At 36.1% G+C, this 72,089-nt stretch overlaps 1 long non-coding RNA gene across 1 annotated transcript; it reads left to right on the forward strand.

Annotated features, from left to right (window-relative positions):
- Positions 1–28,664: 28,664 nt before the first annotated feature.
- On the forward strand, positions 28,665–55,281 carry LOC137440724 (uncharacterized). Its single transcript, XR_010987230.1, has 3 exons — positions 28,665–28,714; positions 39,342–39,439; positions 54,867–55,281. It is a non-coding gene; the product is annotated as an uncharacterized lncRNA (long non-coding RNA).
- Positions 55,282–72,089: the final 16,808 nt, after the last annotated feature.

Consider the following 72,089-nt stretch of genomic DNA (forward strand, 5'->3'; position numbering starts at 1 on the left):
AACATCTAATCAAAACAATATCCTCTGAGGTTCAGCTTGGTCATCCACCCTAAACTCCAAAAAGATGAGTGACAGGGCTTATACGTACAGTGGACTGCTGCAAGAACATTTGTTATAGCAGAAATAGCAAGAACTAGTAAGTGCTACTTGGATGTGCCATAAATTACTCCTTGTCTAGTTTCAACCAGCATAACTGTCCATCCTGTTGCACAGAAGTGTAGGCAGTTTTCTTTTGGGTTTAATCCTTCAAGCAGGAGTAGGGATGGTTTGTGATTCAAGCCCTGTGGGTGTGTTATGAAGGACAGTCAGTACTGGTGCACTTCGGTTTTTGCATTCTGCCTGTACTGACAGGAAAACTGTTAATGAAATCTGGCAATCTACAACTAGCATAAGTAGCAATTAAATATGAGTCACATGTGTCTTACTTAATTTATTAGCCCATAGAGGACAACACAGAAAGCAGAATACATTTTAAGACTTGCATATATTTACCATGGTCACAGAAAACTACAAGGCAAAAATATATTTTAGGAAAATGGGGGGTTATTTCAGCCTGTCTTTTGTTTTTCAAGATATAAAATGCTAGTGACATATGAAACAATATAATGCTTAGATTCAATTTTATAAACAGCCATAGAGAATGAAATGCTAAAATAATTTGAATAAATCACAGAGCTTTACATTCTGAATTAAAATGAACAATTAAACACTCCAACAGTGCCTGCTAGTAAAATTCCAGGAGGAACCCAAGACAACAAAAGGTGACAATACTTTGGAATGCATCCATGTGCCCTCACAATCCCCCAAATTAAAAAAACAAACAAACAACACCCCCAAAAAAACCAACCAAACAACAAAAAAACCTCACCCAAAAACAAAACCAAGAAATTCCTAAGTAAGCAAAGCCCAGCTCAGGTTATATATATATACATACACACACACACACTCATATACATAACCTAGACTGAAAGACAGCATGTAGTCCTACTGCCCTAAGAGGCACCGTGAAGAAGGATTTATAGTCCTTAGTATCTGAGAGTTTATTTTAACATGAGTACATGGACTGCAACCCAGTCTGCAGCCACTAATATCTCCTCACAATATCTGGCCAGAAGCTGAAGGTCTATTCTAATCACCCAGAACTAATAACCCATTATGTCCAAATTGCCTTGGTCTTACAGTTATGCTGACCACAGCAATCTGATCTGTTGCATAAAGATTGGAGAAACTGCACCAAAGTCAGTTAAACCATCCACACATTCAATATCATTCTCATAGTCAAGCGCCTTGCTGCAGTGAGCCAGCAGACAGCATCTTTCAGCTTTAAGCAGTAGTTGACCTTTGACTTCCAAAAGTGTGGCAAATGTGGCCCTGCAAGTACTTTTTGCTACCCTACAACTGTATTTTCTGATTTTTCACATGGATTAAATGGAACTATAAAAAAAAGTTTTATTTGACACAGGAGAGAACAGCAGAAACAGAGTCTTGATAAATATATTCAAAGATCAAGTCAGCCAAACTAATTCGTGGAGCTCAGTGAACAGAATAATACAATAATTATCTGCTGGACTTAAAGTTAATTCACTTTGGCCCTGAACATGCCCCACATGTTTAATTTCTGAAAACAAAATACTTGTCAAGTTTTTCTTGGAAACAATTTCTAAATGCTGAAGAACACATTAGGGATAGTGTTGCCTCCTGTGCTGAACATTACCTCCTTTAGAATAGGAACCACGTCATAGATTAATCCTTACATTTGAAAGCAAATTATTTATCCCAGATGTAGCTATGTAAATTACTAAGGTGGGTTTAGCAGGAAGATACTTGCACACATCAGAGGAAAAAGACCCCATCATCATATATGATTGAACAAGCCAGAAAATAATCTGACCTCAGATTTTACAATAAGATAGTTGTACATGTAAAAATACTTGTTTTGAGTAATATGATTTTAAAATGCATGTGCCCACAAATTGAACTATAAAATAGTCTAATCTTAATATCTGTGTAGTCAGAAAATGAGGAAGAGTACAAAACTCCATGATCCTGGAGGTTTTTTGGGGGTGAGAAGTGTTTGGGGTTTGCTTGTTTGTTTTTAAAGTTCTAAAGTTATGCTGCCTACTTAAAGCTACTTCAAGTCAATAGGTAACTAGAGAGCAGGGGTACCACATGATCTAGCCAAGAAGTCTGAAATAAGTAGTATAATGAAGACAGCAAATACTAGGTTTTTCATTATCAAAGCAAGCTATTTGCACTCACATTTATGTAAGGAAAGAAAATAATTTCCCAAACTGTGTTCAGTAGACTTTAACAAGTGCACCTAAGAAAGTATGAATTCAAGATTGAAAGGAAAACTATTTCTCAATATCAAATCTATAAAACTTTCTATTTGTCAAATGACCTACCCATTTTTTTATTATTTTTAATTTTTTTTTCTTTACATAAACCAACATAAAGTAAAATTAGGACAACAGATTCCATAGGCCAGGGACCTTATTTTCTTTGTCTAAAGTGTTTCCAAACCACACCATAAAAAAAAACCAAAAACCAGGCTTTAATGCCATAGGAAAGATGCCTGCACTTTTGTGACACGAGTGATGTGGGAAGATAGTATCTCACACCAATGCTACCTTAAAAAAAATACATTTCCAAATCCTTATATCAAGACCTGGATTCTAGTTCACTTCACACGTTTGCACTTTTTTTTCTTTTCCCTATGTTTTGAAACTGTATTTACACAAGAAGTTTATAGCTTTAAGCTTGATAAATAGCTACCAACCAGAGAGAATCAAACACAAAGTGCTGCAATAATGTGTGTGTTGTTAGCTTTTATGAAGACACAATAAAATGTTATCTAATGAGCCTAGCAAGGAGTTGTGAGTTCTGATGCTCCTGGTCAAAAGAATCATCATTGTTTCCAGATAGCATAGATTTATTTATAGTGTATTTGGAAGAAAGATAAGAAAATCACAGGCAAACATAAAATGCATCAATTCAAGGAAAGGCAGCATCATGGTACAAAATCTAACTTTATGTTTCTCATTTTCAGCTTTTAAGATGCATTTCAAAATCCCTAGAACACAGATTAGAAACCCAGAAATATCTAAAAGGAGATAAAGCCAAGACAAAACTCATTTACAATAAAAGGAAGAAAATTTTATATATGTAAGGGCTTTAAAACAAGACTGTGGTATAAGAAAACCCTCCATTTTCAATAAAATACCTTTTTTTCCCTTAAGAGAAGAAATATCTACAAATAAGTGTCCTATCTGTTCCAGAAACAAACAAACAACAACAACAATCTGTGATCCACAGCTGATTGTCAAAGTCACATTTATTAGAGCAACATGAATCAAAGCAGGTTGTTTTGTCTTGCTTTTCACTGACTTTATTTTTCCCATAGTTGTCATGGAAACATACAGAATAAATTGAAGCAGATAAAGCACTGCTCACAAAAAGATCTTCCTATTCAGGCTGTGCTGATTAATGTTCTCTGAGATACTCAGGAAATTGTGGCACTTATATGTCATTTAGTACTCTCTTAAAAGTACATTTTATGACACTAAAGCTTTATACAATCGTCACTACAGTTTACTGAAATGTTTATTAGTATTCCCAGAATTCAACCAGCCATTTAATATTTTAGCACGTTGCAACATTTACAGTGACTAGAAATGCATCCTTTAGAGAGGAACCAAATAATAGTAATAAAGATATTCAAAGACAGTGAAGGGAAGAAGTACTGAGAGAAAGAGGGACAAACCCCAAAACAAACAAGCAACCAAAAACCCACAAAACAAACCCAGAGAGTGTCTGAGAGACAGAAATAAGCACAAGTTCACTGATTGTATTTCCAAATTTTAGCATCTTTGTACATAAAACTTCCCCTCAAACATTTTCAGAACAGGTCAAATAACCTACTCACTTTCCTATTATGAAAAGACCCCAGACTCCTTTTTCTTACAGCAAGTTCTCTTTGACCTGTGAAAAACTGAAGAGATATGCATAGGTATTTTTACAGCTATCAAGAAAAGTCAGTGTTGAAATACCTGAAGTACTCCTATTTTAATAGTTGTGGCATTAAAACTGTGCTCATCCTACTATATTAGATCTCTCCTGACAGCTGCCAGAAATTGATGTATCCTGCATTAATCTACAGTATTAAATTGCCTCTTTCCTGAAAGCCAAATCATGACTCGAGAGTTACTCTGTCAGCGTATAGCATATGCTTGGCAAAACTCTTGAGCATTTACCATGTATCTACACACTCTCTCTTCTCCTTTACAGATTTCCATGAAGGACATTACTTACTGCTTTCCTTCTGTACCCTTAGGGGTCACTCAGCACATGAGCAGCCTGTGAAAGAACCCTACTTACAGAGCTAACTAGGACAAAAGCTGTAGACTGAGCACTGGGTGGGCATCAGAAGAGATAACAACCAACATGCTTGTAAGGACAGCCACCCAGTCCGTGCCTAGTGCCTCATCTCCTCCATTCCTAATGGCCACCTCTCCTGTGCCAGTCCCCAAGGAAAGAATCACAGCAAGCTTTACCTCACTAGCGGTATCATCTAACGCATTTCATGTGGTACAATAAGAAGGATGTTGTTAATCATGGATATGAAATTATGCTTTCTCTAAGAAATTGTTAATTTTCTGGGGTTTAAAAAAAAAAAATTAAAAAAGCAAAATCCTGTTGGTTAGTGAAGACTGTGGATACAAATTTCTCTACAAGTGATTATAATCATGTAGAGAAAGGAGTGGATAATCATGGAATTGTTGAGAGTCATAATTACAGGATGCAAATAGTTGGCATTTTAATTGTTTGTATTTAATTAAGGAGACAGTTTGAATTATGAGTTGCAGAGTACAGCAGGGACATAGATACTTTTAATTATGCACTCACACATCTCTCCAAAATAAATTTTTCTCACAACTAACACCATCCAAAGCATTTCAGAGTGCCAGGATGAGGCAGCTGGCAACATTTGCAACATACCACTAAGATACTGACATCACTAATCTAGCTTGCCTTATGCTCTTAATGCTGGTTTTAAGACTCTCATTGGATTCCAGAAGCACTTTGTTTTCTCAGAATAAACTAACCAAGGGACATAGAGGGTTTATCTCAGAATTGGAGAGGGAAGTGTGGCCTTACTCTCCTCCAGACCTCAGTTTGAAGTTTGGCAATATCAGACACTAGACATACAGTTCTTATGAGAACTGAAAGCCTACAAGTGTGACTGTCTTATGCCCTGGCTGTCCTCTAAGCAAGCACATAGTGTGCTAGCAGAACAGACATTGGCTTTTCTGTTTTTCAGGAAAACTATTATGCCAGTAAATGGACAATATTATGTTCTAGCTCTCAGACTTCTTGGAGAACTAAAATTATGTTTAAATGTTATTATTTTTGGTAACACTTATCATATGCTCACATCATCCAGCAATTACTTTTAGCATCATTTTTGCAGTCAATGCCAGGTGTAATTGGGATCCTATAAGCACAAATACACACTTCAATGTTTCTGCAAATAACTGAGGAAAACTCATCAGGCACATACTTCTGAAAAATGCTGTCGCAAGTATTACACACATTAAGCTACCGACTTGGTTATCATGAAAGGCTTTCTTTTTTAAATTCCTCAAAAAGTACCCTTCACATTCAAACTCTTCTCATGATTCCAAAACCTTGGTACTTTAAAGAGCCAGTGTTTCTTTTAGCACACCATTAAGATCTGTAAGAATGTTTTTAATGATTATGAATGCACTATGCTTTTTCTGTTCTCTAGAGGGGAAAAAAACCCACACTACCTAAGTCAGAGAAGCATCTAAACTTTAATTAGGAATTCAAAATTCCTGATTCAAAATGCCAACACAAATTACAGGACAAATTTCTCACATTATAAACTGCATGTGTTGCGAATCACTCCGTATTTAGCCACATTTCCTGAAAACCTTTTACAATTCCTGACAATAAATTAATTTTCACTCCTGTAAGCTTAAATGGACTGGAGGACATCTATGCAACATCTATGCAAAATGGTAAATATAAAAATAAAACACAACATGCATGCGTGCTACAAAACATTGATCAACATCAACTGACCATAAGAAATCATTCATTGTAAGTCCAACAGAGGAAAAGATGTTTCTGTAAGAATACAAATACATTAAAATATGAGCCCATACATGCTAGTTTCAATTTAACTAGAAAATCTAAAAAGTATGGTCATGTGTAATTTGATATCCTGATGCTTCTCAGCAAAGAAAAATATTTTTCTTACATATTTGAAGCTCAATATGAAATATTATTTGTGCATATTGATGAAAAATTAAGAAAAGTCTGCTCTGGCAGAGTTCCCATTATTTTATTTTAAAAATTATTTAAAGAATATAGCTAATGAATCACTTCAACTGACTATTTTCTTCTAATACAGACATTAGGTATAAATGAAGAATAAACAAAAACCTACATAGTGCTGTAGGAATAGAACTCTTAATATGATTTATAAAAATGCGATGAATTTAAAACAATGCAAATCATATAATCATAGAACGGCTTGAGTTAGAAGGGACCATAAGGATTGTCTAGTTCCAACCTCCTTGCCATGGGCAGGGACACTTCCCACTAGACCAGGTTGCTCAAAAGCTTCATCCAGCCTGGTCTTAAACACTTTCAGGAATGGGATGTTCACAACTTATCTGGGCAACCTGTTCCAGTGTTTCACCACCCATGTATCAAACAACTTCTTCCTGATGTCTAATCTAAACCTACTCTGGTTCAATTTAAAAGCATTGCTCCTTGTCCTATCACAGGATCCTTATAAAAAGTCCCTCTCCATCTTTCCTGTAGCACTCTTCAGGTACTGGAAGACCATTATAAGGTTTCCCAAAATCACCCTCTCCTCCAGACTGAATAGACACGACTGTCAGCCTGCCCTCATAGGAGAGGTCATTTACTCTGGATTCATTAGGTTAAAACAACATGAGAATTCTCCGAAATACAAAATATGGGTTTATAAGTATTGCATTCTGAAATTAATAAAAAAAATTAAATGCTATTGAAATTATGGAGAGGACTTCTTTCAAGAATGTTTAACACTGTCTAGAATATGTCCAGTTTTGAACCCTTTGGACAGCTGCAGTGATTTAGCACCTGAATCAAGTTCCAGTAGGTCAACTCAGTATAAATCTTAACTGATAATTTACTTATTTTTTAAATGGACATTTGCTTAAGAATGATGGAGAAAAGGCAAATATAAATCATGAAAGCTATTTAAAGACAAGTTCTGAAGATGTGTAATCTACTTAATATAAAATGCTACAGTGAATTTTGGAAAAGGGATTTTTCCTATATTCTACATAAGCCAAAGTCCAAATTTACTCTTGGCTTTTAAGATCTTTCAAATCACTTTTCAACCCACTCTGACAGATTTCTGAGCCAGATGGATATGGATCAACAATGCATAAACATATGCCAGAAATATCCTCCTAGAAGTGCATAATGATTCATTTTAAAAATATATCTCCTAGTGTTATTAATAGCTGCTTTTGTAAGCTTCATACTTTTAAAAGGTTAAGATTTAGCGTAATTTACTTCAGTTTTCTCCAGCGAAGTGCCAGCACTGCAGAGTGTAACTGATACATTTGAATAATTTGAGTGCTTAGCTACACTCTTTTGGACAGTATAGCATAAAGAAATCATCCTGCATCAGCACACATTATGTCATCTTTAGTACAATAGAGGCTTTATTTCACCCATCCTGTTTTATTGTTATCCGGTAATGCCAATTAACAAGTAGCAATAAAGGGCTTTAGGTTGCTTTAATGTGCATGTGTGCAAATGATGACATATTTAGTCTAAGTCCACATACACACTGGCCAGACTGAGTGTAAATGGAGCAACAATACAGTGCCCTCATACTGCTTCAAATACAGTATTAGGCAGTTTAAAAAAAAATAATCTTTTACCAGATCTGTCACTCAGCACTCATAAGACCCAGTTGTATTTCTGAACACTTCTCCTCACCCCCAAAAAAAACCCACAACCAACCACCTAACAACAAAAATACCACCACCAAAACACCAAGAAGGAAAAAAAAAACAAAATCACCATCATCCCAAGGAATAAACAGGTTGTTACATTGATATCAGTGCATTTCATGAGCCAACTTCACAACCTCCACCTCCGCTAAAACATTGTTCATGGCTTCTTAGTGATGACTCAAAGCTGTTAACTGCCAGATTTTAAAAAGGCATTTAGTACTTACAAACACTACTCTAAGTAAGAAAGAGCCACAGAACCTTGGAGTCTCAAATTTTAGGTTACTTATGTATGATGATCCAAATTAACTTTGTGATGCTACCATGCTGGCCCTCAATCCTTAATCTTTGTCTTTCAACATTTCTGATGTTGCAGTGACTTATAAACAATAAACAATAGTTTCAAAGGAAAGGACTACATTTATTTATCAGAAATCCTGATTTTAGCAAATTGAATCAATATGACAAAATATCTTGATCTTTTGCCATCTAAGCCTTGCTCCACTATTCATAGCTCACCAACTTAAATAGACTCTAATTTCATTACTGAATGGGAGAAGTCTACTTATTCTCCTTTGAAACATTATTAATGCAGTTCTCAATGTCTTCCTTCACTTGTCCAACCAGGCATCAGGGATTCTATTTTATTTTTTTGCTGTATTTATTTTTTTCATTTGGTTTCCTCTCAATTTGTTCCTTATTGGACTCCAACTTGTAGATGTCTACCTGGCAATGGTTAATAACAAGCATATAAAATGAAGGCATATGACAAAAATCAAAATAGAGCTAAGCTGGGTACTACTGGAGTTTCAGAAGTACTTAGGCATCCAATTGCCCATGTTTTCCACTTTAGTGACTTCACTGCTATGGCTAGTCTTGCCCTGCATGTTGGAAAGCTACAAATGCTGATGAGCCTACTCTCTGCTGCTGGATAGAGATTTGCAGAAGGATGTGTGATTAGCATATCCAAGTCATCTTTAATCTAAAGAGTTCAATACCGGCAGCTGTGAAACAGACGGTAAGCACTTTAGACAGTTGCCTGCATCGGCATCCATGCAGATGAATGAGCTTTTGAAGAATAGATGAAAATCCATACTTCGGTAGTTTCACTAAAATTGATGAAGCATTCACACCTTCTAAATATGGCACCGAAATGCACTGCATCAATACCTACAATTGGACCTAGAAAGCCTCAAACAATCCTTCAGAACAACGGACTGGGAGGGGGAAGAAAGTACGGATACACCATTTCCTATCCATAGAAAATTATAATTCTCTCCAAAGTGCTAATGTAACAAACCATTAACAAATGTAACAAACCCTTAATGGGAAGGTCGTGAGTTCAAGCCTGCAGTGGGCAGTAGTGTCCTCCCTACTCTAGTCATGAGGTCTGTGGTGACAGGTTGGACTCGGTGATCTTTGAGGTCTCTTCCAACCTTGGTGATACTGAATACTGAACGTGTGAACAGAACTCTCAGAATTAAAATGAGCTGTGAAAGTCTTGAAAGCTAAATTCTAAATCACAATAGAAAATAGAAAACTGTGCCAGTAAGCAGACCTGAAGACAAATCTGCCTTTCTGTTTTTAATAATAATTTTAAATTTTCTCCTGGCTGCAAGATCGGGGCAGTCTTAAAACTAGTAAGGATTTCTCAGAATATTAACCAGTGACCCTTTTCAATATGCCATTTATGCAACTGGTCAGCAGTAGAGACTTTTAGCCCTATGTATCTATTTCTGCAATACAGAAAATCTATAGAAAAATATTTTCTAACTATTTCTAAATTTTCAATATATGTGTATAATTTCTTGAGTGTATTAAATATCTAGAACCGCATAATTTTACGCTCCATGTCCAATTGTGTTAGTGTCATTTTAAAACAAACCAAACTTTTCTTTTTCTGTTCTGAAGCTACATTAAAATAGCATTAAACTATATTTAATGTTTACAGGACACACCAGATTTGCTGTCAACTATAAAATTTTGACTAGAGGAAAAGTTATAAATGACTATGTCAAATTAACCATATTGAGAAATAGTCTCACATAGGACAAGAGGAACCTAGACCCTTTCATAACACAAACCACAAACGCAATATTTGTGGACTTTGCGTATCTACAGGTGTAATATCAATAGCACTCTACACAGCCTTAAAAGCATAAATGCATTTTCTTGCTCATCAGCTTGCTTACTAATGTAACAGTAATGTAGAGAAATCCTAATAACATGCCAAAACTCTGTCCATGCTGGAGACTCCAAAGGAGAAGAGCTCAGAAGAGGCCTAATATAAACAGGCTCCATTTTAATATGGAGAGAGCATCTAATAATAGCCAGCTTTTCATTGCATAAGAATTGCAGTACCTTTGCCAGTTTTTTAATGTATTTGCCTATTTATCTTGCTGTAGAAACAAAATGCATTACTTGTAGATAACCAGTGGAGACAACATTATTATGTATGGGTATTTTCTGCTTAAGGGCACTTAAATCAACTATCAACTATCAGGATACAGTGATTATTTGCCTGTCTGTAATTTCATACCTAAAATACTGTTGTTATGAACAAAAACATAGTGCAACTATAAAAATGCAAAATGGCATACATTTTTTTAATAGAATAATATAACCTATATGAGCTTATTGCTCTTTTTTTTTTTTGTGACAGCAATACTACTAGTGGTCTTCAGCATGCAGCACAAATGTTACTCTTATACTGTTCATGATTATTTTTCAAGTAGGTTCTCAAAGCAGATGTTCAAATATTTTTGCAGTGTTCCTGCAAAGACTGCAGGTTGAATTGCTGCCTTCCATTCAATCCCATTAAAGGAAAACCCTGCTTCACAGACAACAGTTGACAGATAAAGATATTCAACCCCTTGCCTATTCCCTTCCATCAATACTTAAAAAAACACATTTCAGACATTAGGAAAATGCAGAAAACAGCAACTCAGCAGTTAGGCTGATGTTAGAAAGAGTTTCTCAAATGTAGCAAATCTGTAATGTAGGGAAGAGCCCTATTTCTTTAATGAATCATGGAAGAACATTATTTCTTTAATGAAATTACTTGCTGAGGGAAAAAAAACACTGTTATGATGAGCAGTAGTCAGAAAGCAACACAATTGGTAGGAATAACTGTGAGAGAAACAGAAGAAAAAAAAATGCATCAAACTAAAAAAACCAAAACAATGCTTCTTGTATCCCCGGAATACTCTTCTCTCCTATTCCCAAAAAGGATACAAAATAACTGCAAAATGTCAAGCAAAGTGACTTTTTACATGACCAACTAGGCAGACTAGGATTTTTCAGCCTGAGAAAGAAGACTTAGAAGCCTACAAAATCACGTTTTCCCTGCCTCTGCTTACACAAGTACCAGCAATCATCAGTTTAAACTAACAGGTAAAGGTTTGAAAAGCAAAGGTGGTGATTCAACATACAGTTCTATACTGAACTGTGTAAATCCTAGTCAGAAGACACTGCAGATGCAGAAAGTTTTGTTGATTCAGAGAAAGAGCATGAAAGATGCATTACTAAAAATTACTAAGTAGAACTATATCAACACTAAATACATAAATACCTGAAAGATACACAGCTCAGGAAATTCTGTCATCCAAATATAGTCTGAGAGCAAGAGGAAGTATCACATCACTCACACTGTTATTATTTCTCTTCAGACATTACTATATGCTCACTTCAGATTCAAGTTATCTTGCTACATGGACTTTTGGTCCAAACACAGCTATACATTTGACAAAACTTATATTGGAAAAAGGTCTCCTTACAAAGTGGAATAAAAAGCTGAACTAAATAGATAGAAGGCGCTAACCACAGAAAACTGTACATCCCTAGTACCTACTGCTGTCAAGCCACATCTCTGCTAGTCTGTCATTTGCAGGGCAAGAAGCAAGCTGAAAAACAGCTGTTCTGTATATTTATATTCATCATGGAAAGCGATTAAAGAGCTCAGAAGTTTCCTGTGACCGATTTAAGTAGCTAGACACTCAAGCCTGCCTTTTGTTGCCCAGAATGGATAAAACTGAACAAATAAAACTAGGGATACAGCAAAGCACCTGTCAGCAGTTTAATGGTTGGAGCATTCATACAGCAATGAGGAAAACAATACAAGCCCTATGAGGAGAGGCTGAGGGAGCTGGGATTGTTTAGCCTAGAGAAGAGGAGGCTCAGGGGTGACCTCATTGCCCTCTACAACTACCTGGTGGTTGTAACCAGGTGGTTGTAACCAGGTGGGGGTTGGTCTCTTCTCCCAGGCACCCAGCCCCAGAACAAGGGGGGACAGTCTCAAGCTGTGCCAGGGGAGGTTTAGACTCGAGGTGAGGAGGAAATTCTTCACCCAGCGAGTCATTTGTCATTGGAATGTGCTGCCCAGTGAGGTGGTTGAGTCATCGTCCCTGGAGGCGTTCAAGAGGAGATTGGACGTGGCACTTGGTGCCATGATCTAGTCATGGGGTCTGTGTTGATAGGTTGGACTCGATGATCCTCGAGGTCCTTTCCAACCTAAGTTATACTACGTGATACTCTGTGTGTGATACTTAGACACTGACTTAATCTGCATATGGTGAGGCATAGGAACAGGCTGCACAGAGAAATTGTAGAGGTTCCAACCTTGGAATTACTCAGAACAAGGTTTTGAGCAATATGGTATAGTAGGAGGTGTTTCTTTCCATAGCATGGTGGTTGGAATCAAATGATCTTTAAGGTCCCTAAACATAGATTGCTTGCAAACCTACTTATCTCCTAGTGTGAAAAATTCTGACAGATGCTGCATTATTTCAGCACAGATGTAGGCTTTCTTTTGATGCTTTGGGGGCTGGTTCCCAATTAAAAGTTTTGCCATATTGATAGGCCTAGGTGTACCACACTATCAGCTGTTTTATGGCCTGTAATACTGAAAAAGAGGAGGTTGGCTCTCTGAGATGTGAAAGTATAGAATATGTAGAATAGAATAAGAATTTGCCAGCACACACACAAAAAAGAAATAAATCTGAAAGCACGTGCACATGGCTATCCTCTATGTAATATTCTTCCTATCTAGATTGCAGAAATATGCTTATCTAAAACACACAAACAGATTTGCTACCATGGAAAGTTATGAAAGGCATTCTTTCAAAAAAGCCAGCCTGATGTCCATGTGTTTATCTTTTTATTTATTTAAATGAATAATTGTCACAAAAATCATTTGTTACAGAATTCTAACAGATAACTCTATGTGCTGCTTCACAAATAAGTTCTCACGCTTGCTTGCACTGTGGGGTTGAATTACGTATTACAGCTCATTTTTAAAGATCTTTGTTCTATGTTCTTTTGAGGTCTGTGTTACTTACTAAGAGCTTTGAAAGCTGTTACCAGCTCTAGTGTTTTGTTTAAAACAATGAGGGAGTTGCCTAGCAACATCACATGACACATTTGGTACTCTTCAGTATCTCACATTCCTAACTACTCTGCACATCCTTGCAACTTAAAGGGACACTGTCAACTTAATAATCTCACATGAACAGTGGACTTACTTCCATCTCATAATTAGATATGAGATAAGAAAAATTGACATTTTTGCTAAAATTACCTGAACTTTCTTTGCAGAGATGTTTTATTTTTATTGCAAATCAGCAGTATCTCTTATCACCTATAGCCAAACTGAAGTTTGGATTTTAAATAGTTTAGTAAAAAGCAGACTTTTTAAAAGAATTTGCAATTACTAACATAGATCTTAGAATATTTTTCTCTGTGATTATACAATTTCTATCAAAACCATTATATCAATCTTCAAACTCTTTATAAAATATGTATTTAATGCAAAAAAATACATTGGTTATTATTGCTAGTAGGAGACATATGTAATCAACACTGTAAGAAAGACCTGTAGAGCCTTCAGATGTCATCAGAAATCATAAATGGTTTAAGGTCCTTGGCTTATATGTTCAGCAAAATTAGTTAGGGGGGAAAGTGGTTAAGGAAAACTTGATTTAATATAACCTAGATATAAAACTCTTCTGCAACAGCCATAGAGGAATTAAGACTTTTGATGCTTCAACATTATTTTACCTCTAAAAATGGTATGCCAAGTAACACCTCAGCAATATTTCCTCTTTAGAAAGTTCTGAAGAACCTGGACTTATACCAGGGGAAACAAAACAACACAACACAACAAAAAGATTAGTTAGTTGTTAAAATTAGGTTTGTAAACATTTTGGCATTGATCCAAACACTACTCTAAAACATGCTAATTTTAAATTTATTGTGAAGCCTGACCTTCTCTATGCTAGTCATTACATAGAGTGGCACTCCTTTGATTCCAGTTATTCACCATATTTTCCTCTTCACCTTGTATCTTGTACTTATTAGATAGTGGGGAGCACATATGCATAAAACGTTTACTAACAGCCCAACATTTACCTATTGCTATTGAAAAGCCTTACTACTGAAAGCCTACTGGTTATAATTGCAGAAAGGTTGTGACTAGGACTGCTTTGGAAAGGTCTCTCAAAATAAGCAGGGCACCCTTTCCTGAAGATTGTTCACAACTATCCAGTATCATGTTAAGTCATAACACATCACTGTAACCCAAATTCTTTTAATTTTGAACCCAACATATATAAGGGTTTACTTCAAGCAGGAATTTCACAGAAAATAATGGCTTCCCACAATCAGTATTTACTTCAATTTATTGGAAATATTTCTTTAATAAAAAAATCTACTCTTCTTGCAAGGAAATTCCTGAACAGTTCTAAAACAAGATCCTTGAAGATAATTTAAAAAACAAAAAAAAAAAAGGAACACCAAAAGGGAAAGGTATTAAGAAAAACAGAGTAGACAGTAGGAGATGCTATAAATAGTAATGTTTAAATATAGCCTCATTAATGAGCTGTAATGAATAGGAAAAAAAAAAATCCAAGATCTACTTACTTGGTGTAAAAGTGAGTGAGTTACAAGAGGTAATACAGACACTTAATTTGAACTAAATAGCAAATGAAAGAAGCCAAAAACCTAATAGCTCTTAAAAATAGTAAATTTTCCAGCTTAATTATAAATACAAGGAGACACAGTCAATCCTGCTAATTTTCTAAGGGCAGGGTCTGAGGGCAAAAATATCATCTGGCAAATAATGGCAAAAGTCTGTTTTATGTGCATATGATATGGAAGCTTTTGACACTGACGTATTATATCACACTACATCAAATTAGGTCAGTAAAATTAATCCAGATGGCAAAAGATGAGAAAATGATTGAAGCTTTTGAAGTACAACATCATATTAAAGTGTCATGGAAACTCAGTAAGTACATAAAGATCATTAAGGATGGCAACACTTGTTACTTCTGATGACATAAGAAAAATTAACCTCAGCATATTCAGCTATGTATCAAAGGTAATTGCATGTTATCTGGAGAACAGAAAGATGTGAGAAAAATAATAAAGGGTCAAAACCAATGCAAAATTCAAGACATTCTGAAAGTAGATAGAGAAATAATGACAGAAGCAGCAGCAATGACAAACAGGTGGGTGCTACATGGAGAAAAATTCAAGGATAAATCATAAGATTAGACAGCTGTAGAGTAAGAAAACACCTTTTTTATTTCTGGTTGATGCATTCAGTTGAGCTTAACTGTATCCCTATTACTGATGCTTTATTCAGCCTTTTCTTAAACTTTAGCAACAATAAATTCCACCACTAGTTTGTTGTCCTGCCTCCTCTCATTTCCTGAGGCATATTCAGGCACAGACCCCCTCAGTATCTAGGAAGGAGTCACTTGACAACACCGTAGATAGCTCAGCGAATGCTTGGGATCCATTTATTATGAGAACACACACACACCTTATATACCTTTCAGCAGTAGTAGAAGGCAAGCCTGTTTCTATTTTCTTTTATTTTACAAATTATGTGAGTTTTTGAATAGAGGACAGATAAGTAACTTTTCAAAAGCATACTTCAGTGGACCTTGGTCAGCCCCCCGCTCTCCCCCAACCCTCCCTGTGATTCTGTAAGCTCCCTATCAGCTGCTAATTAGCCATGCAATGGACTTTTTAGATCACCATATGCTTTTCTCTTCAAAGCCTTCTAGGAGCTATAATTATGCTTCTGAGTGCATCCCAAACTGTCACAGCCGTGGTAGAACTGAGTGGCTCCAAGGCTAGCTTTTAATACAAATTCATTCAATTTGTATTTACTTAAAACATCATTGTTCATTTATCAAGCTGAAATTGGTCCATTATATTGGAAGGAAATTGACATAGCTGAGCTCAAGAGATTTTCTGCACCTTGGTGGATATTTATGTGGCAACTCTTACTCTGAAGGTTGAGTTTCCCATTTGTTAGGTTGATTGATTTTAGTAAAATACATGACAGAAAAGTCACAGAAATCACAATCAGAAAAATATGATTAAGCCAAATCTGCCTTTAATAATTAGATTTTTGTTTGTTGATTATTTTTTTTTTTTTTGCTGGTGTTGTTTTTCTATCAGGATCATTGTGGAATTTTTTCTTTTTCCTTCAGAAATAAACTAATAAATAGCACTCATCTTACTGAAAGAAAGTTTGTGGTATCAATCCTAACCAGAGGGAGAGGGTTTTTCCCCCACCTCTGAATAAGGATTTAACATGGTGGTTTTCTTTTTGGTTAGCTCTAGTTGTGGGAATTAAATCTTTGAATTGCTCAGTGTGTTGGCAACCTTAGATCCCATTATGTCTTTCAAAGCATGTATGGGAATCTTTTTCTTTCAATATTCCTAATACCCACGCATAATTCCCAATCTTAATCTTCTGATCTTAACTTCTCAGTGTCAGAACAGTGTCTTATCACATTTGATCAAGATGAATGATTGGCACTATAGATGCATCGACATTAAAATAGAGAATCACGGGAAGTCCTTATCATCGGTGACCAATTGGGCCACATAGAATAATTCGCTTTCTTTTTTGTACATGGGCTAGGGCATCTATTATCTTTTGTTAGTTTGCTTATAAACCAAACTTGTGACTGTGGAGGAGTAAAATTTAAGTACAGAGAAAAGGCTTACACTGATTCCATAGGCATGGAAAAGTGTAAGAGAATTGCATTTATTGCAATGAGAACTAATGTTTCCTTCTGGAGCAGACTCCAAAATCTAATTATTACCAGTAGACTTGGCTTAATTTTCTTTTTCTGGTTAAAATTGTGATCTCTGCTCTTTTTCTGTCTTATATAATTTACTAATACCAAATGGGGAACTCAACCTTTAGAATAACTTAATGCATAGATGAATGTCCACCGGGGTGCAGAAAAGCTTTTGGTGTGAATGAAACCCATTAGGCAATTGGCAAGAAGTACACTATAGATTAATAGATTAATATTCCATGCTTCCAACACTGGCACATAATCAGGCTCTAAGTTTCAAAAATTTATGCTTGGCAAATGTACATTTCTTGCCTTGAAAATCCCTTTGAAATATTTCAGGTGAAGGCCTGACTGAAAAATCATGATGAAGAGAGTGAAACAGTCAAGCACAAAGATTAACAGAGCAGTGAGCAACAAAATAGGTTGCAAAGGTTCATTGATTCTGGTTACTCTGGCAGTGAAATAAGTACAATTTGAAATCAGCCAGATTGAAACCCAGACTGCCATGATTGGGCTAGATCTGCAGTGGGTATTGAGAATCTTTAGTTGTCTTGAAGGAGACATTAATGCTTTTTAATATCATAATATTTGTTTTATCAAAACCATTGCATTATATTTAGTTTATTCTCACAGTGTCCTATGGCATTGATTTTTCTTCATGGTGCAATTTCATTGACTCCTTTTGAGGACAAGGGAACATAAAATTGTTATGTTAGATCACACAATATAGTCCTTCCCACTGCCAGGAAGAATTACACAACGCAATATATATGTGCCCTGAGACATATAATTGCAAAGACAGCACTTCCTACCTGAGGGGAAAAAAACAACCTGCAGACCAAGACAAACCATCCTTTCTGGAGAACCAGAGAAGCATAAACTGCACATAGTTTTAGACACTCTCACACCATATGCATTCTTCAAAAATTATTTTTATCAACAATAAAAGGAATAGAAATACCTGAATTTTTATTTCCTAGTTAACCAAAGACACAACAGAAAACAAGCAGCATAGTGTAGATGAAACATTCTTCTGACATTTCCTGATTTCTAACTGCAAAGAATAGGGCCTCGGGTTTCTTAAGATAATATGAAGCGCTGCCTAAGAACAGATGCTGAAGTACTGTTGTAATTATCATTACTGTTATTTACTTCCCTGTTGAAAGACATTGGCAGGATGTATGCATTTCAAACAACAAAAATGTTTAAATTTGTGCTTGCAGTACATGGGTTTTATATGCTCATAGCCAGATGGTACCATCTCACATGCCACAGAGAGATGAAATATTTCACCTCACAGGCTGCAAAACACAACCATCCAAACAAAGCTTTTCAAATTTAAGAACAAATCCTAGATATATTCTTTTTGATCATATATATGTATATTCATATACACACACATTAAATTTCTTCCTCACGAACAGAAATTGATGACATAAATTTCTATTTTCTATTTCTAAAAAGAAAATAAAATTTTCTAAATTCTGAATTTCTAATTTCTACAAAATTTTCATAAAATTGAAAGACAGACTCCTTTCTGACAGGTTGTTGTTTTTGTTGTTGTTTTTGTGTTTTTTTTTTTTGTGGGTTTTTTTTTTTTTTTTGTTGTGGTGGGTTTTTTTTTTTTCACATTTGCACTGCAGTCAACATGTGCTACTCTGGCTGCCTTTTTATGATTAAAAAAAATTGCTTGCAAATGCCAAGAATGTGCTCTAACTCTGTAAACACATTTATCCTGGAATCTGTACACTGGAAAAGATAACACTGCTGATAGACTTCTATAATTTCTGGAGTTATACTTGAGTTCTGTGTGTGTGCTGGCTAGAAAACAACAGGTTTGCAGTCATTTCAGTCGATGTCAAGTAACAGTGTGTGCCACCCTATATTTGATGATTATTTCTTTTTTTTTTTTATAGCCTTTGAAGACTTTAGATGGATAATAATTCAAAGTACCCTAAACACATGAAGAAATAAGTCTCTTATTTTTTTCAAGCTGATAGAGGAGTAAGGAGATTTTGATTCTAATGCCATTCACCATTTGGGAGATATTTCATCTTCGTGCTTAAATATACCTGGGACAAAGTCTGGTCACCTGCCACAATAAACCCATTCAAAGATCTTATAAAGGACAGAGGGTAAGTAGGAATAGGATAACTCATATCAGTAGGAGTATGTGTTCAATACAACATTCTAACAGAAAATTAAGAATAAATTGCTAAAGCAAGCAACACAACCTTTTAAACAGTATGATCCCATATTGCTTTTTTGAGGGATGTCAGCCCAGTGTTTCACTCACAGTTCTACTGCCAAGTTTTAATTAACTACTGTTCTGAGCAAAGCTGGCAAAGAGAATGCTAAACTTAATTCACTACTTTAAGTGAGTGAATTCACCACATTAGCCAACTCATTAGCAAAGCTGCTGTCCTATAACTGACATACACCGCATGTGCAATTAAATTTAGCATGTAAAGTATCATGGCATGCCAGATTTAAAGAAAGGAAATTAAATGCTTTAACAGTAGATATTAACAAAGTAGAAGTAAACATTCAACAAAAAATTTCAGTTTTAATATACTGCATCCTTTCTAAGGAAAAGTCCATTAGCACTCAGTTTGTAATTGCAGATCTCCATGTTATCTTAATTAGTAGCAGATGATAATTTTTGGTTCAGTTTATTGGTTTCTCAGCATGATTGATTTTAATTTATATTACTTCAAGATAACTCAGTATTACCTCCTTCAGATTGGTTGTAATTCAGTTTTTTAACTACAGTACATTGCTCCAGCCAGTAAGAAACTCAAGAGAACTATTATAATACTATAGCTGTACACATTGAAAGCGCATGCAGTAAATTTTTTGTTGAAGTGCTACAAACAGGGAAAAACAAACAACAACCAAACTTCAGATATTGGAAATGTTTTGACATGGTTTCTAAACTAAGCATGCAGAACAAACACAGTACAACAGAAAAAAAACCCTGCTTGGTTTAACATGTCATGACAAACTGGGAACCCAGCCCACATTCACTGAAAGTTCACATTCTTTTTTGAATGAAGTTGGTCCAAGCTTTATGGTTTCACACCAAAACCAGTCAGAATTTGTGGGTTTTTTATGGATTCAAGTGTGAAATTGGGTGAAAACCAGTATTTTGCTTGAGAGTTTTGGGATCCAGCTGAATCCACAAAGCAAAATTCAATGAATATAAAGGCAAGTAGATTAAAGGAGGTGTTTTGGAAGGGGAGAGGGGGTAGTGGTGGTTTTTTGGTTTTGTGTTTTTTTGGTTGGTTGGGGGTATTGTTTGTTGGTTTGGTTTTTTGGGGTTTTTTATAATGTATAAAACCACCAAGTTGTTCATGTGTATGAATGGCACATCTTTCTCAGATCATTCAACACTAATGAAATATCAGGGAGAGGGTTCAGAAGTCTTACGGCCTTAGGAAAACCTGTATTCATTAAGCTCTTAAAGGGTTTAGTTGAAATCAGTGCAAGCACATTTTGTGGACAATACTACTGAAGTTGTAGTGTTACTTTAATAGACTTTGCTCAAAATGCTTGGAAAATAATTCAAGGTGAATTATAGAAGGATGTTTCATCTAACTGGAAATATTTGCTACCCACTCCACCCTGATCAAAGTAAAAGTTTCTAAAGTTAGCTGAGTTACTATAACTTCTTACAGACAAGACATAAACACAAGGGAATTCTAAGACTAGCATGAGATTAAAAGAAAGTGGCAGACTTTGATTCATTAGTGCTTAGTGTCTTATACCTATTAAGAAAGGATTTTAAAATGGCAGTCTGATTTTAAGAAATCTAAAGGGCAGAACTTTTTGGCCTCTTAATTTTACCTGAAGAGTAATGCCAGATTCAGGTCAAAAAAAACTCATTTCATGCTCACAATATCATGTAATTCAAAGTGTGGTATACTACAAAGAAGCATTCTAAAACCAATTCATGGATACAGGAAGAGGAATATCAGTTGTAACAGATTTGATCCAACTGATTAAAAAAAACCAAACACAAACAACCACCCAAACCAACAAACAAAGCCCATAAACCCAAAACAGCATTACTACTAAGACTACAGAAACACAATAGCTCTCAGACGGACTTTACATGCAGAATCTGAATATGTGCTACAGTTATGAGTATGTAGCTCTACTGTCAAGTTAGGAGACTTCTGCTATAAGGAGAACAGAGGTGGTATGGTTTAGGTTAATTACTAATTTCAGTTTTCAGCTCTAAGGAATACCATCTGGATTAACTGAGGTAAATTTTTGACTATTAATTCCTTTTAAAACTAAACTCTTGAAGAGTTTGGTGTCTCATGTTTGTCAGGCTGCATTAAGAACTCAGCTATAAGATGCTTGATGTCGCTGCTCACACCTGTATCTAAAGGCTGAGTACTGGCTAAGGAGAGAACAGGTTGAAGCATACTGAGACAAATTATATCTTTTCAGAAGCACTGGGTGTGGTAGGCTTCACTTTAAAGTACTGTATCAAGCTGCCAATGAATTCTCAGAGCTATTAGTAGCACTCTTTGAAAAGTCATGGCAAACAGAAAAAGTGCTTTTACAAAAGGAGAAAATAAAGGCATAGAAATTAAATCACTGGAATAAATTAAACAAACGTGATAAACTATAAACCAGTGAAAGGTAACATTTACAACAGACCTGTCAATAATAAATCTTATGCCTTTACTCTAATTTTCTTCTACAGTTCGGCAGCATGGATGAAGAAGAAGCCAAAAATATTAAAAGAAACATTGAATAAAGTTAAAACTTAAGTGTTTCTTTTTGCATTCCCACAGGCAGTCTATAAAAGAAAATAGTTCAAACTTCTGTGCAGATTCTGCATCTCTGTCTGGACCTTTTCCCAAATGAAAGGACACTGACAGGATCTAAAAATGAATGACAAAATTAGAATTTAAAATTATATTGATAAAACTGAAACTCACTAAGGGAAAATGAGAATTGGATTAGGCACAAATAAACTACAAAGAATAAGACTTTCTAGGTAGGTGGTACTTCCACAAGAAATGGGATGGGCTTTTGTCACCAAATCTGGACATAACTATACCGTGACACTGGAATAAGCATAAACAGAATATCCATATTCAAGAATGGTAGCATAACCTACACAAATTGAGGCATGAGATTCTTTTAATTTTACCTAAAACTAGTGAAGATTCAGTTAGAGCACTGTGCTATTCTTGAGATGGAAAATTAGTGCCTAAATGGAAAGACTAACATGTAAAGTTTAAGTAGGTTGGAACTGTTTGAATGGATTCTCTGCAAAGACCGTAGGATCTCTGTCACTGAAATTCTCTGCATACAAAGCAAACTATTTCCCCGTAAGAATTACACAGAGATACTCTGTATTGTAGCAGGGAAACAGATTAAATAAGAACTTCTGGAGTTAAAAATGGAATTTTCATTATTCATTGAAATGAGGATTATACAACTTCCTCCTCTCTCTCTTCACTTTAAACACGCCATGAAGACTATTAGTCCATTCAGCGCTCAGCCACTCCTGAGTGAAGAAAGTAGACACATTAAATTAATGCTTAACACTGGAAACTACTGTAATTAGATATGTACAATTATAGCTGCCTTAGAACTAGAATTGTACAGATTAATTTTCTTGTTCTTGACCAAGATGCATAGCATATTAGTAATTCCTCAAGTTCCTGTAAGGTGATATATTTAGTACAACAAGCCAACAATTAATTACAATCACCAGTGCCATAATGACAATGGGGTTACTCAAGTTTGCAATTATATTATATTGTTGTGTCTTAATTTAAGTTGATTCTAGATGAGTAACCAAGAGATGAAGAACTATTGCTCTGTTTGCCTGGAAAGGAGATGGAGAAAGAAAAATGAGAACAAGACAAAAGGAAACCAAATATATAGTTAGTAACAAGAGAAATTATGTTGCTTGTATCTGACAAAGAAAACAGGAATCAGCACAAGACTGATGGCATGTCAAGAGCTAAATTTACATTGAGGTTGAATTAATGCCCCTCTTGAACAGTTGGACATGGCAGATATTTTTGGAAAGTTATTACAGGATCAAGCAAAGAAACTTTTAGAGAACCACAGGAAAGCTGTCTGTCTGCTCATGGTGTCTATGCATTAATAGTATAAGGCCTGCTAGTGCCACTGTGCATGAGAAATCTACAAGTTCAAGAGTTCACTAGCAAGCTTTGCTTGTTCATCAAAACATTGTTTAAAAAGAAACAAACACTTTAGTCTACTACAGAAAATAGTAGGTTTAATAGTGAAAGGTGTATAGCTTACAAGAGCAGGATGTATATATTTGTCCTTAAGGATCTGAAGGAAAGACTCTCACACTATAAGACTGGGCATTATTAAAATACCTGGATAGATGTACAATTGTGACACCATTAAAAAAGACTCTTATATCAGAAAAGACTTACATAGAAAATGCGTTTTATCAAAGACTGTGCTTCATATAATGAAAAGTTTAACTTCTTCACTGGGTGTCCTTATAATGCTCATTTTACTAATAACATCTTTCTCTGATTCTAGGAATAGATATGACGAGGTGGAGGCAGGGTGGGGTGGAAAATCAGTGAAAAGGAGACTGTTTTATGATTCCTCCCATGATGATTATTTTTAATAGCATTTTATTCCTTCGCTGAGAATGGAGCACTTAACTCATTTGCAGTTTTTCGCCTGGTACAAGAATACAACTTTCTTGACCAGTAATGGTTCAAGTAAAAGAGAAACATACTTCTTAGTACAGCATTCATTAGAAATTAAAGTATCAGTTAGAAACTGGACTCAATAATGTAATTTTCTACTACACAGGAAACCTACTTTCACTAATTTATTAGTGTGTGGGAAATTCCTGTGTTTGCAGTTAGGAATGTTGGAAGAATTCAATATAAGTGCTCAAAATAAAAACAATTAACCTCTTTTCTACTAAACCATAGACCCTCAAACAGTAGCAATGCTCCTGAGTAGAGTACAAAGCCTTCTTTCATCCTGAAAAAAACCCAAAGAAACCCAGCTAACCCTGAAACGTGTAAGTGTGTGTGCGCAGATAAATCTTTCCTAAATTGCTTGGGTTCGAAATACAGCTGTTATTCCCTTTAAATATCTACAATTTTCCTGTTAGCAACTGCATAAAACATTTGTTTATGTACTTTTAAAGCTAATTACAAAATTCAATAGAAGAAATAAAACAGCATGATTTGGCCCCAGAAATTTTACTGCCTGCTTAAACACGAGAGTGATACACGCACTAGATCAAACAGTAAAACTCATTTTACTTCTCTTTGGTAAGCTTACATGGGACAAAGATTACCAAGCACTTTTTTAGTAGGAAGAGATTCTGTCCACCTCCCAGTAAAGATTTTGCTAAGGTTCCAGGGCACATACACAGGTATCTAGAACATAACATATATGTCTGGAATACCTTTGCCATTTCTCCTCTGCAGTGTTTCCAATACTTGTACATTTTGTAGCTATTTGCCAGACTGAGACTGCCAGAAGAGACTAAATCTTGTCTCTCTTGATGTGAAACAACAAAGATAAAGAGTGATATCATAACAGCTATTTAAGGTGCTTCCACCACAAGCCTTCATGAAGCATGTATTCTCTGTATCCCCCCCTCTTAACTTCTGGAAGCTTTATGCTTGTTGAAGTCAAAATGCTATCATATGCTCTTGATGAAACAAAGTACTTCCCATAAGCCATCACTGATGGGACTTGGCCCAAAGGTACATGAACAAACTAAAACAATTAACATTTGTAAATCTGCAGATATAAACATTTTGTAAAGATAAATTAGAACCAAAGAAGCCAGTCAGTATCACGTCTCCTTTCCTGGTTATCAACTACTATTATATCTTCATTATTGATCTGGATGAGGAGATGAAGATTCCCTAAGTTTGCCGATGACACCAAGCTGTGTAGCTGTGTCAGTCTGCTAGAGGGAATGGAAGCTTTACAGTGGGATCTGGACAGGTTAGACCAATAGACTAGGCTAATTGTATGTAGTTCAACAAAGCCAAGTGCCAGGTTCTGCATCTGGGCCAAAACAACTCTATGGGAAGCTACAAACTTGGCTGTGTGTGGTCGAAAAGCTGCAACTTGGAGAGGGACCTGGGAGTATTGATTGACAGTCAACTGAATATGAGTCAGCAGTGTGCCTAGGTGGCCAAGAAAGTTGGTGGCATGCTGGCTTGTATCAGAAACACTGAGAAAAAAGGAGCTTGTTTCTGTGTCTGTCCATTAAAGCATAGCACCAATATAAGGAGTAAGGGACTGTATGTTTGTTTATTATTTGGTACATGTCTGTCTTTGTTTGCTTCCATAAAATGCTAATTTATTTTTCAAGTAACCAAGGGCTGTAGGAACTTTCCTGCATCAAACCATGAATTCCACAATACACATTCACACTTAACATGTCTCACTGTCAGAGCCAATAAACTGAGAAACTATGTGAAAAAGAAGCCACAGTGTTGGTCAATCTCTCCACTACACTTATTACAGCAGGGAACTTTTCAAATCCATGCCTATAGACAGTTTGACTTCACAACTCTGAGTGGTTAGAGTTTCTCTCAGGGGACTACACCAAGCACATACACGTCCATGATCTTACAATCACGCTATGATGGTGAAGAACACCAGTTGTATATAGTGTTTCTTTCATGTTCACAGAACCTGAAAGTTCTGTGTGATTGCTGCAGATCTGTTTCATTTAAACACAGCTGTGAAAGAACTTGGTTCTACATCACATTTGCCACAAGTGTTTCAGTATCATTAATTCTCTCATATATAACTTTCTAAAATTAAAGTGCAAGAAAACTGCTAAGAATTTCAGTTCTTTGGTTTTAGATAATGTAGCTAAATTGCAGCAAGGTTTCCACTACCTTCCCCCCCCCCCCCCCCCCCCCCCCCAACTGTATCATTTCAGCAATTACCCAAAGTCAAGACTGCACCATCTGGAAGGCAGTCTGCCTAATTGGTTCTCTCTTGCCTGAGGCATTCGTGTATCATGCGTTTTGTGATAAGTGTTCACAATTGGGGTTTATGTGCATAGAACCCAAGAGGATTGCTTTACACTTGTATCATTTCTGATTACAAGGCCTATTGGAATAAAAGCCAGTCCAATGATTTACAAATTCCTTGTGCAGTATCATTTTATCTTATTGTCCCAGATTCTGTAAAGAAATGTGTGTCCAAAAGGTTCCTGCTCCTTGCTTTTTCTATGTTGAAATCTAATGGCAGTTTTATAAAATAAGCAGAAGAGGTAGACAGAATTAAAAGAGCTACTATGGATTTGAATATTCTCATCCAGATCAAGGAAATTCCCACAGTGACACAGATCTATAGTTCTAACTACATCTAACAGATCTAAGTAGGTACCTACATTTATATGCAGTATGTATATATTCCTAAAAAAGATAAACCTTTATTTATGGATACTAGTTATTGGTTTTGTTAGTTCACAGAGATATTTTAAGCCTCAGCATCAAAACCACTGAAATGAACTCATGCCATCAAGCTGGTATAACCCAACAGTGCAGTTCTGGATTTTGAGGGAAAAGAACATGTTTCAGTTTTGTGCATGAGAAAATTTTGCTGAAAAACAGCAACAACATTAAAGAAAACTAAGGAGATCCTTTGCAGATAGCTCAGGCAACCAGCTTTGTCTCTAACATGCAAACTGTTGGTTGTCTTCCCTTAGCTCCTGTAACCAAAACTATCAAGTAACACAACATTACTAGAAGTATAATTCTGGTTTTTAGAGTCAGTTGGAAAATGTGAAGGTATGTTTTTACTGGTGTTTCCCACTTCAATATTTTATGGAGACAGCATGATTCAGAAAAAAAAAAAAAAATCATCACAATCCTGTCTTGCTTTTTTTTCAGCTTTCTTGCTGTTTTCCTCAGCAGCTCCATTTCTACCATTTGCCTCCCCATGCCAAAGGCTGCAGTCAGACTTTAAGTATTCTTCTCTGCACAGGCAGCCTGCTAGACCATACCAGGGTTTCAGTCCCTCTCATAATCCAAAACATTTAGCTTTCACTACCAATAGATGCCTCAAGGAACATTCAGACTTAAGGCACAACAATGATTCTGGAACATTTTCACACAAGTGGGCAAAAGAAAATGTGACATAGTCACACAGCAGTCTATGGAATAGGCTGGCCTGCCTGCTAGTGATGAAAACAAAGAATACAAAATGTTGACTGTTGTCCTAATTCATGACTCCGCCATAATTTCTTCCTGGCATTGTGAATCATTTCATAGATTCCTTCTGGAGCAATGGAGAGTCATATACTGCTGCTGTTTGAGATGTCTCTCAGAGCATATTTGAGTTCTGATCATCTCATCTGTGTCCTAGCCTGCAAGTCTTGAAAACCAAAACTCAGCCTCCTTTCATTTTCTTGCTTTGTTCTATGCCTGCCCTTGAGTACAGATCATTCCTCTAAGAATATCACCGTTTCTTCATAGTCACTTCTCTGCTGTTCTTTTGCCCCAGTTCTCCCATCTGACAAATCTCATCTTCAGCCCTGTTTAGTTCCCACTCTCCAAGTGAGAGTTATTTTCCTCATGTAGAAAGCTAAAGAAGTTTCCAACACAAGATCCACAAATGTACTTTGGTGCTGTGCTGTTAAATGCTGAAAGCACACTAGGCAGCCTTTGCATACTCACACACAACACAGGAAAGCTCCCTTTTATGCTCTAACATGTTCCATTTAGGTCCCTGAGAATCATCACATTAATAAGGTGTTTCCTTTTGCTTAGACATCCAACTGTTCAGAACATAACAGGTGTCCCAGACAATCTCTAGGGAACTGCTACCAAAGAATAACACTTGAGTAACAATGGTTACAACATTAGTTATAATATGCTGCTATCTTGTTCAGTCCACATATTTCTCTATGAAATGACTCAAAGTCTCTTTTAAGAAAATAGTCCATCTGCTGATTTATCTATCAAGGATGCTTTACAGTTTTTCATAAAGAAGTAACAAGTTATTTACTATGTACTACATAGCTTGGACTTCTGACTACTTATAAACATTTCAACTCATCCACTCATAATGTACCAAAGATTAAATCAAATTATGTGTATCCCCTGTTTGTTTTTTTTTTTTGTTTGTTTTCTGTTCTATTCCTAGAAGTGCTTGATATTCCCATAAAATGTGTTGGTCAAAGTATTGTACTCTATAACTTGACAATAATAAAACCAACGTACTTCAAAGACTTGTCCCATGACATCTTTACTCAAGATTCCCATCCTTTCATATAATTTTTTATAAACTTAAAGCATCTTTGAAGGACCTAATAAAAGCCTTTCAACTTAAAAGTTTGAGAAAGCCATGGTGTTTAATCCTTTCAGCGTGACAAACGTAAGGGTTGAACAGAAACTAGAACTTAGCCCCTTCCCCCCCCCCCCCCCCCCCACTTTTCTGAAATTCTAACAACTATGATGATGTAATGACTTTTTCAGTGTGCTTTTGTCTTTTTTCCATTTTGGTAGACTGAGATAAACTGGTACCTGGACCTGCAACACACTCTGCTGAAATCAGGTAAACTGGGCCTTCAGACACAACTTTTCCCTCTGCACAGCTTCTCAGTGTATTTCCTAGCATTGATGTCATGGAAATTCAGATTTTGCAACTCCAGAAAAAGAGAATTCCCTGTTCTGGTACAAGTGGATCAGTGTTAGTGATATGGGTCACACAAAATCCAGGAAATTTTACTCTGGTTCCAGTGTACCATGCATTATTCAAACAAACACTGTCTAGTTCATTATTACTATTTTACAAAACTCTGGGAACACTTGAGCCTCAAACTCTACAGATAAGGAGTATCCTACTGTGAATATGTTGAAATGCATCCAGTGCTCAAAACCCAGCCTCTATCATGGTAAAAAGAGCACAGGTTTATCAGTAAGGTCTGGTTTACCATTTCTACAACGTTAAAGGGTCATTAACTGCATTTTTCCTACTTAACAGGCTGTCTAAGCATACACAGATTAAGTGGAAGAGGGAAGAATATGACTTTGATTCATGGCTTTGGCTCAAAAGGTATTCTACTGGAAACAGTTATGAGAATGTTGCAGGCAACAGATGTATTAACATATTACATTTATAACATATAACAAACATAAGCATAAACTATAATAAACTTGAGAATTTTCAGCATCCTGAAGTTGCAAGCAAAGGATTATCAGTACATAGGAGTCTAATAAAAACTTATTTATGTGTATGAAGATAAATATCTAACAGCCTAATTCAACTTTGACATGCTATGAATATGTGCTGCAATTTATCTACTGTACTTAGTATTAAAAGAAAAAAAAAAAACCCCACAGGATCAGGATGATTTAGCAAGTGTGACTTGCAAACAACTGAAGAATTTTTAAGTTCAAGGAGGTAATGTTAGGAAAAAGACAATATGCCAACAGCGACTTAAGTTATGGCTTGCACAATGTGCTTTCTTTATAGTTACTTTCCCTTAAGACTTTTCTTATTGACATTAAAAAAATTAAATCAATTATACCATCATTCTTAGCTCACAGCTTTTTAGACTGTTTCTTCTTTGCAAGACTTTTCTACATCAGAATTCTTTTGGTAAGGTAGGGCTTGCGTTTGTAAGTTTCACATGAATTTCCTCATGGTGGAAGTTTGTAAGAGTTGGTCTCGTGCTTTTCAAGACATTTTATTTTAATGTCCTGAATTTCTGTTTAATAGGCGAAGTTTTACAGAAGTTCATCCAAAAATATTTCAACTCAAAAGCTAGAATCCCACCATAGGACAGAAATGAGAATAAAACCTTAAAAAGATAAAATTTGAACCAAAGAAAATTTGAACTTCAGCAGATTACATTTTAAAATTGAGGTTCTTCACCATGAAAGTGGTGAAACCCTGGAATGGGTTGTCCAGGGAGGTGGGTGAGGCCCCGTCCCTGGAGGTGTTTAAGACCAGGCTGGATGAGGCTCTGGCCAGCCTGATCTAGTGTGGGGTGTCCCTGCCCACGGCAGGGGGTTGGAACTACATGATCCTTGTGGTCCCTTCCAACCCTGAATGATACTATGAAAATACAGATAGGAAGGTAGATACAGGAATCAAAACTAGTTCTGAATTCTTCTTTAGACATCTCAGAAAGAGCCTGCTAAAGTGTCTAAAATTCCCATTGATATTCATCCTATAAGGACAGTACTGATGAAATACAAAATTATTGCAAAGAAACTAAGGGAATTCTGTGACTTGCTTCTCAGAGGAAGCAACTGCAGAGCTCCCAACTTGGGAATCCTTCTACAGAAAGAAGGATTCACAGACCACAGGTAACACACCACCAGACAGCACTTGTTAGGGAGCTTTGAGTGAACTGAATGATGAAATGCCAAGTCTACGTACCAACCATGTGCTCTACGTGCATGTAAAGCTATCAGTATAGAAACACAGACAAGAGCAGGCATAGAGAGACTGCCATCCCTATAGGCTTATAATTAATCTAAATTTGGGATAGGTAGAGTTCATAGCCTTTCCCATTCAGAGGGAATCTTATTGGCAGACTTCTTTGGCTTTTCTCCTAGCAGGAGTAGCACATCTTAGCTTTTCTTTCCAGCCATCTCTCACAGTCTGCCCCATTCTCCCTGTTTACACAACTATCTACAGCTTCTGCCTCCTGGAAAAATAACAGAGAGATGCTCACTCTTTATTCCCTGACTTTTACTCTTCATCACAGTGCATACTTAGAGGTCACTAGCTGCACCCACAAACACAGTACAAGGCTCTTCTGCACCAAATATTAATATTGCAGAAAGCTGTAATCCCTTCTCCTTTTCATTCTTCCGAAGTTAAGAGGCATTTTGTTACATTAGAATCCCCTCATCTGTTTTAAGCTGCCATCAGCTTATTCTATATGCCAGCAAACATCTAAATTATTAAGCACTAATTACAGTATTTCTTCTTAAATGAATAGTAGAATGCTTTCATTTTTCCTCTGCTTAAGCTATATTGCCAGCTACCAGTTAAATGAATTACAATTTACTTGCATGTCATGGGCTAATTGAGGTTTCACAGGCAAACAAACAACTGCCAAACCAAACTAACAAACAAAAAATGCAAACCAAACAAACCCCTCACCAAACAACCAACAATTTGCATTTTACTGTACAGTTACAAGTGCATATAAGTAGGGCCAGTCAATTCGGTAGCCCAGCTACACCCTGTACCCAGTCAGCTCACTCCATCATGCCTCTACTTAAACTTTGTTTCTAACTTTTCCTGGGTGACTTTTTTGGTCTTCTGTGTATGCAGCACGTTTGTGTTTACGCCTGTCAGGAACACACACATAGCTTTGATGTTGTCTCAACCTGATGACACATTGCCATGGAAGTCTTGCTTCTATGAGTCAAGCTACAGGTTTCTGCAGCACCTAAGAAAAATCACATTTCAGGTCATGAAACTTCCATTACTAGTACAGCTATCTATAATTCTAGTATAAAAAAAAAAAAGGTGAATGAATGAATGAACATATTTCTGGTTTTGCCAACAGACAGTGGTCACAGTTCCCGGTAAAGGCTGCATATCATTCATTATATGTATGTAAACCTCAAAATTGTTAATTTGTATTAGGTACAAATGCTCAGAGAAATGTTATAGTGGAGGAAATATACTCAGTTTCTGGTTGCTGGGGAATTTGGATGTCATTTAGGGCAGAGTGATGGCAGTATTTCAATAAAGAGGACTCAAAACATACATGAAATACATCTAATGCACATATGGCTATAGTTTGAACTGTTTTGAAAATCAGCTCTGCATCAGGAATATGTGTGAAGTAGAATTTAACTAAAATCCTTCATCTTTTTCCACATACTCTACTCAGCCTTTACTGACAGCTGCTTTGCAGTCAGCTGGAGTCCACAAGGAGCAGAAAAACATACTTTGTGATTCGTTGTCTTTAGCTTCAACTGAAGATCGTAAGACAAATTAGATTTTCCAATTACCTTCAGGAAAGTAGTGACATTTTCTGTTATTCTTTAAGCACTTGGAGTATATGGAGAACAGAGAAGTCAATAACCAGTAGTAGCTATGTCATCCAATACCTAATTACTAGTGTAGTATTTAGAATTACTGCACTACTCTCTTTGCTAAATTTTCTGTGTAATGGCAGATTTTATAGGCTTTTACATTTTAGGAGGATGCCATTAAGAAGAAAACAGCACTTCCTGAAATTAAATAAGATTCTCTGAATTTTAAAGTACTTTCTGAAACACAGATTCAGAATACCAAATATTTTCCTGCTGCCAAGAAATGAATGAGACATTCTGAACCATCTACCCTCCTGTTTTCTACAGAATTTTCCAATTCTCTTTAAAACACTGCAGAACAAGTCTCCCCAAATTTTGCTTGGTCTTTATCCTCAGAGAAAAAACATCCCCAAACAAATCAATTTATTGTTTCAATGGTGGCTACAAGGAAGACAGAGATTCCCTTTTTTCAAGGGGTCACATGGAAAAGACAGAGTGATTGGTACAAATCACTAATCAGGCATTTTGATTAGACACAAGGAACATTTTTCACAGCAAGGACAAGCAGCCATTGGAACAATCACCCCAGAGAAGTGTCCGAGGCCCCATATGTGACACTTATAAGATTCAGCTGGATAGGGTACTGGGCCATCATACTTGGATCGTACTTTTGCTAAGGGCCATCTTACCTAGGTCATACTTTTGACCCAGATGATCCTTGATATCCCTTCCCATCTGCTACTTCATGATTCTACAACTGAACTCAAGCAAGCAGAAACCAAACCACCATTCAGAAACAACAGAGGAAAAAATGACCCTGTAACAAGCCCATCAGGACAGCTCCTCAGGCAGTAACAGAGAGTGACACAGGCTCAACAGTTTCAAGTAGAATCAGGGATGCATGTTAATCTTAGAAGTAGAAAATAAATCAGAATGTGTGGAATGGAAGTGCCTATGGCTATGGCAGAAAAACCCAGAGGTTCTAACATACCCCATTTCCTTCCTTTCTCTTAATACATAGATCTATAAGGAGGACTGTCCAAGAACATGTTAAAGAAAATTTCTTGTTTCTGATCAGTAGATCTGAAGGGACTATGACATTCTTTTTCCAACCCTGGGTGGAATCATAGTCAGACACATTCAGAAAATGACCCCCTAGTAGTTTCAGGGACTACCCATGTTAAAAATATTAGTTAAGAACCAACTATTCTATGATCACTTAGTGCCACATATAGTGATGTTTAATGAGAAGTGTTTTAACTCAATTCAATTTCAATGCTCATGTATTTGCATTGTCCACACCTGGAATATTTTTCCCATGTCCATGTTGTAATGATCATATCAAGAAATTCTGGTTAGATGCCTAACAAAGTAAACAATGTAGCTGGTAAAAGCAAATCTATTTTCATTGAGAAGCACACATTAGAATACAGAAGGGGAGATGAATTTAGTCTAAGTAATCTGTATGCAGCCTGCATCAGCAAGAAGATTATAGCTACAGTCAATTTGTTGGCCAAGGATTATAACTCTATATCCTCTATCAGGAAATATATCAAATAAATCATCATGCTGATTAAAGAAATATGCCAGACTCAGAAGTCTTGTTTCTAGCTGCTGACTCTTCCACAGAGTAAATCTTAAAGATGTAGGTAGCAGCCTTTTTATCTGCCTAAGCTTGTTTACACCTCAGAATACCTAATTTGTGGAAAGAGTACCTTTCTTTGACCTCTTAGAAAATTTACCTTACCCTCAAAAGTCACATTGCAAACTGCTTAGCCTGAGTTGCACAAAGAATTACAACAGAAGTATAAGAAAACAGAGAGAACAGTGTTCTACAATTGGATACTTTGGGTGGGTACACAAAGACTGGCTACCAGGAGGATGGACAGTCCCTTTTTGCAATGGAAAAGACATGGGATAATGGGTATAAGTAACTCCTGGGGAGATTCTGACTGGACTTCAGAAGAAAATATTTCACAATGAGAACAGTTAGGTATTGGAGTAATCTCCCAAGGGAAATAGAGTATTTTCCCTTACATTGGACAGTTTTAAGACTCAGTTTAACAGGCCAGAGACAGAAGCAGAATACAAAGCAAAGACTTCTGCAAAATGTGCTTAAAGATTGCAAGTTATTTGAATGATTAACAAGTGAAAGTGAGCTGATGGAGCAGACATTGAGAGATTTAAGTTGCCCTGTTCCAAAAGCAGTTTAAAAGAATGCTGTTCTGGCAATAACTATATTGCAGGTTTCTATAACTAGCCACCTCAAAGCCTTCTTCATGCAATATACCTTTTTTTTTTTTTTTTAATATCAATATTTTTGCTGACTTTTTACCTCTGATTTTATATTATCTACAAGTCACTGGCATATCTTCAGTCCCTCAAACAGAAGACAAATCAGAACGTCAAGTCCCAACAGTTATGCATTTGGAAGGGGAAACACACATGCATAAGAACTATTCAGATCCTTGACACTATGCCAATCTTGTATTTCTGATGCACAAATCACCAGCAGCCCTGTGTGAGGCCCTAGGATAGACGTACAAGCAAGCAAAACTGAAGTGTTCCCTGTTAAAGAGAAATGTTTGTCCTTAATGACGAAAAGACATTCATAATGCTAAAAGAACACCCCTCCACCCCCCCCACCCCCCCTTGTTCTATTGTACCATGTGTAGTTGTTGAAGTAGCATACATTAGGTATATCCACATTAGGTATATCCGCTTAAAAGATGTTTATATCTTATTCTAATCTTCTAGGCTTTATAGGGTTTAAATGACCTTCTGTTTGAAGTTACAAGAGCTCTGATAAAAATGTTCTTATTCAGATAAAATATTCTTAATATTTTCATGAAATGGTTTGCATTTTTTTCCTGAAACTGGTCTAAAAGTCGCCACCTTAGGCATTTTATTGGGCAGTTCTTAAAAGTACTGCTATCACTCCTCTATCCAAACTGCTCAACATTTTCTTTTAAACTGATGAAATAGATTATTAACAAGCATTTATATTTGGCCACAATTTAATTGATTCTGATTTGTTCTTTTAATTGCCTATCCATTCCCATTTATCTCAGCACACCCTTATTAAGTCCATCAAGAAACAATAGGTCTGATAAGAACATTAGAAGGCAATCTACGATAGTTTAAACATATGGTCTTTTCCTCCCAATGTTCTATTTAGACAGAAATTCTTGTATCTAGCACATAGTGGATTTGTTTCTAGACATTTTTCACCCAACCAACAGTACATAACTTTCCACAGTACATATATCCCCCCATGGCAGTGATATTATCCATTTTAATGTAATGACATGGTTTGAAATAGAAAGATGCCACCAACTGATAAAGGTGAAAAACAGCTATAACATCTTCTGCACTATTAAGACCCAAAATATTCAACCTTTTGTTGATGATCAACACCACAATTTTTTAAAATAAAAAAAACATCAGTTTCAGGAAAGAAATAAAATAAGAAGTTAAATTGACAAAGGTAGTAAATGAACTTTGAGTCCATTTCCCTCCTCTCTGTACCCTACATAGATATGTGAGATATGCTGGATATGTCAGAAATCTAAATATTGCCATTATACATCATTATAAGAGACTGACTTTCCAGACAGACTGTAGAATAATCCTGGATACAACATGCAATAGTTTTATTCATCCAAAAGAAACTGAGTGAGCAAGATAAAAGTTGAGAAACAAGCTATGAATATTATCTCTAAACACATTCAGAGCAGGAATTTTAGAGAACACTGGAGCAAGAAAAGGTGGATGCAAGGTGACTATGAAAAGAAGATTTCTAACCATCAAAAAGTCAGGTTTTGGAACAGACCTTCACTCAGGGTTTGGAACAGGGAGTGGAAAGCAAGGCAAATATCTACCATATTAATTGAAAGCTATTGTGAAAGGCAGCAACTATGATCTTAAACACACAGCCTCCAGCAGCATTTACAGCACTTTTGTGGTAGTCAAACAGTACTGAAATGCACAATAGAAGTTTTCTACTCTTCTGATACACTACCTATGCAAACATGTGATAACAGAAACAAAACCTTTTCCCCATTTTGTAGTTGCCCCGTATTTGAAAAAAATATTACTGCTGCATTACCTTTATGCTCTTCTAACAGGATTCTAACAGGTTAACTAGTGAAACAGTTATGAGACAGAAATGGTTAGGCTGAGCACTTTCATTTATACAGTTACTGCTTGAAATCATAACACAAAAAGGTAGGCAGTGAATGGTATGAAGAAAGCAAGGAAATATATGCTACAGTGTCCTACTTATTTCTTTTTGGTCATATGCATTCTTCATTAGAATGTCAGCACTAAATTTACTTCCTAACATACCACTTTCTACAGCAGTGTTTTCCTTGTCTTTTTTTGTAAAGGCAGTGAAGCTGCAAAAAGGAAGCTTTTTCAGAAATGCAGGTGGAAAGATTAGACTTTTTTGGTCAAAGTTTCTCACATGTTGTTTCCCTCATTTGAAGCTATTCAATACTATATAAAAAAAGTGTCCAGCAGACACTTCCACTGCTTCCATGGATCAAGCATACCCAGGGAAAAAGGTTGCAGTAAGGAGACTACTTTTATTTTACATGCTTACTATGGCAATTACCAAACAGATGTTCCTTTTAATATGAAGTAAATAATAGGCCATTGTGATAACTAGAAATGGCCAAAAAAAAGAAGTATTTATAGTATTCACAACATGTTAAGGAAAAATGTAACCTGAGATGTAAAAAAAAACCCACCTGACAGTAATTTGTCCCCATTTGTTTTCAGATCTATACAGTCTGGTAAAACCAGAACCAAATTGCAGTGTTTTGGCTTTTTTTGGGTGTTTTGTTTGTTTGTGGTTGGGTGTTGGGTTTTTTTGGTGGTTTGTTTGATTATTTTTTTTTGTGAGGTCTTTCTTTAGATTTAGACTAAACATATTTAAATTAAACAAAATCTTAAACAAGATTAAAGATGATGACAAGTCCGTATCAGTTACACAGCAGTTAAACTGGGTTTGCAGAGGAAGTGTGTTTATGAACACCACTTAAAATTATTTGTTTTGTTGTCTAAAGCACTGTAATTATAAAACGATCCCACTTTATACATACATTACTTTGATCTCTGTAAAGTACACTTATAAAAAACTGTTTTAATACTTACAGATCAGCAACATTAAGAAATCAAGAGTGACCAACAGCATAGAAATCCCTAAGTCATTGATTGCTCTGTCTGAAGGTGCTTAGCAAGTGTAAACAGAAATATTTTGGTTCTGAAAAGCAACTATACAAATACACAAATATGACATAAAATAGGAAACAAGAGGCCATTCTTTTCTTCCTAACTACACAACACCACAAATATTGGCATTATGTTAGAAACTGTTATAATTTTCTGATTGTCTCAGGTTAGAAAAACAGCATAAAGGAACACACTAAGAGGATTCACACCCTCACTTCCCCATTACCCTCAGTCTATTGTAAAAGTAAGGTTACTTTTTCTGGAAGCTGTCATCAAGAGGGTCAGAAAAAGGAGGATTTCTTCTTTATTTAAAAACTGAAGCAATTTCTTAACACTACCCAAAAGCTACCACAGCTTTCTTAATTTGAGGACATAACCTTCAGAAATTAAAATACAGTTCCCTGCGTTTTATTGCAAGGTGTTTATGCAAAGCCCCCATAAAATGTGTCAAACGAGAGGTGGTAAAAAAAAAATAAAAAATAAGAGACTGGAAATTATTTCAGAACCTCTAGTAATTTATAGAATTTACTCAGCAGTTCACCCTTAGCAGAGTCCTCTCAGCATAAAAAGAAATAGTCCTGAAATTGTATCAGCTTTCCTTAATGTTAGACTTTGAAAATTATTCATTACTAAAAGGCTCAGATAAGTTCCATTAAGGATGTCACATTGTGCAGGCTTTAATGTTATTCTCAGACAGCACATTCCAGAATAATGCTAGTCATAACTATTTTTTCCAAGCACTGCACTCACAGAACTCTTGCTCTGACACTGCCCATGTCATCATACACAACTAAAACCATGTAAGAAACACATGGGTAAAAATGTTCTGATTTTCACACTCCACTCAACACCACTACCATAGGACTGTACTACGTGTATCTATGAAATACAAATGCCTCTGTAGCACCATTGATGCATTTATCATCTAGCTTCCCCATCTGCTGAGCTATAAAAGCTCACTAAATCACAAAATTAAATAGCAGAAGTAAGAAGAAAGTCAGTGGATACAGTCCTCCTCCTGACTGTGCATTACCTCCAGCACTGCTGCTGGCATCTTGCCATCTTCTCAAAAGATTTACCTGTCAAACAAATGTCTACTAGAAAAATAGGCTGCTGGGAGGCCTTTGTTCTTTAAACGTATTACTGCTGTATACATTAGTTCTGATACATAAAAAGCTTTAGGCAATATTGTTTCTACAACCAGAGAGTATACTGGGATAAGCAAATGTGGTTTTCTTAAGGAAATCCAAAATCTGAATACAAAGGCTGTTGTCACACTCCTTTAAATCCTAAACAATACTCTGCCTGCCTCTTGTTCTGCTGTGAGCAAATGCAGCTCTAATTTGGCTTATATCTTCCATGGTGACAATGGAAGTCCTAGTACAGCAAGACCTTTGACATGGAAATACCTTAAAAACAAAAAGCAGCAACAAAACACAAAGAACAAACAAGAAGCCCCCAAACACCACTTTAATAGAACTTAAGGAAAGTATCATCATTAGTTTACTCTCTGACAATATTTTTATACCAGCTGAAAAATACTCAGGTCTTTTTGTGGCAGAGTTGGAGTTACTTTATGCAGTCTTGCCAAAGCAAAAGGATAATTCTACATTATAAAATGTAATTAAAACCACATGGTTTCCATAAGAATAGATTAGGCAAATAATTTGGTGATGGGCACTGCAAAAGAGCATGAAAGGAACAGGTGACTCAAGGCAGAAGAAACATTATCTTAGCTCTAAGTGTGAGATTTCCAGAAACAGCGGAAAAATACTCTGAGAATAGGCTGACTAGAAGAAAAAAAAAATCTTATGAGTTTAAATTTTGTTTTTCTGGGAAACTTAAAAATTAATTGTGTGTGTGTGCTGCAGAAGCAGACAATTGCAAATGTATTAAAACACTTTTACTAGAGAATTCATTTTACATGTTTTCTTTCACAGATCTTCCTTCCTTCAGAGCACCATGGCAAAGACATATATTCTGGAAAATCAGTTCCCAGAACAGTGAATATGAAGAGGATCTTATCCTTTTTATACAGGTGGTATCTGTTTGGCATGTATCATATTAGTTAAGTACTCACTCTATGAATACAAAGTACAGGACTTTCAGATATTGTACTTCCTGCAAGCATCGTAATTATTCATCCAGCATTAGATATATCCAAACAAATGCAGCTGATAGTTGTAAATTAACACAATATCTCAGTTCATTCTGTCTAAAACTTATTATTTGGAGGAGGCTAGGGATTGGGACCACTGGATGGAAAGAGGAAGTTTTAGAATGAATCCAAAAAAACTTTGCTGCCACTTATATTTCAGTTTTCTAATTAAGACAGTATCTTAACATTATTAAATTATTCTCTTTGAGATATGTTTAGACAACCACACAACAGTGCTGGAAACTCATGCTGCACTAAGAAACTAAAATGAGACAGGTAAAGATTGAAAAAAAAAGGGGGGGGAGGGTGTTTTGAATATGCTGTTAATTATGGGTATTTATTAAGTATAGATATATAAAAGACTTTAAAAAGGCAAGAGAGTCTTCAGTTCATAAATTTTAAGGATTCTTTCCTGATGATGTATCTTTGCCTGATAAAAGAGGAGCAATATGTTTGTGAAAATGGTTTATCCACCTAAATAGTTCTGGCAGAAATACTGAACAGTACAGCAAGCACTTCCCAGGAAATCTGAGCATTAGTATGCTTTCCAGATATTCAAACCCTGCTGGATTTAGGAACTTCCCCTTATTAGCCTTTTAGAAGCTTAGTCAACTCATCTTCTTCCTTCTGCCATGGTTTTCTGATCACTTCTGCTGAGAGGATAACAAAAGCTGCTTCTGACACCAGCCACTACAGTCTCAACTGAGCTGAAGCTGCCAGCTAAAACTGGTGTAGAGAAGCAAAAGCATGGACTGAAACTGCAGTTTGATTTTTAAATGCTGCTATCTACAGTACTTCTGAAAAGCTGAGCAGACAGACAGAAAGTACAGTTCTACGGCACAAACGGAAAAGAAAATAAAAGGTTTGTTTTGTACCCATTTTAACTCTTCAACACTCAAACCCTGAAATTTAGAATCTTACCTATAAAACAGAGAGAAAGAATCCATACAGGCATCCTAAACAGTCCTGCAATAAAGCCCTGTACAGCCCAGACCTCACAACTGGCAAGCCTGGCCAGTCACTTCTTAGCTTGATATCGAGCCCAAATTCATTCTCATCAACTTAGGATAACCTGACAAAATCATACTCAGAGTTCCAGCTAGCCTTCAATCCTTTACAAATATTTTACATACTGCTGTAAGAAATTACCTTTCTCAGAACAGACCCGAACCATCCAAGAACCATCAACAGTATGTGAGACTGGAGCAGAAACTACTCCTCAAAAAACAGAGTGCCTAAATGGCGTAGAACATTCAGGGGCAAAATGGGTCACAGCTGCGGTACTGACTGCACAGTCAAAGAATAGAAAACACCTGTGACTCCAATTAGCAGAGAATTACACCATCTGTTTTCATCAAGGAAATTAAACACACCCCTAAATACTCTGAAAAACAATAAGTAAGGCAACCACCACTCTAACGTAAACAGACTAATTCTGCAACCCAAGATTTAACTCGTCTGAGCATGCTCTTTGGGGGGGAGGGGAAGGAAGGAAAAAACAACAACAGAAACAAAAAAGGCAAAAAGCTTGAACTATCTCAATTTTCAGTCCTTCACTTCCACATTTCAGGTCCGTGCATGACTTTGCATCAGTCTACAATCTTTTTTACTAATCAGTGACGTAGGTTTGTGCAATTCACCCCACCATCCAAGAAGTTGGACATAAGTGGACAAGACTTACAACAAAATCATAATAATAAACATAACCTTTCCACTGCAAAGCAGTTTTAACTTAGATTTTTCTTCAACTTCTTTAAAGATAAACCTATAAAAATCTATTGTGCAATCAAATTATTTCTTTTAAGTACTGAGAAAGCAGAAGTTAGAGATCATTGTTATATTTATGGCTTAGTGTTTAATAATGAAGAGAATACAGGGTACTGAATTCCCATTTTTTATTTTCTTTCTAAGGATAAGATCTTCTAAACTAACTTAATATTAGGTATGTTTAACCAGTACTCAGCCTGGAAGTATGATGTAAAGAAGGGGAAGAAATTTTTTTTCAATAGACAGGATAAGGATTTTTTCCAAAATATGTCAGAAATTCATCTCAGATAAAGTAAAATGTAATATAGACTTAAGGAAAACTGTCTGATTGCACCTAGCTAGTAATACTTTTAATCTTAAAATTTTTAACAATAAGACCTAGATTTAGAATTGAAGTGGAATTATCATTTATACTTTGACATATTAATCAATGTTGTTGGGTCATTTTGACCAACATATTCCACTGGCTAGGTTTACTTACCTGAAATGAATTTTCTCCCTTCCTGGATCAATACAGACATTGAAAACACCTTGTACAAAAAAGTCCTAAGTAACAGATAAAATAAAATACTTTGGAGGCAATGAGATTAGAGGAACCAATCCTTCCTAGTAAAATAATTTACTCTAACACATAGTTAAAATGTAACCATTGGACCCAAGACTCACTTATAAAGGGGATTTGTCTTCAGTTTTATACATGATCTCTAAGTTTCCTTGCCCCAAATGGTTAAAATGTTGGTTTAGAACACTGAAATACTTCATTACACAAGAATGTTTCTTCTTCTATTTTTGTGCCAGCCAAAGCTAATTTGACTTAATTTTACTAATGCTGCTAGCAATTAGAAGCTGCATTTTCAGATTAATATCTTGCCAAAATAGATGTCACCCAATTCCATATAGAATACTAGCTCCAAAACATTAACCCTCTTCAATAGCATATGGGGCACCAATGTGGCATTATGTACTCCGCCCAACAGACAATCCCCTAGACTTGCTCCCAACTCAGAGCATAAATGCTTTTCAGGGCCTAATTTAAATTCTTCTCACTTCCAGTATATCTCATCCTTAGCTGAAATTAAGACCACCTGGATTTTTCATTTTTTAATTGACATGAACTGCCAACAGGTCATTCATTACATCTGTTAAGAGAAGGCCTTCGCCAGATTTCAGTCTGGCGTAATAAGCTTCTGAAATGAATGATATAGTTAAAGTGACAAGAATAAAGATATTCCAAATAAAATATATTAAAAAAAAAAAAAAAAAAAAAAAAAAAAAAAGAAGCAAGCAAATGATGCACTTTGACAAATCCAGCTAAGATAGGTATTCAGGATCACAGAATTATTGAGGCCAGAATAGACCTCTGAGATCATCAAGTCCAGCCTATGACCTAACACCACTACCACATCAACTGGACCACATCACAAAGTGCCACATCCAATCTTTCCTTAAACACCTCCAGGGACAGCACCTCCACCAACTCCCTAGGCTGTCCATTCCAGTGTCCCTTTCCATGAGGAAGTACTTCCTAACATCCAACCTAGACCTCCCCGGTGCAGCTTCAGACCATGGCCTCTCATCTTGTCACAAGCTGCGCGGGATAAGAGCCTGACCCCCCCTGACTACAGCCTCCCTTCAGGTAGCTGTGGAGTGTGATAAGGTCCCCCCTGAATCTCATCTTCTCCAAGCTAAACAACCTCACCTCCCTCAGCCTCTTCTCATAACACTTTCCTTCCAGTTTCTTCACCAGCCTCAGCGCTCTCCTCTGGATGCACTCCAGTACCTCAACATCTTTCTTGAAGCGAGAGGCCCAGAACGACACACAGTACTCGAGGTGAGGCCTCACCAGTGCCGAGCGCCGCCGAATGACTTCCCTGCTCCTGCTGGCCACACTATTCCTTCCATGCCACCTGGGCACACTGCTGGCTTGTGTTCACCCAAGCTGTCAACAAGCACTCCCAGATCCCTCTCCACTATTCATAGTACTTAATCTGATAGGTGAAAGAAATTCGAATAGGCAGGTGCTTATAGGTTTCCCTTATTTTCCTTCAACTTGCCACCAATGCTTACTTCAGAGTATTCCTGTTTAAGTACCCAACAAGCTGATTTTGTTCATCTATAAGATGCATGCATTTCTTTGTGCTGAAATGACCTCATGATACTATTGTACATGTAGTGATAAAGTCTCATTCCAGTAATAAAGTCATGTGGAATGTATTACTCAAAGGCCTATTAAGTATGAAAAAAAATAAATCAGCATTTACCCCATTGAAAGAACAGAGTCCTTAAAAGGTTATTTAGGCTATTGTACAGAGACTAAAATATACCCAGCATCCCACTGATTTGACAGCCTGCCATAACTGCCTTGTATAGTCTTAATTAGAACACAATACACACACACACACACTTTCTTCTGGGAAAACATTCCCAATTACAAAAAGCCACAATAAGAAGGGCACTGCTTTTGACAGTCTGTATGAACATATTGTCCTAATCCTTCTGGATACCTACTATAAGTGAAAGGTATGCATCTTCCTGAGTCTCTGAAAGGCAATGCCAGATTGAATAAAAATCAGTGTCATACAGGCCCATCCACCTGTGTGACCCATTGCCGACTCCAGTTTTTGCTGAGGGGGAAAGAGAATTCATTTTTTCTTTACCAGCATTATCTATAAATGTATTGAAAACAGAAACAGGATTTGGGGGATGAAAACGCTTTCCAGGTCTTCTGTTCCATGGAAAATATAACAGCTCCACCTTGAGGCACGACCCAGCGAATGTTAGTAGAAGCAGACAAGCTGAAGATGTGTGACAGCATTACAGTCAAACCACAACCATCTAAAATAGATTAACAATTCCTAATGGGCCTTTCTGCTTGTCTTCTTAGTATAAAAGAAGGTACGTGTGTGCAGCAAGAAAACAGAATGAGCTATACCTTTAAAAGAAAATTATGACAGAAAAAGGGGGGAAAAAACATTATCAATGCAGTTCACATATAAAGAGGGAACATGAGTAGTCAGCTTGAATAAAAGGTGGAATTAAGCACTGTGGAAAAACAGAAATAAAAATTACAGTCAGGAGACTGACAGCAGTACAACTTTGAAAACACATTAAGTTACTTTGCAGTTTAGAAAGAAGAGATTAAAAGAGGCTAAAATTCTGTCATAAGTGAATGAGAGTTCTTCCATTAAGATTTAAGGAACCAGACTCACTGAGATACATTTATGACTCATTCTTTTTATTCTCAAGTGTATAGAAATCCTTGTCATGACCTTACCAGCAGTGATATGAGATCTGATAGCTACTGTGAAACAATTGACCTAATTTATGAATTAATTGCATCTAATAACCACTGAAGTCAATGAGGAGCTTCATTAAGAAGCCATTTGTTTAGTTCCAAGGTGACAGGGATATGAAAGGTATTTGAATAAATAAGACATTTCTTCCTAATGTTTTTTAAAAAGTGAAGATTAATATACAGAAAGTATTCCACATCACTTAGTCATTAACAGCCCCAACTATGATTCTTCACAAAAGCTGCAGGGTAAGCCTATAAACTTTCTTTGCCAAACTATTTAATTTCTAACTTTATTAAGAGAAACAATGTATCATGATGTGAAAACACATTGCAAAAACAACCATTTAGCTTGATTTTAAAATTCAGTCAGCATCTACAATTTGCAATGCAATCCCTTTTATGGCTTATTAAAATAACTGTTAGTGAAACGTAATTTTAATTCCATACAGCTGAACAGCCTCATATACATTTATGAGTGTAACAGATGTTTCTACTGACTCATTTAGACTGCTTCTCCTTACATTCCCCTCAGCTGATGAGATGCCCTTCTATGTTACAAGGAATTCCTTTAACATCTCAGTGGTACAGCTGGTTAAAAACACCATCTGCACTCATAAATGCCTGGATTGTATTTAGCCACATTATAAAGAACTTAAGAATGCCTACTGAAAGCTGGAAGTGAAGTTTTATGTTATACTGGATGGCATTTGCACAAGCCCAATGGTTAAGTCTCTAAATAGTGTTTATGTTGCCAAAATAGGCCAAAGTAGAATTTTACTAGCATTTGTTCTGTAGTGGCTATTCAGATCAATACACATTTGACTTGGATTTGTGGTTTTTTTTCTTCTTATCAGTGTAGTTTGCATTTTCTATAGAGTACATCACTGTAGTGCCCATAATCAATAGGAAGAAGCCCACACAAAACGTATTAAGATCTATTCCAACTTACCTCTGCATCCACAGCACTCACTTCTGTTAAGTGCTTCATTAAACCAGATCAAATTATACACTTGCCTTGTCACAAATATACAGGTTGTTTTTCTGAACACTAACTTACGTTGGCAAACATTATGGCCAGCAGAATTGCTTCTGTGTAAGAAAAAAGGGGTTCATAGAAGCAGTTACACTGAAACAGTATACAAAATTTAAGATACTCAGACATCTTTTATTTGAGCTGATATTGATTTGATATTGATCAAGAGACAGAAGTTGAATCTTTAATCTGCAGCCTGAAAGCTGCCACAACTCATTTGGTATTTATAATTTTACCCTTACTCCCGTAAACAGGTTTTTTTAAGCAGTTGTTTACATGTGCCACTATCATTTTAGGTATCAAAACACTGCCACAAGAAGAGCACACAAAGCAAGATGCTAAGAAGTGTGCTGCAGAGCATTCGGTTCCCTGACAACTAAAGAAGATATCCCATGTCACAAAATATTACCATAATTTGAAGCATCACTGTTTACTTTGCAAATATTGCACTTGTTCCACAGTTTCTGAGGACATAAAAAAGCAACATAATTTAAAATAGTTCTTCTATTCAAATGTAACACTGAATCATTTCAAAGATGCCATCTGGATTACATTTCACAAGTTTAATTCACTAGGTTGTTAAAATTTCCACCAAGTACCTACCTTCACCTTTATAAACTAAAAAAATTTAAAACACAACCTATGGATGATTTAATGATTCACTTTTGCAATACCAGCCATTTTTGAAGGAAACATGTCCCCGAAACCTGCAGTTTCTAGAAGCTCTAGTACAGCTCTGGCAGTTAATAGGGGGATCTACATATCCGCCTGTTTTTTGTTGTTGTTGTTTGATGGTGTTTTGTTTTGTTTTATCTGCATTGAAGTTAGCATATTTGCTGCTAAAGCATTGTTTCATACTGAAGAGTAACTTCTACAATACTGAAATAACCAGGAGTACCAGTCTGTCACTTTAAAAGGACTGTTTTCCATCCTGCTTCACTAATGGAATACTTTATTAATCAAAAGCATGATATGGAGAGGCAGATGGAATACATATGTATCAATAAGGTATTTTCTCACTATTGTTCAGAAATGACTAGCAGCCATAATAACATTCTTTTGGTGTGCCTTTAATAGCAGAGATAGAAATTTATTGCAGTTATGAAAGATTAAAAAACAAAACCAAAACCCACAAACAAACAAACCAACCTCCAACAAACAAAACCAAAACACAAAGTTTTTCCAGAAGTTTGTTTGTTACCAGCTGATGCACTCCAGGTAAATTCCAACTCAATCCTGAATTCCAGAGTTGTGCTCCAGTCACTGTTGGTCACTCGCTTGAAGTACATGATTTAGTGTCAAGTCATAAAGGGAGCAATAAAAAAAACCTATCACACCTGATTGGAATTAATAGCCTCATTCCAAGTATCATGTCTTCAGACAGGGAATTACAGTAGTTTTGTTAATTCTTGGAGTCTGATCTACTTAAATAAGTACTATTAATGAGTAAGTGTCAAAACAAAGCAGATCATTAAAATTTACAATGTCAAGACGTTGAGTCTACTTGTCAGATAGTAGTCTTGGCTAAATTGGATGCCTAAAACAAATCTATTGCTTCCTGAATCCCTTTATTATTTATTTATCAGGGGGGATGGGGGAGGAAGGATCTGCTTCTGAGCCAGGAGCAGTATGTCCCATACAACATCATACCTTAAGCTTTATTTCAGTAGCAGAGAAAGCAGACTAAACTTTTGTCATAAAGCAGCTTCACTGTTAGTTTTGAAGGATTTGTTCCCAGCACAATTCTTTTTTTCTTTTCCAGAATGAGCATTTAGAGAAAAACAAAACAAACAAAACCCACCAGAATATAAACAAATAAAACCTTTCCAGCAAATCTTTCAGAATGTCATCATTGTTAGTATGCAGAATAATTCCACTGGAAATATGGGTTTGATTCTTGGGTAGGACAGCTTTGTCCACGTATTTCCATCTCTTTGTAAGTATGGCTGATAGTTTTATCTAGCAATGTTACTTTCATTGTTATTTTGGAGACATGGATATAATGAATAACAGTAACAAAATTAGGGAAAAAAGTTCCTTTTCCTTTAAGAAATGATGTTTCACATATTGAGTTAAATTCAGAGATTATGATAGGAAAATGCCTCAATTCTGAGATATTTTAACAGCTTGAGTTCAGACCATAGATATATCACATGCTCACAGGTTTGTATGGCATATTTTATACATAGGCAAAACCTTTAGAGCACATTCAGATTGTCCCAGATTTAAATTCATGTAAAAGTAATGAAATTCACATGCTGGCTATGTTTAAGCAACAAGTTAACAAACTGTAGTCTAAATGATGAAACTGATACTTTTCCAGAGTCTGCTAACAGACTGAATAAAGCTACAAATCTTATTACAACATTAAATCTATAACCAAATTATGATACAGATCTATGACTTAGATTCTAAACCCTGAAAATTTTACTCCAAATGTGCAAAATCGAGCTGGCACAATACGGTAGCACACGAGATGTAGAACAGGATGGATTTTTCAAACTGCAGTATTTATTGTACAAATAGGATTCAGATCAACATCAACCTGAAAAACAAACAACTGTGATTGACAAAATTATTTAATCACATTTCGTGAGAACCTTCCCAAGCATTTTCAAAGGCCATAAAATCTGAAAACCTCTTTGCTAAGTGCGTTTTTCTTTAAATCTGGATTAATGCTGCAACAGAATGGCAGATCAATCTTACTGTCAAACACCTTACAGATTTCACGAGGGGACATTACAGTAAGAACAAATTTGTTTCTTGCAGCTTTTGTCTCATTACTTCCAGATTTAAATGTGGAGTTAATTAGTTAAGTATTTGAAGGGTCTTGAAACTAAGTTTAAAAAAAAAAGGAAGATTCAAAGTCAGAATATGTTTCTCTAAAAAGAACATAACATAAAAAGACATCTCTCTAATATTCTGCATTGAAAACATTAATAAAATATTAATAACAGCAGCACTACAGGAAGAATAATTATTGAATAGTATTTTAATAATTATAATGTACCTTGGAATTTTAGCTTATAGCATGAAGAAAACCAAGCCTCAAGAATGTGGGCATCCTTACTGAATTACCAGAGCCCCAGCAAATTACTGTGGATATCCAGGCAACCATTCACCTGCTGCTATCAAACTAAAAAAGAACAGTTACCTTGGCAACTGCTGTGTCTCATATTACACTGTGTTATTTTCAAGACAAAAACACAGTTTTAGGGAAGAATTGTGGAGCCCATGTGGGTTTTACAGCTTCATTGGAAATGCTCTTAGGGACTTCACAACAGACATCTGAAACTATCCTAATTCTCTATTAGAGAGAAAAATAAAGTTAGAAAATAAGTGCATTTCCATTATATGAACTGAAATTACGTCTAGATATTTGTCTTAGCTAATATATGGATCATAAAATTTGTAGTGAAGATTTTATTATGTTGCTTTAGTATTAAAACTACACAACCATACACTATACAGAAGCAAAAAAGAAAGACAAAAACTAGGAAGAAGGGAAAGAGCTCACTTCCTGCAGAACATGTGCCTTTTGCTCTGGAACATCCCGAGAACTAAAGATGTTCTTGTATTACTTATGTAAATCTTGTACATAGGCAGAACACATCTGCTTCCTTGGCCTGCCCTTTAGCTACAGAAACTTCCAATGTCTTTTCCAGGCTGTAAACTAAAGCTGAACCAGCTGCATGCAGCACTTCCCTGACACACACCAGAGTGTCCACAGGGTACCTTGCCTAGATTGCGGTCATCCTATGCCCCTGCTCCTTCTTGTGCCCAGTGACCTACAGCAACCACCAAGTTTTCCAAGTCCTGAGGTATTTCAGCCATTTTCACAACAAATGTTTGGCAGCAAGGTAATAGAGCTCTTATCAGACTTACATTTGTAGGCAGTACATGGAAAAACTAATTTTTCAACTACAGACACTGTCTTTTACAAACATTGCTTTAGCATATGCACTTAGAATACATAATTCAAGTACCAATGCTTCTAAAATGAGGAAGTAAACCAGTCCTGTCTGAACTCAAACTTCATGGCTTATTAATATTTTTTTTCTGATGTATTCACAGATATTCTTCAATTACTACCTGCATACCTATTAGTTAGCTCTAATCACCTAAGCTTTTTCTGCCCACTTACAGCAGCAAAATAGCTCTCAAGTTTAATTTCTTAAGGAAAAACTATTATTTAGATTAATCTGGAGATTCATATTTTATAGTTTACAGTTTCTATAGAATTGCATGGGATCTCATCCAATGTATTATAGGATACTGACTGACTACATTACACATGTATATCAACTATGAGACAGAACTCAAAACATACTTGTTTTATTACTAAATTACTCAAGATTTTTCCTGAAAGAGAACAATATGCTTTTATACAGAATTTGACATCAAATTAAGAAATTATGAAGCTCATTTTAAAATGGTCTAAAAAGATCACAATTATTACAAAAAAAAGAAATGTAACATTTTTGACACCAGAAGCCTCCGTACTTTTGTGTACGTCACAAATTCAGTTAAAATACTGCCATCCAGAAGCCTCATTAGAATTTTCAGTTCAATCTCGTCAAGAATTTTACTATAGGATACAAAATCTTCTAGTCAAGTTGTTGGCTAACTGTTCTTTCACTGAATGACCAGCAATTTGACATTTGTTGACAGCACAAAAAATAGCTTCTGTATCTGGAAGCTGTCAATGATGTCAGCTGAGTCTTTATCAGATGGAAGTGATTTCAAACTTCTTTTGTTTAAAGTTTGAGGATACACTTTGCACATAAAAGCATCTCAGTAAGTGTGGCTGGTTTTGACAAGTTATATCAAAGCTATTTAAGTTATTTCAGCCTAATCATAGTATCATAGTATCATTCAGGGTTGGAAGGGACCACAAGGATCATCTAGTTCCAACTCCCCTGCCATGGGCAGGGACACCTCACACTAGATCAGGCTGGACAGAGCCTCATCCAGCCTGGGCTTAAACACCTCCAGGGACGGGGCCTCGACCACCTCCCTGGACAACCCATTCCAGGGTTTCACCACTCTCATGGTGAAGAACCTCCTCCTCACATCTAGCCTGAATCTCCCCACCTCCAGCTTCCTTCCATTCTCCCTAGTCCTATCACTACCTGAGATGTCCTTCCCCAGCCTTCCTGTAGTGAGAACATCAGCCTGAAACTACTTAAACTCATCTTAAGGAAAAAAAACTCCCTCAACTATTTAACCATAAGAATGGAGAAAAAAAGTAGTCAATGGACTAATGTTGTATTTTAGATGTCACCTTCCATATTTAGATGCCAAATACATATCTTAGATTCAGAGACTTTAAGTACCATTTTCCAATTATATAGTATAACAATCAACTAAGCCTCTCTGAAATCACACTCTGAAGTACGGTTTCTCTAACCTTTCTAACTGACCATTGCACAGTCACTATCCAACTACCCCACAGGACTTTAGAGAATCCAAACCAAATTTTTCTAGGAAAATTTTCCAAGTCAGTGCAGCATTATCTTTTAGGATCTTGCCTAGATATCAGATATTCTGGTTTTGTTTGGTGGGGTTTTTTTTGGTGTGTGTTTGTTTTTATTCCAAATTACTTGGTATTTGGAGTAACTATATCTCAAGTTTCATACCTACTTTTTGGATACTTGCAATTAAACCTTGTTCCTTCCATGTTTAGACTTGTTCTACATTATATCGATAGCATAGTTCAAAATACTGTGCTTTTATTCAGCAAAAAATACTTGGTTTATTGTGTTTCCTATGGTTTATTATTAGTGGGGTTTACCCTCCCCCCCAGTTCTCATATCTCTGTGGCTAAAGTACCCAAGACATTTGTGATTCATGCAAATTAGCTGAATAGGGAGAAAATTTCTCAGTGTTATTGCATGCTATTTTTATTATAACTCTTACACTGGCTTTACTCCTGTGTTTATAATAGACAGTATTGTCACCTAGTAGTAGCTGAAGACAGGAAAATGTCCCCTGCCCAAGCTGGTGAGACATGAAACAAAATCAAAGATTTTACAGCCTGTAAACAGAAATTACTTCCACTTTCTCTTTAAAGTATTATTTATAATCATATAACCTTGTGTTTTGGTCTGCTTAGAGAGTTTAGTATCGCTCTTACTGTCCTGTTGATCTTTGCTGAAACCTTGGTATACTGGCAGCTACTGTGGAAGGCCAAGTGTAAAGCAGAAAAATCATTAATCTTAAGTAGGCCTTTTTTAAACTGCTCTTTCCTATGAAAACTTACTAGATGCTTGAATTCTGCATACGTATTCTTGATCTTCTTAGTCTGTCCCATGAAGGAGTAACTCTGCGTTACTTTTAACAGCAAAGCTGTATTTGAAAGTATCATTAATGATAGATTAATTTAATATTACTATTACTTACTAGGAGCATATTAAAGTTTGTATTAATGCTTTTACTCAGAGCTGAGTATTATTAGCACTTCATTAACTTCTAGTTCTACAATCCTCCTAACTCCACAAGCACACTCCTAGTGTGCTGCGCCAGGGGAGGCTTAGACTGGAGATGAGGAGGAAGTTCTTCACCGAGCGAGTCATTCGTCATTGGAACGGGTTGCCCAGGGAGGTGGTTGAGTCATCGTCCCTGGAGGCGTTCAAGAGGAGATTGGACGTGGCACTTGGTGTCATGGTCTAGTCATGGGGTCTGTGTTGATAGGTTGGACTCGATGATCCTCGAGGTCCTTTCCAACCTAAGTGATACTGTGATACAGAGAAAGGGGATCGTATTCACAAAGAATTAAAACTTAAGGATGCAATTTAATATTTGTCATAATACATTTTATCTTTCTAAACATCTAGATAGAAGAATACTGCTTATTTTCATAGCAACTTTAGATTACTGATCATTATTTGTTTCATAATGTTTTCCAAGTACATTACCTTTTCTTTACACTACATGCTTTGGCTTTCTATAAGGAAAGCAGACCTACTACTTTGGCTCGGAAATAAACCAAGACCCTTAGGCAAAAAAAAAAAAAAAATAAAAAATGTATCAGTAACTTAGAGTTAAATACTGAAGTTGTCTAACAGTCAGAGTGAGATTTCATAAACTAGACTGAAGAGGAATAATACAGGAATTATGCCTTTATTAGTAACTTTTCTTCTGCAGCACTCAAACTCTCATGCATGCCCTTTACACGCATTAGTATAGTTATGCCTCTTTTACAGGCAAGTTAACTACACACAAAGAGTTAAGAGAACTACACACTAAGAATTAAGAGAACTTGCACATCCTATATTCCAATCTGATGCTTTACCAAACCATACTTCCTCCGACTGCAATATTAGATGCTTCATTTCACATAATCATTGAGGCCACACAGGATTCAATAACCAAATCTGAAGTCATTATATACAAATGATATCACAAAACTCAATTTTAACTTAAGAAAACAGCTGACAAAATAGCCAGTCAATCTGATGTTTCTCTTAATGTCAGAAAATGCATTAAACAGAAATCTAGCCTTAGGACTGCTGTTACATTAACGTAGTCAGTGAAGGATAGATATACCTCTGATGCTGACAAGAGCTAAGATTGCAGAATTAAACAATAATGCACTAAATCAAAATACAAGTGTTGAAGGCTGAAAGAACATGAACTGAGAGTACATGGAACGATAAGCAGCATTTAAAAGAGAAAAATAAAGTCCTTTGTCAATGCAAGATAGAACAAGGACAGCACATTACTAGTGCAATTATAACTTCTTGAAAGCATTCAGGAATGTATGAAAATAATTTTAGCAACCAATGAAACATGTAGCAGTTATATATATAGTAAGTTATGATTAAATGAAAAACTAGAAAAATACTTTCCTCAAAGAGTTTTGTTTTGGTTTTAACATAAACCTTGTTACAAATAACATTGGGAAAAGTTATTGGGTTAAGTAAAAATAATTCATCTTCCTCTTTATTTCATACTGCATGTTTCCCAGGCACCCTCCTCTATTCTCATTATTACCCTAATATCAAGCTGGTCCTTACACCAATTCATGCACTTCACAGAATTTTTCAACTCCATTTCACAGCTTGCATATCCAGAGTCTAAGACCAACCTTTGCTGTGGCATATATTTCCATATCCACTAGCTTTGACTCTTTGAAACTCCCATCTAAACATCTCAAGTCAACGGCTTCACAACATGGCTTTCATAGTTCAAAATACTGATCTCCTAACTAACCACATTCCATACAAACTTCAGATAAACTATGTTTATTATTGTTCTAGTAAAGAATTGAATGTATGTTATTTCTTCATTTCCTTTGATAGCTTTTTTTTTTAAATAGCACTAGCCTGTTAAGAAAGTAGTTCAGCATTAGTGGCAGCAGTACTTCAAAAATGATCAACAGAAAAAAAGCTCTTATTCCTTATGAAACAGAAGAGTGATTTCTGGCTAAACTGATTAATTAGAACATTTTCAAACTTCAATTAGCTTTACAGATTTCTCCAGTTTCCCTGTCTTTTACACAGATATCTGTGTGCCCACTCATTGACATGACAATTAAATTAAATTAAAAATAAACTTCTATGCTGAAGAAAAACATAATTCTAAACCTGAAGCAAGATTACGAGTATTCCGATTAGTTTAAAACAAGCTGATTATTCTAAAGCTATTTGCAGCCTCAAAAAGATATCATTGTTTAAACTCCATGTTCATAACTTTATGCTAATTCTTCTGGTAATTGATGTAGAATGTTTTCTTCTGAAATACTTTTAATTCCCCTGTCACACAGGCTCTTCCAAATATCTACACTTCTGCAGCACATATTCTGCACAAAATAAAGTGACACACTTCAAAGAGCATCTCTTAGATAGAATACAGGACTTGGATGGTTTTCACAGTCCTGGAGAACATAACTATCTTGACTTCTTCCTCAAGTAATTTCTCTATTATTGAGATTATTTTAAAAAATAGACTCTCTTCTGCTCAATTGTTAATCAGTTTCTTCTCTGACTCAGCACTTAACTCACAGTGCTGTTCAGGATGGTGTAACCATTTTGAGGTTTTGAGGGTGTGGGGTTTTTTTTTTGGTGGTTGTTGTTTGTGGATTGGGTTTTGATTGTTTTTCCCCTTAAAAATAAAAGAAGAAAAACAGTTAACCTTGGGCTGGGTTTAAGTCACTTTTTCTTTCAGTCTCCCTTTTCAATGACTACTTTTATCCTAAATTCATTTTTCAGATTACCAGATTAAAAGAACTGGTGCCTGCACAGAGTACAAACCCCACCTAGATGCATTCCTGTGTGGCCTACCCTAAGTGATCCTGCCTCATGATCTCTTGAGGTCCCTTTCAACCTCTAATACACTGTGACAAAAAACTGCCACCAAGATGAGCTGGAGGTTTATCAATGTCATGAAGAAGTGAAGAGCCCAGCCCATGTCCTTCTGTACTTCACATCCATCCAGTGCAGTGGATGCTGCAGATGATGCCAGAACTTGTATGCACCAAAACAGCTAAACTCTTAGGAAAGTAGAATGTTGTTTCTCTCACCTTATGTGAAGTTTAGTTCAGGATTCAGTTAAACTCAAGAACTTGAAATATCATCAATACACGAAAAATACAGTGACAGCACGTAGAGTGGAATCTAGCACATCTAATATCAAACAAAGAAAAAAGTTTTACAAAGAAATAAAAACCTTTGAAAAGTGCCTTGCTTTCTGATTCTGGAAGCCTATTTTCATCATAATTGATTCTTCTTGAAAAGAATGCTCAGGGTTAAAAAGTATTTTTGCAACCTTTCCTACAATATGGCTCTGATTGTTCAAGTGCCACAGGTAGAATCCATCTGCAGTCTTCATATTTAACTGCAAGTGGATGATATTTACTCAGCTAGTACAATTTTTTTCTGACATTTTTATTACCTCAAAGGACAACACTGCCTTTAGAAATTCTATTTCAGATGGAGCTAATTGAACTTTTGAAGGCATGGTAATCTTGTCATGAATCAGCAGCATTGGTTATGACTTTGAAGGGGCAATGTGTCATAGACATTGATTTTTGTTTTCAGCTTCAGTGAAAAGGAATCAAGTTGCATACGAAAAATTAAAAGTTAAGTGAACCATACTCCTTGAGGTATAATCCCTAAATGTCCCACTCCCACAATGCATATACACAGACACACTTTGAAGACTGCTTGTCTTTAGGAATAAGACTTAACACTTAAGTCCTAAACTTACTCAATAAAACCAGTAAACTTAAGAGTAATGGAAGAAACTAGAACAATATTACAATGTATACATTATATACTCAAGGTAAATAATTTACTCTGAAGTAGTCATCAGTAATGGAGATTCCCTGGTGAAAAGAACTGTAATTACTTGCAGTTGAAAGTTTATTACTTGGAGGTCATTAATTTAGGTCATGGGAGGTAGTAAATAAACACTAAATACATTTTCTATTGAAAAGAATAGGTATTCTCAGACAGGAATCATGGAGATGCAACAAATCTGCATGTTCTGTAAACAATACAATCCATCCCCCTAACTGATTCTGAAAGAGTCCACAGTACATAAAGAAATGTAAGTTCTCATACGCTGTAGTACATTTGCTGTGAATTTTCTAGAGAGATCTGCATACCAAAATAAAATTGGAAGTAACATATCCAGAAAAAAAACAGTCTGTTGGACAGCCGTACACGTTTTGTCAGCTATGAAGAATACTAGTCACTGCAGCAGCCCAGCAATGTGGGACAGAACGATCAGGGGAAGAGTTGCAAATTTTGTTAGTTAAAAAATACAATTATGAAAATTACTCCTGTTCTGAAGATTTGATTTGTACTTTCAATAAAACAATTTGGTTGTTCATGGCACAGTGGAAGAGTTTCAATAAAATGATAGAAAATGCCTCTAAACAAACTAGCCAAAGCCTATGTAGAAAACAGGGGAAGTTCCCTCACTATTGGAAAGACCGTGTGACCTTTGGACTGCCACACCTTAACAAAATGGAGTTATATTAGAATAGTTATATTATAATAGAATAAAAGATATTCAAGAACATGTCTGTGCTGTGTCAAAGAACAGGCCTGCTCAATGCAGCCTCTCTCAAAGTGTTAGGTGAAACTTTTTCTGAGAATCTGAATTAGTCTTGAGCACAAAACAGGTAACACAATGGAGGCAAGCTTTCTGCACATGCTTAGATGCCAAAAAAACTTTAATAAAAGGCTAGTTAAGCACTACTGTGTCAGTTGTCCATCCATTAGCATATTTTCTTGGATCCAGAGCTACTCACTAGATACTAACTACATACAGAAGATTAAGCTTTCTATGGGACACAAATATATTAAATAAATTGATGTTCATATATTTATTAGAGATATTAAATAAATTAATATAATCATGTATTCTAGATGTTCTATGGGAGAAGATTACTCTAAAGCTACTAGGACCAAGCCCTGATTTCTTGTTTTTCGGGAAGAACTGGGCAAAGCTCAAGCAATTATAAATTAAAATTCTCATTTTACGGCTCAATTTGCTGTATGAATTTGTCTTTTACATTTGCTGAAAAGGTAAGCATTACTAGAAGTAAATGATACATTTTCATTTGAAAGATGGACATTTCTTCTAAAAAGAATATGAAAGTTATTATCAGTGGTGACGTACTGGAAAATAAATGGGCAATTTGAAAGCAATTGCTATAAAAACAGTGAAAGAACCTTAAAAACTTACCACAGGTTGAGAATATAAAGTTATATCCCATTTACTACCATATAAACCAATACTCAAGCAACTCTAATAATTCAAAATTCAATAACAAGTATGACCTTTTCTGAAACAAATATTTAATGTAAGCCTACAGAAAGGTAACAAATCAATATGCTCTCCTCACAGAGGGTCACCACTCAGCAACAAGCATGCTTCCAGAAGATGTACTTGCAGGCCTCAGTACAGGCTGTTTCCTTGGAACTGTATTGAAGCAAAGGCTAAGGAGAAAAAAAAAGTGCTATCAAAAATCTCTTACTGTTTAAATTAATCTTTCTGTTTGGGAAAGCAAATATTAATGAAGGAAAGATATTGAAAAAGCTATTTGACTTAAAGGGTTTTTACTGCAGTACACATTTTTAAAACAATATGTCAACGTCTCTTTCTATTATGCTGACACCCCATTGTGTCTAAACAAAATTGTGTTTGCCATAGCAGAAGAGCACAGCAATGGTAAACAAAGGACCACTGCATGCACCCTGTAGGACAAGATGTCAATAACTACCTCTTGTTAACAGTTATTCCTGGAAATGGAGAGTAAGAGCCTGAATGACACAAAACAACTGATGCCAAATAGAGATAACTGCCAACCAAAGCACTATCAGCTTATGATGAGCACTTAAAAAACAAAGCACCACACAATGGAATGGGAAAATGTACTCCTGTGTTTAATCCATAAGAACATGTATTTCCATTTAATTACTTCACCTGGTTTATCTTGAATGACAGTTTATCTTTGTCTAAAATTACTAAAGCCAGGTTAAAACAGCAGCAGCAAGCAGGTTTGACACAGATCTTGAGGGCTATAGTGTCTGAATTAAGAGCCTGGCCTAGTTAGTTTCAAAATTAATATGGTAATGAGCCCAATGAAGCACACACTATACATACCTGACTATATAACTGCTCTCTACCCAAATCCAGATAGGTGTCAGGCAGAAGACAGACAGGGACAGAGGGAATCAGGATATTTAAAAAAGAAAAAAGGGGGAGGAGGGGAAGAGGGGAATAACCCTCTGGGGGAAAAGACTGCAAATCTAGAAGAGATGGTTGATGGGCTGTACTCTTCTTCCACCGCCCAAGTTAGGGACCCCTTCTTGGTAAGAACTGTGCCTTGAAGACATGGCTTAACTTTTGCTAGCACCACTGTTATACATTAATGCTACTGCAAGGATCTGCATCTCTGAATTTGTCAGGTGTTACCCAGAAATTACTAACTTGAGCTCAGTTCTTGCAATTACTGCACTTATCAACAGCAATCCTGAATATATTGCATCTATCACTTTAATAAGTTAAACCTATCTATTTTTTGCTTTGCTAAACATTTTCAGAGAAAGTCCTGGGGCTCCAAGACATGCAACCACTGAGATCCTACCTGTAATGCAACACTTACATCTCTGTAGATGAAGAATAATTCCCAGAGAATGTGGAACCCAAATTGGGCTGAAAATAAAAGAGGATATTACTACATTGAGGTTAAAGCACAAAGAGTAAAGATCAGGAAAAATGCCCTGGCAGCTGGCATTTTACTGAACCTGTACAGAGGGCAGCAACCTCCTACTCGTTCATTCTTGTATGTTTTAAAAGCAATTAGGTTTCAAAAAAGAACTCCAAATTAGACTTCTAATTAACAAATTTCTTGTACATGGATTTTGATAGAACAGAACAGACCAGTAAAGACAGTAAAGTCTCTTTTTATTTCCCTTAAGATCTCAGTTGTCGATACATGAAAAAGCTTAGGATGTTCACATTTCTCGTTTTTCTAACAGACTTTCTGTTAATTACTGAAAATACCTCAGGCATCCTGAAATGCTGCTTCTAGTGGAGCAGAATATTTTCCTAGAATTGACACTAGAGTAAGTGGTATAAGGGAAATCTAACAAAAGATTGCAATAAGGAAGACAAATGTTTAAGAAAATTATGAATTACTAATATTTCCTCATAGTGACCTTCCAATTTTTAAATAACTTCAATATCTACTGGTGGGGTTGTGATTTATTTTCATTCCTCTGCTTTCTGGAATGTGATTCTCTAAACATAGTATCCTTTTTAAACATAAAAAGTGAATCTAAGGCAACAGCACAAAGCATGACAGATTAAGCTAAACTTTTTATGTTTTACAATTAATAGATGGCCTCATTTCTTTTGGCACTCGGAACCCTAAAGTCATGTGCCATTTTAAAGATTTTCTGACCTTCAAAAAGCCATTGCTTTACCATCAATTTTCTAGCATGCACTCAGCACACTAAAATACTTCAAATTCTTGTGCAAGTCACGGAAGCTAGGAAAAGATAAATCAGAAACAAAACCCCATAAAACATGTTAAACTGCTGCTCCTACACTTGTACCATATGTAAGTATGTCTACAAATGCACATGAGAACTCTGTGGTTGATCAACCTCTCTACACAGGTTCTCAGTAAGTTAAAAACATTTTAAATGATAAATATCATGTTTACTCTGTCTTAGTTTGCAAGTTGGTCAGCCCTTTAAACATTTGCTCTCAAAAGACATTTTTACCTTCTCACAGAAAGAAGGCTTTTGCTTTTTCGTTTAAAAGTCTTTGAGCAGACCAGGAAGGACAAAATAAGCCTCTATTCGGTGTTAATGGCAACCATCAAGGTTCTGTGCCAGAGTGCTACTGAGAAATCACAGCAAACAGTCTTGAAGAAAATAACCTTGTTCACGTTGTGATCTATTGAATATTGTCCTTTCTTCTGCAATAAAAACCACAACAAAAGATTAAACTGAATCATGATCCTGAGTAAGGTCACACACGTACAATAAATAGGAGAGTGCAGGAACACATAACAAAACACCACCACCTCAAAAGACTATGTGAAAGGAAAAATACCATTAAAAGAACATCCCATACTGACTCAATGACAAAAGTGTTTAAAAATTATTTTCACAAAACCCCCTGATTGCTCAAAGTGAATGCCAGGTTCAACGTAACTTAGTTTCAAGGTTTCAACTTTCGTACTGATCAGAGTGAAATTTTTCGTTATAATGCCCGCTAACATTTCTGCAGTTTATCCAAGTTTTTATTACAAGCCCTTATTCACAGGAGTTTATTTTAAACATTTCATGGGTTACCTCACCTTTCTTCGAAAGATGATACACCCTCTTTTTTTCTCTCAATTCACCCAGAAGTTTATTGCCCATCCAGGCTGGCCATCTACCCCGGTGACTCATCTTTCAGCACATTGGCACAGCCAGCTCCTGTGCCTTCAAGAATTCTTTCTTGAAGTAGGTTCAGCCCTCCTGACCCCTTTGTTTTTAAGGACTGTTTCCCAAGGTACCTTCTGAGTTAGTTCCTTAAGTAACCTGAAGTCCGCCCTCTGGAAGCCCAGAGCGGAGGCTTTGTTGCTGCCCCTCTTAGCTTGACTGCATATTGAACACTCAACTATTTCATGGTCACTGGACCTCAGACAGCCTCCAACCACCACATCTCCCACCAGCCCTTCTCTATTGGTAAAAAGAAGGTTGAGCAAAGCCTGGTAGGCTCACGCAGCAGCTGGGATAAGAAGCTGTCCTCCATACACTCTAAAAGTCTCCTAGACTGCCTCTTCTCTGCTGTGTTAAATTCCTAGCAGATATCAGGCAGGTTAAAATCACCCATAAGAACAAGGTCTGGCAAACTTGAGACAGCCTCTAGCTGCCTATAGAATAACTTCTTCATCAACTTCTTCATCCTGGTTGGGTGAGTGGACCAAATTAAAACAATCAATAGGAACAAAGGTTGCATGATGAGCTTCTGAATAGACATGTACATTACTATTAAATACACTTCTATGTCCAGACAGTTTGGTGACTTACAACCACTGCTGCCTTTGTAATTCACCTAGCTTTGTTTCTGTTCACTAACACCCTCCCCATGTTCACTTTTTCTATATCATCTGTAGAATTTATAGTATTTTTTTAAATTAATGAAATTTAAAGCCTATTATAGACGAAGTTAAGATTAGCAAGACACAAATAAGAAAGGGAAGCGCAATTACAGCTGTGAAAATGGGTTCTAAGCAAAAAGCTCCTACAGGCAGCACTTGTCTAGTAAGATCCATTAGGCACAGTAATAGTACTGTCACCAGCCTGTAATTCCTGCATTCTTCCATTATTTCATTTGATTGCACAGTAAGCAACAGAATAACTCACTAACTCAGAACATGTCTGCAGGACTCTGCTAACTGCTCTGCCCAATAAAGGAGATAGGGAATAATTCTTTCACAAATTTTAAGTGTTGCAAATTAAGCATATAAAGCTCTATTTCATACAAAAGAGAAGTTGTTTCTTAAACTAGCAAGACTTTTAGCGGTGCAATAAAACATAGCTCATGAGCTCCATGTCAATGAATGAAGACTGACTCCGGGAACCACTTGTTTGCTACAATTCAGGTACCACTATATTGCACTAGATTACATAGCCTTAGAAATACTCATATTTCTTAGTTAACTGGTCCTTAATGCATCTAAGAAACATACTTGAGAGCTGGATTGTAAGAGAAACACTTAAAAGAAGTCTGCTATAAGCAGAATTAATTTAGTATCTACAATTAATCTACTATATTTAAATCCTCTATGCCACACCTTTACTCAGATGTTATTTAGCTTTATTATTTACACAATGTTTAATTCAAACAGCAAAGAAATAAACATATCCAAGACCTTGCTTCTAATCAATACCTATATGCAAGAGATTGTCTCAACATTTTGCACAGACCATTCCCTTATCTTCCAATTTCTGTCCATAGCTAACAGAATCCATTACCAAATTGGTTTAAAAAATGTTATTTCATTAACTCTTTCCTCACATAGATCTAATGTTTTTTTTTTAAAAAAACACCTATGGGCCATATAGCTCTGACAGACAGACTTTAAATTCTGGTTTCTGTGCCAGCTGAGACATGAAGCTTAAACGTTGTGAACAGAAAACAGAATAAGCAATTTTCTTGAAGCTTGGGTCTAGTCATGTCATACAGGGCTGTGTCATAACACTAAAAGAAATAGGAAGGACTGTGACACAAAAATAAGACAGTGCAGGCACTGTGCTATCAAGCTATTCTAATATTTCTTTCAATAAGAACTCACTGAAATGTGGTTAAGATACTCTCAGTGGAGACTAAATACACATAAGCATTAAAAGGGTTCTTGCAGTGCTTGGTCTAAGGATTTCATACATTTCTTTCATTTTTTTTCCCCTTCACTTACAGGGGGTGGAAGAAGGCTTGAGGCCTTCCCCTCAACCCTCAACATAGTCTTCATGAAGCACTAGTATAATCCAAATAAATTTAACCACTTCTGCATAATTAAAATGCAATGATCCACTGGAGTGAAATTTTTCCCATTGAATTATTAGTACATAATTTCCTTCACACACAATCTCTTCTGCTAGTGTGTACTTAATCATTTGTATTACCACTTTGACTTTAGTTACATCATAGTGCAAAAGGCAGTTCAAGTACTGCCATTCAGAACACTAACAAAAGACAATGTTCCACATGCAAACAGGACATGCAAGCCAATTCTAGGTTGGTAACTTTAAAAAGTAAACATGAAAGATACAGACCAGAGATTTAAATTTAAAAAGCTCTGCGGTTTTATAGGCGACTGCTTCTTGCTTAACAGCAAAGAAGATTCACTCTTTTAGACAGGTTTATTAGCTGCATGACCATGGCTTTCCTATCATTATTTATTTTTTTTACTGCAATGCCAAGTAAAAGATTCTCAGTGGCTCAGAGACATTTCACAGCGACTAGAGACTGACAAATTTTAGATTTAATGACAGAAAAAAACTTAAATCAGTATTTATAGTCTGAAATAAAAAAAAAATGTTCACAGCAAGTTTTCCCATTTTCCCTTGTGCCTAGGACCTCACACTAGGAAGAGAATATGAATGCAAAGACATGGAACAGCCATGAATCTGAGATAAAGCATAAAATGTCAACAGTACCCTCCAGACATTCAAAATGCTTTCATTTGCGTTTCCAATATACACCACAGTTCCTCTGAAATTATTCCCTAGTATAACAGCTTGACAAATATGTCACATTTCATGCACTTGAGAAGTTATTTAGCCTTCATATCACTTCATATGCACCAAGCTGGGTGACTGAGAGCAGTCAGCAACAATTTACCAATGGTAAACCATGCCTGACCAGCCTGTTGGCCTTTTATGATGAAATGTCTGGATTTGCAGATGCACCTTTATCCCAACAAGGCTTTCAGCACCATCTTCCACAATGGTCTCTCCCAGGAACTGCCATTTTTAACATCTTTGTCAATGGCCTGGAAAAAGCAGGGTGATTAGTCAGCAAGTATTCAGATGGCAAAAAAAACCTGAAAGAGTACCCCTAGTTGATACATGAAGGCAGCTGTCCTGTGAGGAGAGGCTGAAGTTCCAGGACTTGTTCAGTGGGGAGAAGAGATGGCTGAAAAAGGAATGGCTTTGAGAATGCACAGCAGCAGCAATGTCCATGGTGAAGTTACAAAGAATTAGCTACAACAGTCTGTGGCAGGAAGGCAAAACAGAACAAGCAAACTGAAAATTACATACTGGTTATATAGAAAGAAATTTTTTTCACTATTAAGACAGTGGAACAGGCTGCCTGATCTGGGCAGTCTCCAGCCTGAATGGCTTTCAGGATCCAAAAGGATCAAGCCCTACACAGACAGGGCTAGCCTCTGGACTGAGTGTGCCTTTGAACAGCAAGTTGGTTTAGAAACCTGCTGAGATCCCTCCCAAACCAAACTATTCTATCATTCTATTAAATCAATATTCAGTTGGTCACTTCTATACATTTTCCCCTGTAGCTGACAGCTTATAAAATACCCTATAGATGAACATGAATAGATGGCCAATATGAATAAAAAATGGTTATCAACATACTACAAAGAATAATACAGATAAAACAGATCCCAGAGCATTTTAGATTTCCTAGAATCCACTACAAAGAAAAACAAGAGAAAACAGAAAAGAGACTGCCTAAAGGAGAAATTTTTGAACCCTAGTCTTTCTGTACCCATTCATTTTTTAACGAGTCAACATGAAAAATTAAAATAGGTGCTTAAATTTTATAATCCATGATCTACTTTTCTACTGTTTAATGAAATTATTTCCCCCCCCCCTCCTTTTTAAAGAGAAAATAAAGGTTGATAGCTGCTATAAAAACTTGGTTTTGCCATCTGACTACAACTATAATACACTAAATGCCCTCTGGGAAGAGCAAGACTTTCAAACAGACTGAAACAATTACAGGTCAGGCCAGCCCTCCTTTCCCTCCACCTTCCCCACCAAATAATTTTCCATACACCACTGAAGGGTTCTCTGAGAGATTAGTTACCTTTTTTTCTCACATATCAGGGTATTGGGGCAGTAGTAAACCTTGAAAGGTCTCACGTGTTGCACTGCTGTGTGTTAAGCTGAATATTTACTGCTGTTATTCAAAACCATCCTGCTCCATGCCAGCTTCAAAATGAAAGTGCTGGCAGAAGCAGTATTACAGGGCTCCACGTTCAGACTGCAACATGAGAGGCTTCCTTTTCTAGTTGCTGCTTTTGGGTTCCAGGGTTTTGGGTGTTGGCTCTTTCCCATGAGAATGGCAGCAAGATGAGTGGGAATTGGCCAGTTCCCTGCATCTTCTCCCCTGTCCCCCTCCCACCACCCCCTTCCCTTCAAACAGGCTAAGCTAATTGTCCATTGTATTACCATTATCTGATTTGCTCATTAAAACTTTTTATCTCAACTCTTTTTCTCAACCCAGAGTTTTGGTGCATTACTTTTCTCTCTGTTACTTCTGTGTTGCAGGGAAACAGGCAGGTTAACCTGTTCACAGTGCTTTAATCATAGGGGCTTTATGTCATACTTCAGAAAGGGAACACACAACATCCACATGAAAAGCCTTCAATTAGGAAAAGCTCACAAACCTGAGTTGCTTGACAATCAGATGACTTTTTTTGTTTTCCCCTGAAATAGCAATATAACTAAGTATATCCCATAACAGGAAATCTCAAAAGATTCCTATAAATCTCATCATTAGTATGACACTTCTGTATCAGCCAGGTTTTTTAGTTGTTTTATGGCTATCAAAACAGCACTAGTGACCTACAGAGCCTCTAAAACTTTTGTATTCTCATTCCATACATAATGCATTTATCTCACTTACATTAGTGGCAAATATCCCATAATATCAAAATAAACCAAGATAATCCAGAAAATAGTAACAACTAGGACAGCTTTCCCAGTAAACCACATATTCTTCAAAACATTGTCATTGAGGCAAGTCTTTACTGCTAATTGCAAAAAAAACCCGACACCCAAATGAATAACATCCTTGCAGCAATGATTTCCTCCCCTGCCATTCAGATTCAAAGAAGATATTTTGACCATTTTCACTTAACAGATCTATTCTGGTGTAAAAATGGTATTCTATACTTCCATGTCACATGGATTGTGACAGCTCTTGTCCTACTAAAAACCAGCATTAAGATAAAAATGTTTACAGAATACTTGCCCATTTTGACTGGCTAACATGGTTCTGTATACCCAAAAAAGAAATACACTTGCATTTCATAAAGCGTGAAGAGAACTGTAAGCAATTCCTGCAAAATTCCATAATAGACCCAAGACATTTTGAAATTTTCATGCAGCAAGCAAAAATGCAACACAGAAAGGACTCCTCCTCAGTCCATCTGCCCATTTCAGTCTTGCTTATACCTACCCTGACAGGCTTTAGAACCCCTATTCTGACTTCCAGATACTTCTTACTGGGAGTTTATGTGAGAAATCTGCCCTCCCAAGTTAGAATAGAGTTTACAGATAAACACTTGCAAACTGCATTATTATTTCTGTGCATTTTCCAGCAGTGAAAAGGGGCAATTCAAGTAACATTACCATAAACTCCACTACTATTTGATGCACAAATAGTAAGTCATGCTTAAGGAATGAAACATAGATGTATACTGAACAAAAATCTAAGACCTCTGCATTATTTTCTGCAAAGGCTGAGAATGCAATGGGCTGCATTCTCTGAAAATGTAAAAGTGAAGGACAACCAAATGGAAATCATCTTTGAATACCAACTTGGAAAGATTTATTGTATCCTTAAATAAATAAATAACTCTCTCTTCTACAATGTTTTTTTACATGATCTACAAATTGTGTTGCACCACAGTCTGTGAGTACAATACCACACAAACCATAACAATTCCAATGGTTTTCTGTGTTGCATATCACTCAGCTGCTTTTTGAAATTTTAGTACAAAAATAACCACTTGGAGTCAACAGAGGATTGCATCACATACCATAAATATTTTAATAAATCTCCTAATTAGGTGTTTAAGAAAAATACTGAGCCACATTATAGTAAGCAAAATCTATCTGGACAATCACATGAAATCTCCCCTGTAGTCTGTATGGAATCTCTGATCTTGACAGAACATACACACAAGAAAAGCAACCGTGTCGTCAGTAACCCACATAAGGCATTCCCAAATATCTGGGGATTTGCTTTTGCAAGGCTGTACAAAATTTCAGTAATGAATTATACATTCCCACATATCACTTGAGATGTCAAAATAGCCAATCTGAGTGCTGCATTTCCATTAAGCCAATAAAAGAAATTGACTAGATTTTTCCCATTTTCCCCTGGTACTGACTCAGACCTTAAACTTTTTAATTGCCTTTGCTCACTAGCACTGCATGCTCAACTTAAATTTGAATTAATTATTGCACACTCAATACTCCACACCACTTACAGGGTAAACTTCTACCAAACACAGTGACAGCAGGAATTCCTGACATGTTAAAAAAATTAAAACATACCCAAAAAACTTCAGTAAGTGCAAAGTTAGGCAAACAATCAGAGCTTTTTTGTTTGTTTTTTTAACTGAAACTACAAAATAGTTCATACTTTACAAGCTTTAACAAAATGGTATCAAGTGAGGTAAACTAAACCTACTGATATTGTTGATATTACAAGATGGAAAGAATGGATTAAAACATGAAACATGTCAACATGTCTTTGAAGATACATATCATGACCAGAAATAAATCTAAGACAGTATTAAGAGCAAAACAATAATAAACTATCAGAAAACAGTAATAAATTATTGAACAGTGAATCTAATAATTTTTTAACGGGGAAAAAAAAATCAATTATTTGACAAAACATATTTAATCTTTTGGTATAGAAACACTCAAAGAAAATAATTAAAGTTCCTAAAGCTTGTACAATTTGCATTACATCGTAATTATAGGGTAATCTCAACAATCTCCCTTCTTGGAGATACTCAGAAACCATCTGGATATGGTCCTGAGCAGCCTACTCCAAGTTGGAGGCTGGACAAGATGGCTTCCAGGGGACCCTTCCAACCTATACCATTCTGTGATTTGCTATCAATTCATTAAGTACAGAACAACAATAACAAAATAATACTGATTTACACTTCTATGACAGTCACGTAATTTTACTGTTGTGAAAGATAAAACTAAAATTCAGTGAGGCTTGTGTTTTTTCTAAGCATCCATTCTACGGACAAAACACTGTACTTAAGCGGACAAATAAAACATGATGATGCAGTCCAGAAAGGCAACTATTTTTTGTTTCTCAAAGGAAAATTATTTCTCTTACTCAACTTACACAGTGACGACAATATTTTAGTAAAGGTGAAGAATTAAAGATCTGATACAGATATATTCAGCAGCATCTACTTCAATAATAGTATATTAATCAGTTTGATCATAAGTCAAGCTCCTAGCTCCATTGGCATTATATTAGCTAAAACTGGTATTAATGCAAAATTAGTAAAAACTATACAAGGGTAAGTCTCCTTAGGAGAACGTAGCATAATTATCTACACATCAATACAGACATTTGTCTAAAAATATCAAGACAAATATCTATATATCTTCTAGAGAAATACTTAAAAAGGAAGAAGTGTGTCATTATCCCTTAGACATCCATTTTCTTCTACAGAATCATGACATGCAAACGAATCTTTAATTAATAAAGGCAATTAAAAAAAGGGTAACTTCTTAATATTCGACACCACATGGCAATTAAAAGATGCTGAAACAAGGTGGCACCTGAAAATAGGGAACAGTACTCTGAGAACCACATTGCAAATCAATGCAATGAATGTTGCACAATTTAAGTGACGCAATGTGGCATCATAATGAAGAAGGTTTTCTAGAAAAATAAATCCAATCACACCAGCTTTTATGGAAATACTCTTGGAATACTGTATTTCCTCAGCAAAACCTGTGGAATGATCAACAACTGTTGCCCTTTCAAAACCTTTTTATGACTTTTTATGACTTTTAGCATTGCATTAATGTTATAACTCAAAATAGGGTTATGCTGTGTCACTGAATGAATTCAGAGAATATTTAGGGGGTGCATTGAGGATTTAAGCTTGCTGTATCTCAATGCACGTTCCTTATGGTATTAGCACTGCAACATTTTGTTTTAATAAAGGCTCTCATGACTGGAACTAGGTGCATATATTCTCACTTTATGTCTGGTGGAGCTATCAGCTCATTATCGCCCACTAGCTCCTTTAAATCATTCCCTTAGGTATAAAACCCATCCGTATTTATTTCCATTCACAATTACAAGCAGTGTTTCAGAAATCTGTGAGAGGGGAGGGATAACTGGCCTTTGATCTAGAATTATAGCAAGGAGTGTGCATATAGCCTATAAAACACTTTGAAGTAGTGCTGTTTTATAGATATGAATTCTTAGTTTTACTGACTACAGAAAACAACAGTTCAAACTTGTAATAAAGGAGTATGTGGTGGGGTTGGGAGAGTCTTGTTTCTCTCCCAACATTTGTTGTCCATTTACAACAAATGAACTACGTTAATTTAAAACCTTACATGTACAAAATAAGACTTCATATTAAAGTGAACAGCTCACCTTAAAAACATCTCTTTCATGAAGTCTGCCAGTGCTTAAACTCCATCATTAAATAGTCAACCTTACCTGCACAGATTAAGGTTGCTAGAAACATTATATGGTGATTAATCCATTGAAGTATTTGCGTATTCACTTCATGTTTAAAAGTCTAATTGAAGGTGCCTTGAATTTTAATATGTAGAAAATTAATCACATGTTCCCCATACAGAGCTTTTGAGTTCTTCCAAACCCATATTTAATTATTTTGGGCACTTAACTAAACACCCAAACAGCACTGAGCATTTTGCTAATTAATTAGTATTATAGTCTCAAATAATCACCACCATTCCATCTACAGAGTCCTACTATGAAAAGGATTACAGACAGGTCACACTTAAAAGTCACCATGTGCCATGGTCTTTTTCAGTAGAACCAGAGCACTGGAAATCCATGAAGTACTAAGTGGGCAAAAACACTCCTAGTACAGGCCAAAGTGGCAGGTAAGGTGAATATGGGAGATACATGGGTGTGTACACACAGGGTGCAAAGACAATATATCATGAGTAACAGACAAAAGAGATTTGTCAGGAGTCTTAAAGTCATACTTAGGAAAGCATTTTAAAATGCTAAGGTGGTATTTTTAATATAATTTTACAGACTTAAACCTTTTTACTGCTACTTTATATGATCTTTGCACTTGAAACAGACACACACATCTCCACCAGATTTACCTACAAAGTGAAAGATGAATAAAGAAAGAAAATGCTTGAGGAATTTGGGATATCTGTAGCTGCTCTGTCCTTTGCTTTCATTTAAAAAGCAAGATACAAATACACATGTACTGTGTAAACAACTCTTTATGTTGATCCACATTAATACTTACCAGATACAAGGAAATCAAAGAAATTCTCTCTGAGGCTACTGTTGTGGCCAAGTCAAATCTCCAAAGAAAATGCCTGAGAAATCAAATACTTATGTTCATAAAACAAATGAGCTTGTGTGAATCTGTTCCTAGTAGCTGCAGAATTTAACTGCTGTGCAACTCTTGACCCCTCATACTACAAACAAATTGAATATTGTTCCACCTTTAATTTCACCCTTAATATAACATCTTATTTTTTCTACAACTATTTGGGTTAAAATAACACCATTTAGCAGATTTGTGATGCATGAGCATATTTATTAAGAATAACGAAGTGACCAGTGTTTCCCAAATGCTTATCTCACCTGTATCAGAATTCAGACAGGCTTCTCTTTTCAGTGAGCTAATAAAACAAGACAACAACAAAATCCCTACCAACCAAATTTTCAACTCTATTCTAATTTCAAGACCATAACCAGCACATAGCAAAATCCAGCAGTTACTCTTGGACTTAAACTCTTAGGTTGGCATATGGTCTGAAAATGAACTGTCAGTATTTGCCCTGGCCAAATATAAGAGATAATCAACATTCTTGAGCCTCTGTAAATCTAAAAACATGGAAACAAGGAGATCAATGCATTATCAGCCTGACACTTGTCATGTTACAACATGAACTGAAGGGAGTAATTCTTTCCCCCTTCAATTCAATCTCAAACTGCACCAGGGGAGGTTTAGACTGGATGTTAGGAAGAAATTCTTCACAGAGAGAGTGATTGCCCATTGGAATGGGCTGCCTGGGGAGGTGGTGGAGTCACCATCATTGGAGGTGTTTAGGAGGAGACTTGCTGGGGTCCTTGGTTGCATGGTTTAGTCGATTAGATGGTGTTGGATGATGGGTTGGATGCAATGATCTTGAAGGTCTCTTCCAACCTGGTATATTCTATTCTATTCTATACATTTTATTCCTTATCTACAGTGCTGTGTTCATGCTATCCAACACTTTTGAACTGCTCTGTTTTAGAGCAGAATTATTTTACATTTCACTGGAAAATACCTGTACTGGAGTGCAAAGAAACATCTCTAGTTAGCCAGTGGAGGCCTATATAAAAAACATAGATAACCAAGATCAGAAAAAGAAAAGAAAACAAAAGAAAAAGTTCAAAACTTGTGTGATCCCAATATAGAGCAGTAAAGCCAGCAAAGTAAGAAGCAGCTTAGACAACACTAAAATGGTCACGTGAATAACAAAAAAGCTAGAATTAAAATGTTTATAATTGCTTAATGACCCCCTATATCTTACTTTCCATGTAAGAATTATATCTGAATGGTAAGAAACCAATTTAAAAAATGAGTACTATATATTCACATTATTGTTCCATGGGCTGAAGTTAAAAGCAATCGTAACAGGAACTGGAAACAGAAATGCCAAGGTCTGGTTTCAAAAAAGGGGGCAGTGATCTTGAAACACATACAGAATAGCATGCTAGAACATAAATAGAAATTTGCTGAATTCCTCCATCACAATTTTGTTTCATGTGAAATTAAGGATTTCAAAAAACCACTTGCTAGCATCAAATCATACAGCCGTTATACACCTCTTTCTTAGCAGTGTGCCAACATTCAAGTTAGCTTTATCAGACATCCCCATGATTGAGTGACTGGCACTCAAAATACTTGCTTAGGTAGAGTTTCTATAATAGTTTGCTTTATGGTACCTTTCCTTTCCTATTCTTGCTCACAGATGTACATATAGTGGAAATAAAGAGGGAACAGCACCTATGAAGCAGTTGAAAAAAAAACAGAAACATTTCCAGGTTAAGTCTTACCTGAACTTTCCACTTCAGCATAATTACAGAGCCTTTTCATCCTAATTGTGCTCATTTTCAAAGAAACCGTTTCTGAAAACAGTCACAATGGTTTCTTAAGTTACAAACAACACCTAACCGAGTTGCTG

This window comes from Melanerpes formicivorus, unplaced genomic scaffold (assembly GCF_026170545.1).
Source record: "Melanerpes formicivorus ecotype bairdi unplaced genomic scaffold, bMelFor1.0.p_v2 SCAF_4, whole genome shotgun sequence".
Taxonomy (NCBI): domain Eukaryota; kingdom Metazoa; phylum Chordata; class Aves; order Piciformes; family Picidae; genus Melanerpes; species Melanerpes formicivorus.